This window comes from Lontra canadensis, unplaced genomic scaffold, assembly GCF_010015895.1.
Source record: "Lontra canadensis isolate GAN:19392208 unplaced genomic scaffold, GSC_riverotter_1.0 scaffold52, whole genome shotgun sequence".
Lineage (NCBI taxonomy): Eukaryota > Metazoa > Chordata > Mammalia > Carnivora > Mustelidae > Lontra > Lontra canadensis.
The window spans coordinates 6258412-6330500 of record NW_022631046.1 but is presented as its reverse complement, the minus strand read 5'-3'; the positions used below and the strand labels follow the sequence as shown (position 1 = coordinate 6330500).

Genomic DNA, 72089 nt, shown 5'->3' with positions numbered 1-72089 from the left:
TGTGGAACTCAATCTTAGGACTCTGAAATCATGACCTGAGCTGAAACCAAGAGTTTCTCACTTAAACAGTAGAGTCACCCAGCTGACCCCAAAACATTTTTTAGACATATAAACATATATAGAAAAGTATTCAACCCAATGACAAAAGATATGAACAAAATTTATTGACAGAAGTTTTCTCAAAATATCCTCATCTAGTTTTTTTCAATGACTATGGGATTGTAATTTTTTTCTTTTTCATTTTTTATATTACACCTTTTTCCCCCTAGATTAGATTCATGACAGATTTATCAACTTTATGAACTTATTCAAATACCAAATTTTGGCTTTCTCAGTCTTTTCTATTATTTTTGTTTTCTAGTTTATCAGGTTAAATTCACTTTTTCATTATCTTCTTCCTTCTTTCCTTTAAGTTTCTTATTATCTAAATTCTTTAAATGAATATTTAAATCATTGAAATTTTATCATTCCTTCAGGTTTCATATTGTCCATTTTAGGCTAAAAATTTCCTTCTATGACAAACTGTAGTTGCATCCCACAGGTTGTGAGGTGTGGGATTCTTGTTGTCATTGAGTTCAAAATATTTCCTAATTTTCACTATGATTTCTTTTTGTGATCTGTAGGATTAGTTAGAGATGTATTTCTTAATGTGCAATTGCTTTAGTGATTGTTTTGTTATTAATTTGTAGCTTCTTCCTTTGGTCAGAGATTTATCCCACTAACTTTAGTCCTTGGAAATATGTTGAGTCATGCCTCCTAGGTCAGCATAGCGTCAATTTTTGTAAACATCCTGTAAGAAACGAAAAGTAGACTGTGTCCTGTTGTTTGAGGGAGACAAGATACACCTTTGCTAAGTTGTGTTTGTCACATACTCTGTGATTAGCCTCAGTTCTTTGTCCTCCCTCTCATCCATGTTTTTGCCACTCCCAGGAGTTTGAAACAGAGCTGCCTCGTGCAGAGATCCAGGAACATAAATAACTGATATTTTAAGCGCCAAATTCTGGAATGATTTGATTTCGTGGGTTTCTTAACTGAAAACCATAAACCTTTTTCAAAGAAATGTAATCCAAATGGTGAATTTTACTAAAGAAATGAATTTGTTTTTAATAATAATAATAATAATAATAATAATAATAAACCCTCTCAAAGAGCAATGACTCTGCAGATAATTTATACCAAATGATTGATTTCATTACCAGTGTGCAAACAAGGGACATAAATTTAATTTTAATTAAGACTGAAAGATCAATGTAGATACTGATGGTGAGTGGGGGAATGTTTTATACCCCAAACTCCTGTATTCCATCTCTGTATGCCATTCTACTATTATTTGTAAAAATCTTAACTGCACAGTGTGTCGAATTTTTATAACTTCAGTGATGTGTTAGAGGATCGTGAGTCTGAGTTTGAAGTATTCATCGTAACTAAAAGCCAGAATAGTACTTGACCATGACGATTAAATACATAAAATGATGGGTGATTCTCCAACATGTCCAATATCTTATTTTTTAATTCTGAAGTGGCATCTGAGCCTTTAGACTCCCCTGCAATATGGACGGCACCAGAACCGGTCACTGCAAAGGACAGAAGTGTCTAAAGAGCTATAACTTTTGCAATGATTGATCTCTTTTAAATCATTTCTTGATTTTTATGATGCACAGAATGTTTATTTGCATGCACAACAATGCAGATTCCAGTATCAGGTATAAAGGAAAGCAAGCTTCAGGCAATTGGAGATCAAGACTTTGAAGTATCTGATTCTGGAATCTACCATAGTGGGAAGACTCACTGTGCTGTCTTCAGAAGTTAAGTCTCTTGACCTGATGCCTCCCAGGCTTTTCAGTAGGACTTCCTGCTGGACCAGCTCTTCTATTTCCTCTCTGGTGGGCAATTCGGTATTCCAGATAGTCTGTGTTCAGCATCTGTTTATGCAGGAGCTCTCAGGAAATCTAAGAGACCAGTTGCACTGTTCTCAAAAGCCAAGACCTTGGGCCCCACAGAACAGCACTTAACATTCTCCAGCTGCAGAACGGATTACAAGGCTCGAGCTCCACTTCCTTCCCTCTCTGCTCAGCCTCTCACTAACTAATAGTCAGTACACATGAGAATATCGCTTTGCATGTTCCCTTTTCACCTCAGCCTGTCCTTGAACAATATGGAGGTGCTTCTGGCTCTTCACCGAGATAACAGGTAACAAGGTTGCTGACATGACCTTGATAACAGGGTAACAAGGTTGCTGACCTGTGGATCATGAGATGTTCCTAGGCTGGTAGCAGCCTCACACTCTTCAGGGACAGAGCTCTGGACCTGGGATTCAGGTGCTCTGTTATTGTGGAAATAGCTAGCTCTTGCAATTACATCGTTCAGATCTTCTGTTTCCTTACTAATATTTTCCACCCTATTGACTTAATTCGCAGAGATACATTTGATCATTGTATTTACCAACATGTCCTAATGTTACCTTTCTATAGATTCCAGGTTGGCTCAACTGTGATTTCACATTTTTGCACTAAATTTTCAGATATGTTGGAAAGTTGAGAGAATATTACATTGAATACTAATGTACTTGCCACCATGATTCCACAATTAACACTTTAGTGTATAGTATTTATGGAATATTTATCATAACTAAATACTTTTTGCCATCCACCATCCACTTAGTATTTGACACTTCTCAAAATAAATTGGAGCCGTCATTATACTTCTTCCTAGATACTTCATTATTTAGAGTTCAGTATCTGTTTTGTTATTTTCTTTTTATATAAAATTTACATGCAATAATATATGTAAAAATCCTTGAAGAGAGTGCAGGTAGGGGTGCCTGTGTGGCTCAGTCCATTAAGCATCTGCCTTCAGCTCAGGTCATGATCTCAGGGTCCTGGATCGAGACCCGTGTCAGGCTTCCTGCTTAGTGGGGAGTCCACTTCTCCCTCTGCCTCTCTCGCTCTCAAATAAATAAATAAATAAATATTTTTAAAAAGAGAAAGAGAAACCACAGGTAAGAATCTCTCTGACATAGCTGTAGCAATATTTTTCTAAATATGTCTCCCGAGGAAAGGAAATAAAAGCAAAAATAAACTATTGGGACTACATCAAAATAAAGTTTCTGCACAGCAAAGGAAACAATCAACAAAACTAAAAATCAATCTACTGAATATAGATAGATAGATAGATACACACATACAGATCTACTGAATATATATATACACATATGTATTTTATATATATATATATATATATATATATATATATACACACACACACACATAATGGAATATTATTCAGCCATAAAAAGAGTGAAATCTTGCCCTTTACAATGACATGGATAGAATTAGAGTGTATAATGCTAGGCAAAATATGTCAGTCAGAGAAAGACAAATATCTTATGATCTCACTCCTATGTGGCATTTAAGAGACAAAAGAAATGAGCAAAGGAAGAAAAGAGAGAGAGAGAGAGAGAAACAAATCAAGAAGCAGACTCTTAACTATAGAGAACAAACTGATGGTTACCAGAGGATGGGGGGTAGATAGAGTCATAGGGGAAATGGGGATGGAATTTAAAGAGTACACTTATGATGAAAGAAAATAAAATAAAATGACAAAACAAATATGTAAATGTTTAGTATACATTTGCTGAGTTTTAACAAAGACAGCTATATCACATTCTTACCAGGATATAGAACATCAGTATCAGACCAGAAAGTCAACTCTTGACCTCCCCTCCTGCAAATATCAACAGTTCTAATTTTTTCCTTAATAGGTTCACCTACTTTCCTAGATCTTGATACAAAAGGAATCAGTATGTACCTTTGTATAAAGCTCCTTCCACTCAGAACATTTTTGAAATCCATCCCCATTGTGGGTCTATCAGTAGCCCATTACTTATAATTACTGTATATTATTCTTTTCCTTTTTATCTATTTTGGTAAATTTTGCCTTTTTTTGGTTTAGTTTACTAACATTTAATGAAATTATTAATATTCATAGTTTAAGGTCTATCATTTTACTATTTGTTTTCTGTTTAAACTCTCCCTCTCTCTTAAAAAAAAAAAAAATTTGGCATGCTTGGGTGGCTCAGTCAGTTAAGTGACTGCCTTCAGCTCAGGTCATGATTCCAGTATCCTGGCATCAAGCCCCATGTCAGGATTCCTGCTCAGTGGAGACCCTACTTCTCCCTCTCCCTCTGCCTGCCACTCTGCCTACTTGTGCTCTATCTCTCTGTCAAATAAAGTGTTTAAAAAATTAAAAAATGAAAATAAATTTAAAAAATCTTTAAAACCTCTATTTTGACCTGCATGAAACTGATTTTTCCTGAAAGCATGATGCACTTGCAAGTGGTTGTATAAGATACAGATTTCAGCAGTTTACTTACATAGTTTTAAAATTTATTTTTAATGTAATACACACAACAAAAAAAAATTCATGATTTTTATGAAATTTCTGTGACATTCTGAAATTTCACAGAAATCATGAGATAATATGAGCCTACATGTTTAAAGGAATTAAGTTGCATTTGTTTAATAACAATATTAAGTAATGGAGTGAGTTTATAAGAATATGACAAAGCTCATTAAAGTGGCCCGGTAATAAAGGAAGTTTGGAGAATACCGTATTGATTCATACATCTAAACAAGACAATAATTACCAGGCCATGCTGTTATACCCAAGTTTTTGCATCTGAGAGACCACCAAGGAGCCAACACCAATGCAATCACACGAAGGTTTATTTAAAAAGCTTAAGCTTGGGCCCAAGTATACCAGACACAGCGGAGTAGGGACTTGGACCCCAAGCTTAGTTAAGGCAGGGGTATTTATGGGTTCCTGTTACTAAAGCAGGGTGGGGATTCCTGTTACTAAAGCAGGGTGGGGGTTTCAGGAACCAAAGCAGGGTGGGGGTCTTTAGAACTAAAGTAAAGTAAGGGGAAGTTCAGCCCTTAGGCACAGGGGTCTGAGATGGCTGCCAGAGCTAAGATGGCTGTACTTACGCTAAGGCTAAATCTGAGGTGGGATGGCCTTAATTTTTCTCAGCCTCCACACATGCCATCCTGGGACTAGAAATCAGTTGAGTTTTTTCTTAATCATTCGAATGCAATGACTTCAATCTCCTACCCATTCAGACAGCTTTCTCCCATGGCTTCTCTCTCCAAAGATCCCTGATGAGTCCCTGTCTGGCTATTGTTTACCCACTGCCCTCAGCCAGGAGAATGGGAACACATGGGGCTCCTGAGGCAGCTCCACACTGTTGATATGCAGGAAGAAGCTGGCAGGTGTTATGCTTGCCTTAATTGGGTTTCGTTTCTTTTTCTAGGAGTGGTAGGTTTAAAAAAGGTGGGTCTAGCTGAGTTGGACTGTGAGTATGTGCTTCATTTCTGTGTGTGTGCTTTCCCTTCTGGCACGGATTCTTTGTCCCGATGAGACCTTCTCTTACAGACCTCTTCTCAGGACATGCATCTGACACTTCTCACATACTTTATTTCATACCTTCTTCTTTTCCCCACGGGGATATATTGTTTATCTAAATAGTCAGTCACATTTCAGGTAATGACTGGGATTACCTAAAAAGGCTTAGCAAAGAATTCTGCCTTAAGGTGATCAGGAAGAAGACTGGTTAGAAATAAAATTGTACTTAATTTTTAATTGTTTTACTTCTTGATTGTATGTTGTACAATTTTTTATTGTATGTTGAGCTCCCTTAGAAAATATATGAGGAAGAGGAATTGTGGTCAAGGCAGAATGTCAGCATTCCTTGGATAACTAGCTAAATAATCTGGAGAGCAGCATTAATTCTAATAAAACTCACAGTGAATTATGAAATAATTATAGTAGCTATCAATGTAAACAAAAATTACCATTTACTGAATGCTTCCTGTACATTGGAAATTGTGCTATATACTTTTATAGTCAATACATTATTTAACTATACAATCCTTATGTCAACCCTATAATGGTATTGTTTTTCTTGTTTTACAGAATAATAATCTGAGGCAAAGAAAGATTAAATGAGTTTTTCAAGGGTACATAGCCAGTAAATGTTGAATTTAGGGGCCATCCAAACCCAAAACCAAGATTCTTCTTGCTATGTTAGGAATGGAATGTTTCAAGACCTTTAAATATATGTCAGTTCTTATAAGGAGTGTGATAGGTAATTTTATATGTCAAGTTGATTAGCCTATGGTACCCAGTTGTTTGGTCAAACACTAATCTAGATGTTGCTGTAAAGGTATTTTGTAGATATGATTAACATTGACAATCAGTTGACTTTAAGTAAAAAAGATAACTCTTGATGATAGGAATGGAGCTCATCCAATCAGTTGAGGGCTCTTTAGAGGGAAAACTTTCCAAGGAAAGAAGTAATTTAGCCTTGAGACTGTAAAATAGAAATCTCCTATGAGTTTAATTTACCATCCTGCCTTATGCATTTCAGACTCAAGCTTATAGCATTAACTACTGCCTGCATTTTCAGCTTGATGTCTGGCACTAGGAAGTTTGGACTTACCAGCGCCCACAATTGTGTGAGCTAATTCCTTAAAATCAATCAATCAATCTATCTATCTATCTATCTGTCTATATATATTTGGTTCTGTTTCTCTGAAGAACACTAATATTGAGAGTACTGACACCCACCCCAACTTATATCATATGCATAGCTAACACTTCAGGTAAGGTGTTGATCAAAAATTTGCTCAAAATAGACTGCTAGAAGGGAACCTATACATGACATCTTCTTATGTTACATGCTGACTCACACTGAGCATGGTAAACCATGCATACTTTCAGAAATCTTAGCTCTGCTGTGAAACTCACACACCTTAAGATTTCAGGAAACTTCAAGGATATCACCTTAGGTTTCAAAGGATAAATAAACCTCCCCTGGCCCATTCCCACTGCCCCAAGGCTCCACACACATGTCCACAAATTCTTCTTGAGTGAGGTAGATTTGGTTGCCTTCAATGAAACCTCATCTGAATATGCCATGAAAGGTATTTAAGTATTGTATTGCAAGTATTTTATTTTCCTGCATGCCTGTAAGTTTCCTGCCATTCTAGAGATTCTGAGGTTCTATGAGGAATCTTTGCAAGGACTTGTTGGAGTGTGAAGAGAATCATTCTTCTTTTTTCCTGCTCAAATTCGAATCTAATTAGTGTTGACAATAAAATATAAGACATCCAGTTAATTCAAATTTTAGGCAAACAATGAGTAATTTTTTAGTATAAATGCATCCCAAATATTACATGAGACATACTTATACTTAAAAAAATTGTCATTCATATGAAATTGAAATTTCATTGTGTTATATTTTTTGAAGATTTTATTTATTTATTTGAGAGAGAGAGAGCACAAGTGGGAGTGGGGAGGGGCAGGGGGAGATGGAGAAGCAGACTCCCACTGAGCAGGGAGCCAGACTTGGGCTCCATTCCATCACGACTTGAGCTGAAGGCAGATGCCTAACCAACTGAGTCATCCAGGAACCCTGTGTTGTTATATTTTTATTTATTTCTTATATCTGAAAACACTTATTAGTGTTTTCACTATTTACTAACTCACTATTTACTAATTTGCTAATTACTTATTAGTAATTGAGAGACATAATTACAGAGTAAATCAAACAAAAGAGTAAATCAAATAAAAAACATCACATTTGCTATTGATATAGTAATCAATAATATTGATAAAATAATTCATAATTGTTAGAGTTTTTAGTGTAATTTTGATAAGAATACTATAACAAATTATAATTATAAAAGCTGATTTAAAGAACTTTGGGGTTTCCAGGTAGCACGTTCAGAAGATATTCTACCCAGAGATGGTGGGGGTTGATGAGAGATAACACTTTTTAAACTTTAGAAATAACAATTCTGAAAAATGAAGGTTGTATAAAATATAAGGAAAAAGGTACAAACTTCAAATTATAAAACAAATAATTCACAGGAATGCAATAATTCACAGGAATGCAATGTACAGCATAGGGAATATAGCTAGTAATTTTGACCTTCATAGGGTGACAGATGATAGCTAGATTTATAAGGGTAATCACTTTGTAATGTATGTAATTGTAGAATCACTATCCTGTATACCTGAAACTAATATAATATTGTATGTCAACTATACTTCAACAAAAAAATAAACAAAAACTTAGAAACCTTGCATATCTGAAAAAAAAGAAAGAAAATATTGCACGATCTGTAATTTGAACACTTGTAGTTAAACATTATTAATATCTGGGTGTATTTCCCTCCAGTCTTGTGTGTGTGTGTGTGTGTGTGTAGATATACACAAGCAGGGTTGAAGAATGGGTGTCATATTCTCTCTGCTGCCTTCTGTTTATCATGTCTATTGGTTTGTATTCCCTTATGCCTATGAGAGCCTGGCATCTCAGGACTGAATAAAGACTTCTTGAATGAAGAGCAGGTTCTTATGCAATGTTGAATAAGAGAAAAGTCAGGGAAACTCACCAGCAGTTACCCACTGAGCAGCTGGAAGAGTGTGTCAGACAGCTGCATGGGCAGTAGGGGGTACCTGCTTCAGAGCTGACACAGATATACTGAAAAAGCACCAGTACCAACTACTGCTTCCACCACTGGACACTTTGGTCACATGACAAAACAATCATCCACGTGCTCTTCCTGTGCTTTCCTTGGACTAATTTTAGACTAATTGGACCCAATGACACTGAATGGCCACACAATATAAATTTTGAAACTGTATTTTCTTTACTCATGCATTGATTGGAGCCCACCTTTGCTCCAGAGATGGAGCTTGCCAGCGGACATCCAAAGATAGGAAAATAAAACATGATTTTTGCCCTTCTGGAATTTAGCTTTGTGGAAATTAAATTTGATAACAAATAAACACAAAGTATTCAATTAGAAAAAATGTGGGAAAATAAAGCAAGAAGCTCTTGGGCCAGGGGGCGGGAGTGGCCAACAGTAAGAATTCTAATTTGGAGGAATCAAGAAGGACTTTCTGAGACATAGATGATTTGTGGTGGTGTTTTGAGAGGGGGAGGGATGTACACGTGAGACAAAAGGAAACAACAGAGGAAAAGGACTTGAAATGGAAAGAACTTGGTATAGTAGAGGCAGTGAGAGACTAATGTGGCTGAATCTTTGGTGAGCAAGGAGCATAGCAGGATAAAGTGAGGTTGGAAAGGCACTAAGCCACAACAGAAAATAGAGTTCAGCTACATTAATGATTTTTTATTTAATTCAAGCATAAGAAAGGATCATTGCTTTGTTGTAGCTATCAATGATGTTATCAGAAGATTTTTTTTCCCCCATTGGCCAAGTTTTATTTGTCCTTCTCTTTGAACAGGATAAGCAAAGATACAGACAGTATTCAATAAAATAAAATAGAAGAAACAAATTCTAAGAGAATGCAAAGCCACATGCTACATTTAACCTAAAATTTTATTCATGCTTGCCTTGGGGTGGGGAACAGATCATTCAGTAAAAACATACAGTAAAAACAAAATATGTCTTATCATGTACAACTTTTATTTTCATGCAATTATGTACAGTCTCACTGTGTTAATTTCAAGGCAAGATTTTTGTTTCCTATAAAACAGATCATTGTTCTATGAGAGAATGTTTTTTACTTGTCTTAGTGCATTTCTTTTGTCGCCTCCTGCAAAATATAAAATGATGCATTTAGATAATTTTAAGAAATTCAGACCCTTTCCTTAACAGAAGGATAAATTCTATAGCCCTTTATTTTTTTTTATTTTTTTAAATTTCTTTTCAGTGTTCCAGAATTCATTGTTTAGCACCATGCCCAGTGCTGATGCAATACATGCCCTCCATAATACCCACCACAAGGCTCACCCATCCTCCCACTCTCATGCTCCTCCAAAAATCTCAGATTGTTTTTCAGAGTCCAGCCTCTCATGGTTCATCTCCCCTTCCAGTTTCCCCCAACTCCTTTCTCCTCTCCATCTCCCCACGTCCTCCATGTTATTTCTTATGCTCCACAAATAAGTGAAACCATATGATAATTGACTCTTTCTGCTTGACTTACTTCACTCAGCATAATCTCTTTCAACCCCTCCCATGTTAATAGAAAAGTTGGGTATTCATCCTTTCTGATGGAGGCATAATACTCCATCATATATATGGACCATATCTTCCTTATTCAATCGTCCGTTGAAGGGCATCTTGGTTCTTTCCACAGTTTGCCGACTGTGGTCATTGCTGCTATGAATATTGGGGTACAGAAGGACCTTCTTTTCATTACTTCTGTATCTTTGGGATCTATAGCCCTTTAAATGGAAAAGTCCCATTGTTGTCATTAAGAGGTTGTTTATATTTTTCTTGCAAGAGAAGCATTTCTGATACCTTGAGACATTTACTTAGTATTTTAAATAATAATAAAAAGACTAGGAAATGAAAATCAAAACTACAATGTCGTATCACACCTGTTGAATGGCTAAAATCAACAACACAAGAAACAGCTGATGTTGGGAGGATGTGGAGAAAAAGAAACTATTGCATTGTTTGTGGGACTGCATCTGGTACAGTCACTGTGGAAAACAGTGTGAAGTTTCCTCCAAAAGTTAAAAGTAGAACTACCCTATGATCTAGCAATCGCACTACTGGGTATTTATCCCCAAAATACAAAACCACTAATTCAAAGGGATACGTGCACCCCCATGTTTATAGCAGCTTTATCTACAATAGCCAAATTATGGAAACTGCCCAAGTGTCCATCAACTGATGAATGGATAAAGAAGATCTGGAATACACACACACGCACGCACGCACACACGCACAGACAATGGAATATTATTCAGCCATAAAAAGAATGAAATCTTGCCATTTGCAATGACATGGATAGAGCTAGAGAGTATAATGCTAAGTGAAAAAGTCAGTCAGAGAAAGAAAAATACCATATGATCTCACTCCTATGTAGAATTTAAGAAACAAAATAAAAAAGAGACAGAGCAAATCAAGAAACAGGTTCTTAACTCTAGAGAACAAACTGATGTTTATTAGAAGGGAGAGAGGTGGGAGATGGGTGAAATAGCTGATGGGGATTAAGGAGGGCACTTGTCATGAGCACAGGGTGTTGTATGGAAGTGTTGAATCACTATATCGTGCTTCTGAAATGGATATTACACTGTATGTTAACTACCTGGAATTAAAATAAAGACTTTTTTTTTAAAGATTTTATTTATTTATTTATTTGCCAGATCACAAGTAGGCAGAGAGGCAGGCAGAGAGAGAGAGAGAGAGGAGGAAGCAGGCTCCCTGCTGAACAGAGAGCCTGATGTGGGGCTCGATCCCAGGACCCTGGGATCATGACCTGAGCTGAAGGCAGAGGCTTTAACCCACTGAGCCACCCAGGCTCCCCTAAAATAAAGACTTTAAAAAATAATAATAATAAAAGTTTAAGTAGAATTAAATTTTTAGGTTTGGGATCCATATTACCCAATATACCATATAGTTGTTTTTTTTTTTTTTATAAAAGATTCACCAATTATTTATAAACTTATTAAAATTCCATTTTAACTCTTTCTTAGGTATATAGTTTTCCTTTTATCATCTATCATTTATTTATGGCTTTGGCAATGATATATTAAAAAACTGAAGTCTAAAATGTGATTATAACTGGGGGAACTGATGAGGAGAGAAAAACAGTAGCAATTTATAAAAGCTGTATTGAATGTTATCTCAAACTGCAAAGATCAGAGTCAAATGAATGTTTGAGTCATGGAAAGAGTGAAAATTGGATGATGTTCTGGGATGAGGATCAAGTTTGGAGCAAAAAGGCAGTTCACCCACACCAGCTGTAAAGGCCAAGATGAAAAATGCATCCTCTTGTAAACAAGCACATGAGTTAACTTATTCAACTGGGGACGAGTGATTTAACCAAATTAGACAACATCAAGTAACCTCAGCCAAGAGAAGACTAGATGTGAACTGTAACAGAGCCAACAAACATCAGAGTTGGTAAACAAGGGAGCAAAGTGTTAAGACTGCTGGCATCTATATCCGTGTGTAGACATAGTTAGAAGTGAGGCAATATTCTGTAGTAAGAACACCATAACTGTACTGTGTGTTACACTTCTCAGCTCTGATAAAACCCTCTTCTGATTTCAAATGTTTTTCTTTAGAAGAAAATATTTGCTGAAGGAGACAAAATTTCTCAAATATATAGAATATATATATTATATATACATATATAAATATATAAACACACTTTTATACACACACACACATATAAATAATATAATGTACATAGTGTGTGGGTTATCCCTACAGATTGATGTAGGGACCCATCCATAACTAAAGGTAGTAGCAGTATGAGCAGTGGCAGTCAAAGTAAGATTTACCTCATTTTAAAATATGGTCCATCCTTAATCCAGTATGATACCATATTTTTCATTTAGGTTCTCACTACATCAGGAGAATTCCATTAAAGTGTATGCCCCCAAGTACAGTGCCTGGGATACACAGGCACACATCATTTTATTGCCTTTTGTTTTGTTGAGCTTCACAGATACTGCCTTTTTTATTTTCCCCCTCAAATTAAAGGTCTGTGGCCATCCTGGCCTGAATGACTCCATTGGCACCATTTTTTTTCCAGCCACATATTTTCTCACTTACTGTCTCTGCGTCACACTTTTGGTAATTCTCATAATATCTCAAACTTCTTCCTTATTGTATTTGTTGTGGTGATCTGTGATCAGCAATGACTAGTCACTGAAACCTTGGATAATGGCTAACAGTTTTTAGTAATAAAGTGTTTTTTTGATTAAGGCATGCCATTGTTTTTTAAAAATAATGCTATTGCACACTTGGTAGACTATAGTATAGTAGAAAACATAACTTTCACATGTACTGGGAAACAAATTTCTTTGCCTTGCTTTTGCAGAGGTCTGAAACCAACCTTGCAATATTATGAGGTATGTCTGCAGTAGGTACTCCAAAAATAAGTGAAATTAGTGAGCAAATTAATATATTAATTTTTTTGTGTATGTGAAATGAAGAGGCTGCATTTTTTTTAAAGACTGAATTTTTGAAGAATACTTTTAGACTAGATTTATAGGAAAATTGAGCAGATAGAGCAGAGATTGCCAGATTATCAAACTTGTACTCCTTTATTATACTACCTTGCATTAATATGGGACATTTATTATAATTAATGAACCAGTATCTATACACTTGTTATTAATTAAAGTCCATAGTTGACAGTAAAGTTTGCTATTGGTGCTGTACAGTTCTATGGAATTGACAAATGCATAATGTTACGTATCGATCATTACAGCATATAGAATAGTTTCCCTACCCCAAAAATCTGTTTCACCTACTAACCCCTGCACATACCCTCTAAGCATGCGACCCACCACTGATCATTTTACTGTTTTTGTAGTTTTGCCTTTCCCAGAATGTCATATGGTTGGAGTCATACCATATGTCAACTTTAAAGATTGGCTTTTTTCATTTAGCATGTTCAATTTTAATCCAAGTTTTTTTTATGACTTGATAACTCATTTAAAAAAAAATACGTATTTGAATAATATTCCCTGCATGGGTGTACCACAGTTTACCCTCTCACCTTCGAAGGATATTTTGAATGCTTCCAGTTTTTGGAGAGTATGAATATATAAATATATAAATATATAAATATGAATATGCAATAAACATAGTGCTCCCAACTCCTTCCTCCCATCCCTTCCAGCATGCTGTCATTCATTTTGCTTTTCCTTTTTTTTTTTTTTTTTAAGATTTTTATTTATTTATTTGACAGACAGAGATCACAAGTAGGCCGAGAGGCAGGCAGAGAGAGAGAGAGGGAAGCAGGCTCCCCACTGAGCAGAGAGCCTAATGTGGGGCTAGATCCCAGGACCCTGAGATCATGACCTGAGCTGAAGGTGGAGGCTTAACCCACTGAGCCACCCAGGCGCCCCTCATTTTACTTTTCTATACACTATATTACCCATTGTCCATGCACATTGTCTGCTTTTTCCAATAGAGTCCTTAACATATTAACTATATTTATTTTAGATTGTCCATCTAATCATTTCAAAATCTGTGTCATATCTGGTTCATGTTCTGATACTTGCTTTGTCTCTTCAGACTATATTTTTCTTGTTTTTTAGCATACCTTGTAATTTTTCATTGAAAGCTGGGCATGATGTATGGGGTAATAGGCACTGAGGTTTAGGCTTTTAATGTGAGGTTTTCTGTTAATCTGGCCAAGAGTTGGGTGTGCTCAATGTTGGCCATAGCAGTAGGTGCTGGAAGCTCCAATTTTCTCTAGTTTCCTTGTTAAATGTTTCCCCCAGCCCCTATAGCCTTTGGGTTTTCCCTAAGAACTCTTTCTTATGTAGAATCAGTCTTTTGAATCTTTCTCAGTTCTAACCCGTTTTTATGTTGAAGCCCTGTTGATGTGCTGATAAGGTATTGGGGAGGGTAAACATTATGTGTTTATTTTTGTAGTTAAATCTCAGATTTTTAGTAGACCTTAATCCCTGCGAAATATGCCTTTAGTGCTTTTTGTCTCTCTCTATGTGGGACAAAAAGGCTAGCAGGAGCTGGAGTTGGCTGATTGCCCTTCTGTCAGGTCAGAGAGGCCTCTGGAAAAGTAGCTTCCCGCGGAGAACAGGGCTTTGTTAATATTCCTTTGGGCATATTTCAAAATACTTACTAAAAACAATAGAAGAGTGGTCAGTTTAAGGACATACACAGGAAAGGGAAAAATAAGAGCATTGACTAGAATGAAAAGAGCTGGTGATAGAAAAAAACAAAATAAGGTTCAGTATGATATAATTGTTATTTTAGAAAAATGAGTACAATGAATTAAATAGAAATCAAAATGCAAGGGTAAGCTAGAATAGATTTGTGCTGAAATTAAGAATAGTAACTAATCTGCTAGTGAAAACGCATTCTTCTCTTGGAAGACTGACACAGAACCATAAATGCCAAGCCATAATTGGTGATGTTACCAAGGCTCAAGGTGAGGAAAACATCTTATAAGCCTCCAGAGGAGAAAAGAAAATGACCTGAACAGTGGAAAATAATTAGGCTGGCTTCAGAGTTTTCCACTGGAACCTTTAGAACCAGAAGACAATGAAGCAATGTCTCAATGTCCTAAGAAAAATGTGACCTAAGAATATCCTACCAAACAATTTGTCCTCAGAGTAAAAAGTTCACAGACATTTTCAAACATGCAAGGCCTCAGGGAATTTGGCACATATGAAATGTTTTGGGGGAAAAAAAATCTGGAAACAGATTAGCTAAAAGAAATGTTATCTGTAGATACACAGAGATAATAGCATTTTGGGTGGTGAGCATTTGGATAGTTATTTTCCCTTTTTCTCAAAACGTAATTAGTCCTTGAATTTTTATAATGATGAAAATGTATAGTTTATACCAAAATGATGTTTTTTTTAAAAAGATGCAACATGAAAAAGACAAATAAAATGTAATAATTCAGTTCAAATTATAATTAAAAAACATTAACAGTGTCTATGAATGTTTTTGTAATTATTAAACATGAGTAATGTGAAAATGATATGGAAAACATAGTATTCCGTAAACTACACATGAAGCAGAGATTTAATGGTACTATTTTAACATGTTGTTTGTCAATAACTTGTTGATACCTTATGTTGATTCTTTGGGAAGACAGATAAAAATAATATATTTAGGAAAACCCCTCATCTCATACAAAAAAGATTTCAGGAGGTCCCACAGTAACGTTCAAAGACTTTCACCACTCATGATTCATTTGCTCTTCTTTTACTAGTCCCTGCAGGAAACCACTCCTTTCTCAGTTCACTGCAGGCTCAGGGGTAAAGCATTTGGCCAGAGAGCTAAGTTGGTTCATTAATTTATTCAACAAATATTTATTGACCACTTTCTATGTGTTTACGGACTAGAAATGCAGCCACAAACAAAAGAGATATATCATGTTGTTGTGACCATCACATTCTGGCAAAGAAAATAAAGAAGGTAACACTCTCTATGGGAATGTCAAATAGTTATAAGGGTTATAAGGAAGCTGGTTCTCTTTTACACAGAGTGGCCAGCAGGGACTGAAGAGGTGACATTTGAGCAGGTAACAGGACTCAGCTGAATTCTCTTAATTCAGACACTAAATTCTCTCAATTCCATTTTTTAAAGTGATTGATTAATTGGGGCTCTTGTGTGGCTCAGATGGTTGGGTGTCTCCCTTTGGCTCAGGACATGATCTCCAGATCCTGGGATCTAGCCCTGTGTGGGGCTCCTAGCTTGGCGGGAAGTCTGCTTCTCCCTCTCCCTCTGTCTCTCCCTCTGCTTCTGCTCTGTCTCGCTCTCTCTCAAATGAATAAATAACATCTTCTTTAAAAGGTGATTAATTATTAATTATTATTATTAATTAAATTATTAAATATTATTAATTATTATTATTATTAATTTTGGGCATGCAATTTAGGCTACTAGAACAGAGACCTCCCCTCTTTTCCCCTGGATTTTAACCCAGAAGGATATAAGATATGGAACAGACATAGCGGCTTTGTTTGTACCCACTTGAGAATGATGTCAACAAACAGAAGAAGAGAGAAATTTGTACTTTTCAGGTACTTGGGTCGGTGAATTCCCTGTTTCCTAAATGAGTTTGATTTGGGGTTTTCTATACTTCTTTTTGGAGGGAGTCCTGACTGGTATGGAAACTCTCAGATTCTCATCAAAAGTCTGTACCTTATATTTTTGTATGTGACACAAGAAAGTCTTAGCAGAAAGCAAATGCAAAACTTGCTCCATGAAGCCCATGGGCAGTGGCTTAGAAAGTGTTAAGAGACAGCTTGACGGTTAGCCAAACAGAAAGATGCAATTCAAAAAAAAAAAAAAGAAAGAAAGAAAGAAAAAAGAAAAAAGAAAAAGAAAGAAAGAAGAGGAAAGCTAAAAACCAGTTATCATAAATGCAAGTAATCCTATATATTTTAGAATAGCCCAAGCAAATTATAGTAGTTTATTTTCTAAAAGATTTTATTTATTTATTTGAGAGAGAGATTGAGCACAAACACGAGTGGAATGAGGGGCAGAACAAGATGCAGACTCCCTGCTGAACAGGGAGCCTCATGCAGGACTCTATTCCAGGGCCCTGGGATCATGATCTGAGCAGAAGGCAGACCCTTAACAGACCCTTAACATGACCAGAGCCACTCAGGCACCCCCATAGTAGTTTATTAAGTAATTATTTGTTGCTTTGAATTGCTATGCATTTGATTCATGCAGGCAATCATTAATTGATTGATTCATTCAAATAATACTCAGCATGAATTGTGGGGCCAAGGACTATTTTAGACACTAAGGATATAATTGTGAATATGACTGGTAAATTTATGCATCACAGTGCTTATATTAACCTGGGGGAAGATGTATCTATGTATCTATGTATCTATCTATATATCTATCTATTAACCTGGGAGAAGATCTATCTATCTACCTACCTATCTATCTATATTTTATATATATAATATATATATTATATATAACAGAAAAATATAATAACAAGTTGTGGCAAGTGCTATGAAAAAAACCCACAATTGTAGCATAGACATTAGAGTTGTAGCATCTCATTAGAGTGTGATGGAAAGGAAGGTGGTCCACTCTGATGGGGAGGGGCTGAAGCAGGAAAGGTCCTTTCAGGTGTTATTTATGCAAAAACATGAACAGTTTAAAAAACTATCTAGCCATTCTAACATAAGGGGTGACATTAAGTGCAACCCTTTGAGGAAGTCATAATCAGGCCTGATTCAAGAACAGAAAGGCCATTCATATGCCTGTAGAAAGTGACAGAGGGAGTGGTGCTTGATCCAAGCTTGGAGAAGTAGGTAGGCTGTAGTTGATAGGGAGCTTTGGGGGACATGGCATAAGAGTTTTAATTTCATTCAAAGAGAAATAGAAAGCTACTGAATGTTTCAATGAAAAAAACATGGAGTTTCACATATTTATATTTTAGATGGCCTCTGGCAGGGGTTTGGAGAGTAAGTGATAGAAGCACAAAAAAGGAAGCAGGGAGACTTGGTAACAGGCTTTTTTGATCATCCAGATGAGAGAGGATGGTGGAATGAAATACACGGGAAGTAGAACCAACTTCTTCTGATAGCTTAGATAGGGGGAAAGTCGGGAAATGGAAGAAATCTACAATGACTTTAAGGCTCTGGACTGGAGCCAACTGAGAGGGACATGATATCATTTAATTAAACACAAAGAGGAAAAGAACGAAGTCCAGGGTGGGTCCAGAGCCGTTATCTCCGGCACACCACAATGGCCCGATGACCGATCCAAATGCAGATGTCAAGTTCAAAGTAGTCAACAGCATATAAGGATCAGCAGCTTAGAGAGAACAGTGAGGACCGGGGATGGGACGCTAGAGGATTTAAGCAGAAGGTGGTGGTTCCATGTTGTGGTGAAGAACTTGGACTTGGCTGCCGGATGGCTTCAGCTTTGATTTTGGTTCTGCCTCTCACTGGTTGAAGTCACTTAACCTCCTTGGACCTCAGCAAGTGAGCATGATCAACAATGCCAGGTGCAGAATGAACCTTGAACATGTCAGTTAGTATTGACATTATTCTTGTTCAGTTGTAATTATAGCATGAAAATAGTGGAGGGCCCTCAAGGGAAAAGGATAAATTGGGAAAAGATGAATCATTGAACTAAAACCAGAGGTGCTCCAAAATTTAAAGGCTGGGTAGAGGAAGAGGTGGCTGACGAAGAAAGAAGCCAGGCATAACCAGTGGGGTGAGAGGAAAACCACAGTAAAACCAAAGTTGGCAGCTAGGACAGCAGTTAAGACAAAGCCAGAAAATTACCCGTACAGAGCCCAAACTGCAGGGGAATGGAGAGTGAATAAGAACAGAGCAAGGGGAAACAGCCAATAAACACCATTTGTTTGGGAATTTTTTTCTGTAAAAGGGGTCATAAAAATAGGACAGTGGTAAGATGAAAATGTATTTTATAAAACTGAAGCATAATTTCAGATATAGAATGAATCAAGTCTGCAGATAAAGTTTAAGACTCTGCGGTGTTTTAAAATAATTTGACTCTGAATGTCTTTAGACTTACACATGTTTTTAAAGACATTGCTGTAGCCACCATTTTTTTTTGCATTTATATATTTTTTTTACTATGTTCAGTTAGCCAACATAGAGTACATCACCAGTTTTTGATGTAGTGCTCAACGATTTATTAGTTGCATATAACACCCAATGCTCATCACAACACGTGCCCTCCTTAATACCCATTTCTTGGTTACCTCATTCCCCCACCCCTCTCCGTTCTGTAACTGCCATTTTTTACCTTCATTCAGTTCACTAGTGTTAGAGGGAATTCCTGGCTGAGTTTTGGCCAGAGCATGTGTGTCTGTATGTAGAAATGACCTACTGAAAGGGAGATGTTGGGAGGGAGGAGATATTTAGAGGAACACAGATCTCTGTCACAGAAGGAGAAAACACAGAGGATGTATATAAGTGCAGTGAACTAGAGGGCAAAAGTTTAATAAAGTATTTTTCTGATGACTTCTACCATCACTCTAATGACTTCCAGTGAATAGAAAAGGAACATGGGAGGTTTGAGAAGAGAAAAAAATGTTATAAAATAGACCTGTTAGAATAGTAGATCTGTTGTCCAGGGTTGAAGATCAGTTTAAGGAATTTAAAGTGACACCAATCATTGTTGTGTGTGATTTTCACTGGTAAAATACAGCTGCTCAGAGGCAGGAGAGAAGAAAGTTGGGGGTAGTCAGTTAAAGTTGAGGTTTTCCAGGTAAGTCAGATGGAAGAGAAAGAAAAAAAAAGAAGAAAGCAGGGAGTGCTTGAAAAGGTATAAATATGATAATGGTGCTTCCTATCTAAAGATAAAGAGAGATGTAAAAATAAGAGATGTGATGAATTGTGGAAAAGTGGTGGCAGCTATGGCAAGATGGTCTCATTAGGCAAAAAGAAAATGATAATAGTGCCCCATTAGGTGATGATGGAGCTAGAAGGCATGAGAGTGATGGCGAGTGGCTGGGTAGGAATGCGGTAGCTTGACTGTACCTGTGAAGCTAAAGGAGCCACCACGATAGATGGGTCATGTACACGTAGGCTGGCATCCCTGGAAATAATGACAGGGTCTGAATAGAGGGTATGAGTGAGCCACGAGCTAAAGTTAGCAACAAGAGTTTTGGCTGGGAGATCAAAGAGTTGATGACCGGGAGAGATGACAGGTGGTTCAGCCGCATGCCATGAGTTTCGGAATGGGCAAAAATTTTGAAAGAGTAAAGAGGACAAATAATTTGGAAGAGAAAGTGTAAAACAAGAAAAATTGCTCCATCTTTGAATTATATGAGTGAAGAAGGAAAAAGAAAAAAATCAAACCCACCACAGAAGCAGAAAACTTTGTCGGGAGACAGTCATGTTCTTTTAAGATCGAAGGAGCAAAGGGACGTTTTCCAAAAAGAAACTGAGGGCAACGGAGAATTTGCAGATTGCAGATCAGCCTTGAAAGATTCTGGAGGAGGTGATAGGATCAGATTAGGGTAAACAGGCAGAAGAGTGTATATGGGTTTATGGTCCAAAACTCCAGGACCCCTACTGATGAGTACAAAGTCTATAAGGCAACATGGGGATTCTTTAGAGGAAGGCAGCTAATCATTTCAGGGGATGGTTTTATTCCTTATAATTGGTGGGGTGGGATATCTACACCCTCCTGTCGCTCTTACCAATGTGGCCTTTTAGGGCAAAGGACAAGGAAGGACTGCCATATGTGATCGTCAGAGGGCTCCTCTCTGTTCTCTACAGAACAAAGATCATCACTGAGAGAAGACCATCTCGTTTAAAATTAATTCCATTTAGGCAAGCAGGATGATGTTTAACCAATTTTGTTAAGAATTGTAGCCATAAAGATTTGTAAACCATTTGGGGGCTTAAAGAGATAAAACCAGAAAGCCTCAATTACTAGATAATGCAACTAGTCTTAGTAACTGATCCCCTGAGGGTTTCGGATAACCAAGCTCAGGCTCTATTAAGAAAATTATCAAGAAACTAAAAGATATTTACCAAGGATAAGAGAGGCTGGACCCGGTAATTAATCCTTCTCCCTACTATATAGCAATTAGGTCCTCATGAGATTGTTACAAATTTGAGCTCCCACAGTTCAACCTAGATTTTGAAAATATTGGAGAGAGTCCAGATAAGAAAGACCAAGAGAAATGACTTAAAAATTCTCCATATTTTATAAGGAACAGTGAAAGTTTCATCTATTTGGAAAAAGACTCAGGAGTGATCATTTCTGCTTTCAATTCTGTATTAGGACAAAGAATTTAGTTATTAAATTGTCATGAAACGACTGCATTAGTAGACAACGTTCTGAAGCCTAAAAACAGTGTCATGTAAACCAACAGGTCACTAAAGGAGAGTGTGAAAACGTTATTTCCGCAAATAGAATCTTACAGGTTCAGCCAGAGCCTTCGAGAATAGAAGGGACTACATAGATGCCACCTTTGTCACCTGACAATGTGTGCAGAGTAGTAGATTAAATCATGGAGGAAGAAGAAGAAATATTAGGTATTTTCATGGATATCCTATCCATCTCTATTTATCCTAAAGCACTTAAAAGACCCTAACACCTAGTGACAGGCAAACAGCCTCAGAATCTAAAAAACTGAGAGATGCCACTGCATTTCTACCGTCACCGGCATCCCTCAGATGACCTCACTAACATCTGGGAACTTGACCCAATTTGGTTTTCTCTTTGTTTGTGTCACATGTGACACTGGATAACTTAATGTTTGAGTGTCGCCCATCTGTGAATGGGGAACTTCTCTGATGGAGAATGTGTTGAGAGACATATATAAACTCCTCTAACACACAGTGGGGGGCATTGCTGTGACAGCGCCAGGGTGGAAACTCGGATTCAGTCCTCTTTCCAGAAGTGCTTCTGAAAGTAGCATCCATATCATGTGACACAGCAAAGAGGCAGGGAGGACGTCCCTACCCCCCAGGATGGCTTCTCTGCTGTCGGAGAGGGCTTGACAGATTCTGTATTTCACCCAGAATCACTGCTTCCATTACAAATAAAACTGGTCCCAAGAAAAATAATGCACGCTGAGCTCAAATCACATAGAAGTGCAGAAGCAGGTGTGGGTGATGAGACTAAGGGCTGAGGGAGCCCTGAATCCATAAGCAAAGGAGTTTGGGGTGGGGAGGAAAGACGGCAGGGAAGGCAGAAGGAGGCATTAGCGTCCTCAAGACAGAGTTTCTCCTCCATCAGTGTGCCCTAATGCACTTTCAAAATCTAATATGGCTATTCACTTCTGTTCAAGGAAAAAGGAATCCTGATGCACAGGTTAGAACCAGACTCCTGGATTTATGGAAAGCACACCAGAAGCCAGAATACATGACACAAGTTTCATCTTCCTCTAGAACTTTTGCAGTGTGAATGGAGGCAAAGAATATGAGTTTAATACAAACATATTTTCTCTCCAAACCTGTAATAAAGCTGAGTTTCACAAACCATATCAGATACCAGGAGCCTACAACAAATCTTGTATGCTGGGGGAAAGTGTTTTTATGTAATTTGATTTGTTTGGCTCTGATAGATAAAAGAGAGAAAAAAGGAGCCTTTTTTTTTTTTTTCCAAAATGCTCAGATCATATTTATGCATTGCTCCAGGATTTTTTTTTTTTAGTGGGCATGCAGAGGCTTTATTGTTTCATTGCTCTCAGAGCATTCCAAACAATCAAAATAATTTGGATTTTTTTTAACTTACCCAACATTAAACAGGTAAGACTTTTGCAACATTTACTGAATTTCAGTTAACATTAATGAAAAGGGAAGAAAGCCATTTAAGACATGCAAGGAAAATTATTTCTTATTAGAACAATTCTAAAATACTCACCTATAGTATTACTGTATACATTAACTTTTTCTTAACTGGTGAACTTGTTACAGATGAAATATAGTAAAAGCTACTTTTTCCATTTAAAATGTTTAGGGGGACACATTGGCAATGATAACTCCCTTAACATAATTTCAAGAGCTCTGTACGCTGTATCATTTGGATTCTACTGATTATTTTGAGGGACTCTAAAGTAATTTGGGGTTTCTAAAGACTGAGAAGCATTTCTCAAGGTTAGCTTTCCCAAACAGAAAATTGAGTGTTATAAATTCCACCTCCCACAGACCAGAATTCACAACCATTGGTCAAGGGCAAATACTACCAGCTCTGCGTCTCCAGTCACTCCGTGCCATTTCACCAAGTAGGAGCCAAAGGTAAGTTTTTACACTTGCTTTCTTCTTGGGTCAGAGACTTTTTTTTTCTACTATAATAACCTTTTAAAAAATAATTCAGTTTGCTTTAATATCTCATGGTGAACATTGATGCAATGGATTGGGTTTAAGTTTGCTATTTTCTATTCATGTTATTCTTGGAAAATCCAAAATTTTGAATTAGCTCAGGAATTAATAGCTGACAGTAAAATAGTTGATCTTAATAGGAGAGATGCCAATAAAATTACAGTAGTTTCCAATATGTTCCTTAAAGCAAGTGCCCTGACATAGATCATGTTTCTTGCCAGGATAACCAGGCACTATTGATCAGTATTGATTGACATATTAGTCAAAAGAAGAAAAGGGGGGAGATTTCAGGTGTTTAAATATATACTGATGAGCATATGGGAATTAGGCATTTGGAGTGTCTTTTTAAGGTCTATATTTTAAGGTTTTATATAAGCATAATTTGTAAAATCTCATAACATGGTGTGAAGTGCACAACAAATTCAGTCTCAACAAAGACACTACGTTAAATACTAGTATAGTTACTTGAAGGAAGAAACATCCTTTTAAAACTGAACATAGAGAGGTGTTCTTCGTAGTTCCAGGCTTTGCACAGACTTTCCTACTGCTGATAGCTCTAGGTGTTATGCACCATGCAAGTAAACTCGAAGAACGTAGACACTTCTAATCAGAGTATGAAGTGAGAAAAATAACCAGCCAGTGCCTAATTGCTCTGAACAATTACAGTGGCCAGAAATGGAGAAGGAAAATACTCTTTCGAGGTTAGTACTGGTCCCTCTGAATGCCTCCCACTTGAAAAGCGAAGAATGGTTCCTGAAAGATTTGTAAATCACACCATTTGATTAAACAGGACTTTGTTGGTGACTGCGTCCAGCAGTTCCAAATCCCCAATCCTGCAAAGAGCCTTGCAAATGCAGGTAAAATAGAGGCTTCGTTTATCCAGTGTGAATAAAAAAAATGATTCGAAGAAAGCATAGGAGGGAATAAAAAGGAGCTCCTTGTCCTGCTTCTCATTCTCAGAGGGATTTCATATCCCTCTGCCTAAACCTGCTTCATAAAGACTTTCTTTCAAGTAACTGAAGGTCGGTTTGTCTGTCAGTGCTTTCAAGTTTAAAAGTAATATTTATCATGAATTCCCTTTTACGTGTGTGCATAGGTGCAAACAGCAGAAGTTCTGTTCTTGAAGTAGACTTAAGAAGTGTATCCAAAATACAAAACCTTTAAAATTAGACATACTTGATAAAAAGTTCTACAAAGGCTTTGCTTCCTCAATAAATGACCACCAAGTAACATTTTTGATAGACCCAACTTAGATGTTTAAAATTAAATAGGAAAGATTTTTTTCTAAAGTAAAATGTATTCAAAAGAGTATATACAGAACAAAAATAATTAAAATTATAAATGTTAAACATCTATTATACATACATATATACATGTATAACATATACTACATATATTATAAATATAATTAAAATAATAAGATTTTGAATGAATCCTCCCCAAAAGCAGGATGTGATCATGGAAAATACAAATCATGCTTAACAAAGAATTACAAAACAAGAGACTTTTTAATCTTATGTGTATGGAAATCTTCCTCTAAGGAAATCTTGCCAAATGATATCTTTTAGACATGGATTCTTATTGATTCTGAGTTTAAAGCTTAGATGGCTATTAAGAATTGAAAGAAAACACTAAGGACTAAAGGAAAAATAGTTTCCTTTTCTGCTCCATTTAGTTAAGAATAACTTTTGAAAAGTATTGCATGAAATGTTAATGTGTACATATATTAAATTATGTATGTATACATTAATGATACCCAGAGGCAACAAGGCAGTAAAAGCTGGGGGGGACTCTTTCATTATTTTGTCTGGAAAAATCCATAAGCTTGAATGTGTAAGAAACAGTTACGAGTCCTAGTTAGGTCACTAGCCAACCCTGTTTTGGTTTCCTCTTCTGTAAAATGGAGTAACAGTTATAGTCCTCCTCCTCTTCTTTATCCTCCTCTTCCTCCTTCCTACTCCCAGAGTTGATGAAAGAAACTTAATGCTTAGTAAAAGGTAAAACTCTGATGCAAAAGCTTTTCTGAATAAGTGCACGGCAATATTTCCACATCCCATTTTCTCCGTGTTTCTCTATGAAGTAAACTCAATTTCACTGTAATTACACTATCTACTGTAAAAACGTGGATGGGTTTGTGATTAATTTGAACATCAGTATCAATAGTCTTCAGAATCCATACAATTTCCTGTGTTATGTTTACAAATGATCCGTGTCAGGAGAGCTACCGGCTTGAGTCCCACGGCATTGACTTTGATTTATCATGCCTATTTAGTGAAAAGTATTCATAAGTTATCATCAATTAAATATTTATACCTTTTGGCCTTTTTTGATTAGGAAAGCTTGAAAAATGAAAATGTTGGCAAGACTCATTCTGGGACTTGTCATCTTTGATGCTGCTGGGACCGCTCCAACTCTGGAACCCATCAACTATGACTCAGAAACATATGACACTATCTTGGAGGACCTGGATAATTTATACAACTATGAAAACATACCTATTGGTCAAGCTGAGGTAATGGATTCCTCTCATTCTTGAGACTTCTAGAAGCATGAGTATGGGGAATTACTGAGATGCGTTCCTTTCAAAGAGATTCTTGGTTATGTATCAACAGATATGTTCTCTCTTAATAATTTCATATGAACCTTTCCTTTGAAATGTGTTCAGTCTGCTGGAGACTAACATAGGGACACACTTGTGCTTTCTCACAGTTCACTTCATTTCCTTTATATCTTCTCACAAAATTAAAGCAACGACAATGAAAAAGAGTTTCTATCATGTTAGGACAAGAGAAAATAGAAGGAAAAAGGAGTCGGTAAGGAAGAGTGGAAATAATACACATGCAATGATGAGGAAGCTGGGAAAGTTTGGGGCAAAGGGAAAAGATGTGAGGTTAAAATAAGTTGGAAGAAAATTAAAATAATGCAAAGAACGGACAATGATTTGGAGCTACACTGCATTCCAAGAGTGACTGTGCTTTCCAAAATGACTGATTATCTCTCAGCAGTAATGTAGGCATTGGCAAGGTTACAGCCTTTTACATAAATCTGATATGACATGTTTCTAATTAAATGTTAGACTTTTTACATAACTAAAGGATACAGACTAATTTTTCTGAATCAGAAAACAAACAGACCTTGAAATGTTGGAGTGTAATTAATGTACAACATTGACAAAAACTAATTAAGAAGAAATCAACCAAAAGGGAAATTACATCACCTACAGGATCATAACATTTTGGCCAGTCACTCAAGTGTAAATCTTCTTAGAATAGTTACTTTTGATAACTAGGAAAATAAAATATTTAGACAAAAGCATGTATTTAATGGTACTGAGCTATATCTTTCTTAAGAGATAAATGCTCTCATTATTGTTTATGTTGCCTGATGAAATTCAAGAATCAAATTTGCACAATACAATAGTTTTCACATCTTCTCCACAACTCCCTTTTCCTTTCCATCTCCCTCTCTTTTGGCTTCCATCTCCCCCCACTCCCCATCCCCCCTCCTTCTCTTTCTCCTTCTATTCTCTTTCTCCCTCTTTCTCTTTCCCTCATTTCAGTAAAGTTTTAGGTTATCAGAAGACCATTTTTCTTCTGCAAAATTGTGACTTTATTTTCCAAGTCCGTATTCACTGTTTGATTCAGTTTGCTATATGTCTTCGGTTATGTTAAAAGCATTTTCTGTGGAGTTATGGTCATTAACACCAGTCTTGCTGTACGTGGTCTCTGCATCTCCAATCTAATCATCAGTGGAGAGTATAAGGAGAAGGTTTTTCAGTGCTTAACTCATCTGCCATAAATATTAATAAAAAAAAAGAAAGACTGCATATGTATGTGCCATTATCTACTGAACTAAATATTGTAGTTTAAATTTACTTGTCATGCCTCCAAAAGATATTTTATGGGATCAAGAGCTTTGGTGAGTACCAAAAGTAAATCCTCTGTTTTTAACAGGCCTGGGGAGAAGACTCTAGGGAGAGCTCAAGGCTGCCCTAGACAATATCTTGAAGGAGAGGAGCTTTATCTGCAGACTTCTTTAAAGCCATCCCTTGCTGTCAGAACCCCTTTTAACTGCATATTCTCAGAGATTCTGAAGTTCCTTCTGACATGAAGAAATTTAAGCTAAAAAATTTAATCGATATAAAGATGATTTAGTACACAACCCTTCCTCAGTGTTTGCTTATTCTGAAAGAGCAACCCTTTTTGTAAGGCACCAAATATGTGGCATTGTATCCCCTTACCTCATTCAAACATCCTTAATTTTCATACTAGCCTAGGCAAACTCAGCATCCTTAACAACTGAGGGCTCCAGAGAGCTACTAAATAATTTCTTGTTGCTGATGGAAATAGGTAAGTCATCCTTGATTTAATCATCTGTTGTGAGGAGTCATCATCAGAAAACCAGTTTATAGACACATGATATACATGTATACTTATACATATACCTGTTCTATAATGAAAACATAATACATGTGAAAGCAAACTATGCATATTTTTTAACTTTACCCAGTTGATCCAGTACCAAAAGTCAATCAGCCAACCCACTCATCCACTGCCTATGAAACAATAAAAAGAAATACAGAAACAAACAAAAACAAGATAATACATAAAATGAGATGAAGAACAAAATTGGAACATCAGCTCAGATCTTAACAAATCATTCATGTAAACTGCTTTACAAAAAAAGAATATGCAATTCGTTATAGAAAGATGTGAAATAAAGCCAATAGACCTAGTCAGGTGAGTGGATTCTAGAATACAGTTACTCATGATAGAAGTTTCTTCAATTTAGTCTTGGACGTTCAGATTCTGGCAACTCCCCATAACCTTATTTGTCTCATCTTTATAAATTAAGACCAGTTGTTTTATATGCTCTTGATCCTATGTGATATTCTTTGTATGAACGCTGGTAACACAACCATCTAGGGATCAGTTGATGAAAAAATTCATGGTAAACAAAGCACATGGAGAGTGGTGGGATCAGGTTCTTTAGTTTTTGTCCTTAATGCCAAGTGTGGGTCTGCCTATCTTAGCCTAGAACTTATTTATCATCTATAGAAAAGGTAACCTTGTATTTTAAAATTGCAAATTTATAGAATAACTAAATATTGCTTCTGAAACATATGCCAGTTTCTTTCTTCCAAATTGTAAGACCTGGCATCATAAGCCAATATAGTAGACCCTCTAGAATTTGAATGATTAATCCTTAAGCTCTACGTATGTGTGCGTGTGTGTGTGTGTGTGTGTGTGTATGACTATGAACTAAGTATAATTCTAAGATCTCCCCTAAATGACCCATCCACTGGTCTTTTCATGGCCTCTATAATTCTTAACATCATCGATATATTGGGATATCACTTCTATAATTAGGTTATATTATATGGCACACCTGAAATTTTAAAAGGGAAATTATCTTGGTTGTCTTGACCTATACTTCTGCTCCCTTTAAAACAGTGTCTTGAGGTCAGGGACAAATTATGAAGCATGAGAGAAATTTAAGGCAAGGGAAATGATCTGTTGTTGGCTTTGAGGGTTTTGGAGGGGAGGGGAGTGGGAGGTTGCGTGAGCCTGGTTGTGGGTATTATGGAGGGCACGTATTGCATGGAGCAATGGGTGTGGTGCATAAACAATGGATTCTGTGACACTGAAAAGAAATTTTAAAAATAAATTAAAATAAAAATAACTTAAAAATAAAAATAAAAATAAAAATGGATGGGTCCACATAACAAGGAATGCAGGAAGTCTCTAAATTTTGAGAGAAGCTGACAGCCAGTGAGTATATGGAAGCCACAGCACTGTAGATACCGGGAACTCAAAGCTCCATATGAGATTACAGCCCTGGCCATTAACCTTGATTTTGGCCTTGTGAGACTCTGAGCAGAGAACTCAGTCAGGCCATCCCTGGACCCACAGACACTGTCAATTAAAAATGAGTCTAGTTTTAAGCTGCTAAATGTACGACAATTTGTCATGCCGCTATAGAAAACTAGGGCGCCTGGGTGGCTCAGTGGGTTAAGCCTCTGCCTTCAGCTCAGGTCATGATCCCAGGGTCCTGGGATGGAGCCCTGCATCAGGCTCTCTGCTCAGCGGGGAGCCTGCTTCCTCCTCTCTCTCTGCCTGCCCCCTTGGCCCACTTGTGATCTCTGTCTGTCAAATAAATAAATAAAATCTTTAAAAAAAAAAAAAAGAAAACTAATACAATATGCAATAATGTATTTTTTTTTTCCCAAAAACCAAATTTGACTTATGCTGCTGCAAGGTTTGCATTTATGAATCCAGTGATTTCGCTAGCAGTGAGCCCAGGCACCCTCCCCCGGAGTCAGTATCTCAATAGAGCTTTGTTGATTTCTACTGGTGATAGAATATTCATATCCTCCCTGGTGATAGGAAAGCATTGTGGAAGAATTTCTGGTTTTGAAGATCTTGTGCAGTAACAGTACTCCAGACTGCTGACTTAGGTGATTTCTGATCATTTAGAATACCCAGGATCAGCTGGATTCTATGTTAGGAGCAGATTGTAGGCCCGGCAAATCCATCAGGGTGCTTTATGCTACCCAGCAGATAATGGATAGATTTGCTAGTACAACATAACATTTTTGCAGTTTTTTACTTAGCTTTTATTTTACTTTAATGGTATTAGCAAGAACTGGATATAAGCCTTAAGACCAAAATACAAACTTTTTGCTTTCTGATGAATATTAGTTATGCTTGGTTGAGCACTTATTACATGCTGAATACTATTCTAGGCCTATCATGTGCAGTATCTCATTTTTGTCAACAAAACTTGGAAGTGCTATTGTTGTTTTCACTGAACAGGTGAGAATATTGAGAAAAAGAGCAGGTAAGTAACTTGCCTAAGATTATAGTTATTAATGACATATGATTGCATTATCTTCTCATATCAAAAAATAATTCCTAGCAGGTTAGTAAAAAATTACATTATCCTCCCTCTGTTTTCTACCATTTTCCAAATTGTCCTTTAAACCTGATATTTGTTTTAGTTGAACTGAATGCTTGTGCTCCCACATTGCTAAAAGAGAGAGAAAGCATTGTTCTATGGGTGAATAATGTAAATAATGTAAACTAGAAGTAATTACTGTAAGAGAGAATGGCTTATGCCTAACTATTTCAAAGAATAACTGTAGATACGTATCCTCCAACATGTTATATCTATGTTATGGGCTGGCCATTTATCTATCTATCTACCCTATCTAATCTCTATATAGATGTGGATATAAAAATATTTGGTGGCTTGGAATTCAGGGAAACATTTAACTATTTGCCTTATAGATTTCATCTGAACACAGTTCAAAATTTGGTATTCTCTGACTGACTTAAATTGAGACTGTGTTTTTGACTAAGGCAGGCATTTGATGCTTCCATTTTCATCATAGAGTTTTGCAGTTACTGATTTTTTCATTTCTCTTAGGTCTAAGATAAACACTGGCCCTGCCCATGAGTTGTTTCTTTTGCCCAGAAAAGTACTCAGTAGCTATATTAATATTTATGGAGGTTAGGAACTACCATTCCTGCAGTAAGTTCTCTTCGACTCCATCTAATCAAACGATCCTTTTTTTTTTTTTTAAGATATTTATTTATTTATTTGACAGACAGAGATCACAAGCAGGCAGAGAGACAGTGGGGGAGAGAGAGAGAAGCAGGCTCCCTGCTGAGCAGAAAGCTCGATGTGGGGCTCAAACCAAGGACCCTGAGATCATGACCTGAGCTGAAAGCAGAGGCTTAATCCACTGAGCCACCCAGGTGCCCCCAGACTGATCCTGTCTTATGCTACCTTACTTTATCTTTATATAATTACTTTCACTTAATCTTCAATAGACTCCAGGAATGTTATAATACAGAGCCCTGTGGAGACTTCATTCTGTTTAATGTGGGACAGTACAAAGGGCATTTACAATGATGGCATACAAAGCTCTTCAGGAGGATGTGGAGTAGAAATTTCTCTCAGGTCTCAGTGTCCAAGTGGATTGTAAATTTTAAGGAAGTTGCTTATTCTGGGAGCTCTACATCTTATAACTAATTGTGCTTGCCATTTTGCTCAGAAATCTAGGCAAACTTTTTGCCTTACTCTTCCCTCATTTTATTTATTTATTTATTTATTTAGATTTATTTATTTGAGAGAGAGAGAAAGAATGAGTGGGGGAAGGGGTGGAGGGAGAGAATCTTCAAGGAGACTTCCTACTGAGCCAGGAGCCCCAGGCAGGCTTCTATCTCAGGACGCATGAGATCATGACCTGAGCTAAAACCAAGAGTTGGTTGTTTACCTGACTGAGCTACCCAGGCACCACTCTTTATTTTATATTACTTTCTAATCATCCTAATGCCCTCGTATAGATTGAAGCATTACCACAATGCTTTTAGAACTGCCTCATACTTTCATAAATAAATAACAATAACAAGTAATAAAGGGATATCAGTAAGAATTGACCAATAGGAAGTTTTTTGAATAAGAGATGGTTTCCTTGCTCTTACACTCCATTGATCTTAAAATTAGCCCATTTTTTTTTTGCTCTTTCATTAAAAGAACAAGTAGCTAAGTTGTTTTAAATCATCTTTATGAGGAAAACCTCTATTGAAACAAATTCATTAAGCCTCAAAAATAGCTTTCAGAGATGAAGAACGGGTAAGAGTCATCAAAGGAATGAAAATTAAATTTAGTGAGGTTGTAGAAATGGACAAAAACTCAATGAAGAGAGTTCATCCAGTAACAGTTGAACAATGGTTTCTTTTCAGTTTCCATCATGGTAATATGGTGCCATGTAAATAGTTTTAGAATAAATGTTGATGTCCCGTAACACTAGAAAGTGCTTAAGGAGAATCAAATTAATTGGGGGCCACTTACAGAATGAATGAGCACTGTACATAATGATATATAAAAAAAGTACTTTTAGGGGCACCTGGGTGGCTCAGTGGGTTAAGCCTCTGCCTTCGGCTCAGGTCATGATTTCAGGGTCCTGGGATCGAGCCCCGCATCGGGCTCTCTGCTCAGCAGTGAGCCTGCTTCCCCCTCTCTCTGCCTGCCTCTCTGCCTACTTGTGATCTCTCTCTCTCTCTCTCTCTCTGTCAAATAAATAAATAAAATCTTTTTTTAAAAAAGTATTTTTAATTAGGTTAGCTAAGTATGATCAATTGTCATAGCACTTTGGTCATGCTGACGTAGCTAATTTAAAAAACCATCTCTGTATTTTCTGAACAAAAAGTAATCAGATTATTAATATTTCTACTATTTATTTCTTCTGGTGATGAAGGCATGGGATACTTTTATCCTTATATTTGAAGTGATGTCTCGCTTTGACCAGTTTATACATTTTAAAGTTTCAAACTTACGGTTTACATATAAAACACTTTTTATTGTAAGAAGTAACTTAAACTCGACCCGAGTTAAATGTTCTTTTCAGAACTTGGCAACAAATAAAAGCTTATCTTCCTCTTTACTCTCCTTCTTCACCAAAGACACTCTGGAGGAAGGGAGGGAAGAATTTTACTATGAGCTTTTAATATGGTTGTCTGATTGACTTACCATATGCTTCTTTTAAAAACAGTGTTAAACTGTTTGAATGTTATATTAAAACTATTGGAAATTTCTGAAAAATGTAGCAACAAACATATGCACTCATATAGGCTCATCAGGAAACAAAAGAACATTGATGGTCTTTATCAGTGACTTGTTTATATTATACCTTATTTATGAGAACACAAACATAAGTTAATTCTTATAACTTCCCCTTGAAATGATAAATTATCCTATTATTATTATTATTATTATTATTAAGATCAACTATGGATCAGAATTTTGCCCAAGGTTATTCAGCTAGTAAATTTCAGAGTAAAATTTAAACCAGATTATTTTAATGCCAAACCAGAGAGACTTGAGCATTAAAATATTCCATTATTTTCTTTCTCTTTAATCTTCACTTCTTTTAGCTGTGCCCAATATGGAGCTTTCTTTCCTCTGAAATTAAGTAATTTGATTGTTAGGAATCAGAAATGCAAGAATTTTCAAGTGATGATAATTAACACAATATCTAAGCATCTGTCTTAGCTGTCAAAATATTTAAGGGAGCAAGAGGTAAGACAATCCTTCCGAACTGAAAGCTACTTTGTGAGAAGTGTGGGGATTGGACAATCTTTGCTGAACACATTTCTTCCTCACCCATTTTCAAGATAAAATAGAAAATAAGAAATAGCTTTCATTGCCAGTCTTCGTGGTCACATTCTTTGAGATAATTATATGGATCGCTTAAATCAATTTGAGCACTAGGCTCATGTTTAGAGTGAAATTCCATTGCACTTAAGATATCCACATCCCAGTCTATGAAACCCTTGAGAATACATCTTTAGTAACCAGGCTGAATATTTCTCAGAGCCTTTTAACACCTTCAGAAGCCAAATGTTGACATGATGGTAACAACGAGCAATAGCTTCAAGATTTATTATCAACTGTGTCGGACAATTTTGGAAAATTTAAAATTTAAAATTCCATTCTGTTTAACAAACACCTTAGTCTGTGTTACAGTGAAAATCCAAATAACATTCTGGAGTTCCATTTTTTTTTTTTTTTAAAGAAGACACAGACCTATAATTTAAATATTATCTGCTGAAGGCCTGGGGTTCCTGGTTAGGAAGTGACTTATACAGTGAGCATCCAATCCAAGTGAATATATCGGTGAGGACCTGTTTCCCACCCTGACTTTGCCGGGGCATTTAAACTATGAAACCACCCACTACAAAGCATAATGAAGGAAACCACTGACTTTGGGTGTTTCTCATGTATACACCTGTTTCACCCTTAAGAGGCAGTTTGAGTGACTGGGTTCTGGAGTCAGACTTTCTGCGTGTGAGTCCCAGGCCTGAACACCAACTGTACAGCCTTGGAAAATCATACAACCCTTCTGAGCTTCAGCCTCCTGTTTATACGCTACCTTTTGAGCATGAGGTAAGATACACTTGTTAACTGCTTACCTTAGAGCTTGATCCATGGTAAGTGTTTCATAAATGTGAGTAGCTCTATCATCAAGTGACTCCTTCAGTCAATATCGACAAAAGCTGATCCACCATGCAGTGGTCAGGGAAGCCTTCATGAAAGGGACAGTATTTCAGCTGTAACTAAGACTCACTGCACCAGGCATGAGTTCATTTCAGATCTGCCTCCCAGTCTTTTGCTGAGAGCCAAGAATTGGGCCAAGTAGATCACACCAGCTCTTCTCTCTCCTTCAGTACCTCCCAATCTACTCATCTTATAAATATGTGTCTTCAACACAATAGAGGAAGTGAAAACGGATATCATATATATATATATATATATATACACACACACACTCACACACACATACACACACACACATATACATACACACAGATCTGTAGTTATCTAGCGAGACATAAAGCTTCTATGAATTCTGTCACAAAATATATATGCTGAGAAATTATTTCTCCAAATCTGTTCTCAGTTCCAGCCCTGACAGCAAATCTGAGACATGTTACTTTACTTGTGTGTTTATCTACCACACCAGCAGTATTTAAGGCTGCTTACATGAACAAAAATTACAATGTGTAGAGCAATAGATATATACATATATATATATATATATATATATATACATACACACAGTAAATATAAATGTAAATATAGATAAAATGTAATCTGTATGCATCAGTATCACCTCATAAAATAATTTCTAAAACTATATAATACAGTGTATGTTGTGTTATGTTCTCCACAATATCACATCCTGTATTATATATTGTTAATTATGTATTATTTTACATTATGGCATAAAAATACAAATAAAGAAGGTGAAGCAAATACAGAAAACAAGAGTTGTGAACATAATATGAAACCAGGTGGCAGGTATGTATATCAAAATGCATATTATTTTTTCTTATAACACATATAGATACATATAATACTGAATTTTTTCTGGGCAGTAGGTGTTAGATTTCAAGGGACCCCATAAAAACTCCTCCTAATGCACTGCCTAACTTCAGACCCAGTTGAGTAACAGAAACGAGACTCAGACAAATAGAGTTCAAAATATCTCCTTTACTCCTGATAAAGGCTAAGTTGAAATTTACAATTTAGGTATGAAGCGATTATGAGCATCCTAATATAAATTTCCAGAAGTAAATATGCCATCAGTCTGAGGCAACGGAGGTTAACCACAGTTCTCAGATGAGTGTCTGATCCAGTAAATCTTAGTGCATGGAGGGATAAAATCAGATTTCTTGACAGGCAGGAAATTCCCCCCCAAAAAAGAGGTTGAACCACTCAAGCCTAGTATCTTCTCCCACCCACCAATTAGCCCAGTCTTTCTTCCTCAGGAAGAGTGAGTAAAGGGATCAACAGAGAATGCACCCCCTCTAAGATGGCGACTTTTAACCTGTTAAGCTCAACTATGAAGTTCAATATAGCTCTTCCCTTCAACAGAAAACATCCTGGTTTTAGGACAATCATGCTCCCACCTTTATAAGACGTACCTCCTTGCCAACCAGCACTCTTAGGCGTCCTCTGACAGAATGTAGATTTTGCTCTTAGAAGCTCTAAATGGATCTGAGGGTGTCAATAAATTTGTCTCAAAGGCCTTCCTGTACCTGAGATTGACATTTTACCTTCAGTTCTGTGTTCTACCTCAAATTATATCAAGCCACATTAATAATAGAGCTTAGGAAAGACTCTGAAAGGAAAATAAATGCTAAGTAAATATACTCCAAAAAAAAAAAATTCCAGAAACATAAAGATGACACAAATATGTATATATTTCCCCTACTTCTATGAGGTTTTTGAGGAAAAATAAAAGACTACAGATTAACCTCTCCTGCATGTTAAAATCTGAACTTGTTTAAATCCAAAGAGATTATAGTACAAAATCAGAATTGCTTGACTTTGATTTAAAAACCCAAAGAATAGACAGTCCTAAACCTCCTTTTCCTAATTCTTCTTGCTTTCTCTTCATCTTGCCTGAGTAAAACTGGACTCTCTCAGTTACGACGACATGAGTGGATTCTTTGAGATACACGTGTAGTTCCCTTCAGTGGTTTGAGCAGCACTGACCTAGGAAACATTCCCTAGTATAAGGACTCTTAGAGTAGCATATGGGATAGCCCTGTTTTCAGAATGTTTTTAAAGCATATGATGGCAGCCAGCCTGGTCACCAGGTCAATCAGAAGTTTCCTCCTCTTTTTGCATACTCAACACAAAGCCTTTGAATGCCTATTTTCCTGGAAACCCTGGGTTTCTGGCACCTGATGCTCCCTGTGTATTCTCTGAGGTGACAGATGATCTCGTAAGCAAGAATTTTCAGCCCATGGGGTTCTTCAGCCTGAAAGCTATTCCAGTGGCTTCTCCTTGGTTTCCTGCTCTGGAATCCAAGAAATCTACCTCCCAGGGAGCTTTCCCTTCTTCCCCATTTTTTTTTCCCCCAGCAAGAGCATCAACTTCAGCAGATTCTTAAACCGAAGCTGTCATGAATGTTTGTGAAGCCTTTGGCCCCTGGGAGCCTAGTGTAAAACAATCCTACCACATTGTCATCAAGACTTTACTAACCTTTCAAAGTTCCAGGGCTTAATTAGCATTTCTGTCTTCTACATCCTACTCAGGGGAGTACATTTCCTCTCTAGTGTGATGGTTCTCAGCTTTGCCCGCATATTTGAATTATCTCTAGAGTTTTTAGAAATCCTAATGCCTTGGCCACACCTCAGACTAAGGAGATCAGAATCTCTCGGGATGGGCCCAGATCAGGTGTTTGACTTCCCTCAGCTCTTCTTTTAGTGTCAGTTGCTATTTTTTTTTCTGAATTATTTTAATCTGCATTTAATTTGGCCAACATACTTAGTGCCCAAGACTGTGTGCTAGATGTATGCCTTCTCCTTTCTTTCTGGTGTAGACTTCTGTTTTTCTAACATAGTCCTGTAGATTTTGTCTTGTGGCATCTAACATAGGAATAGATAAAAAAAAAAGAAAATAGGGACATCTGGGTGGCTCAGTTGGTTAAGTGCTGACTCGTGATTTCTGCTCAGTCACAACCTCATGGGTGATGAGATCAAGCCTGAGCTGTCTCCTTGCTTAGCAGGGAGTCTGCTTGAGATTCTCCCTCTCTGTGGCTTTCCCCACTCACACTCACTCTCTCTCAGATAAATAAATCAATCTTTTAAAAAATTAGTAAACTAAGTGCACCTGGGTGGCTCAGTCTGTTAAGCATCCAACTCTTAATTTCAGCTCAGGTCGTGATCTCAGGGTCCTGGGACGGAACCTCTGCACTCAGCACAGAATCTGCTTGGGATTCTCACTCTCCCTCTCTCTCTGCCCCTCCTCCATCTCTAAAATAAATAAATAAACAAAATCTTTAAAAAAAAAATTAAAGGCTAGTAAATTATATATCTTCCAGAAGTAACATTGTTCAAAAAATTTTTGGAACTCTTTGTAGTTTTGAGTTGGGTAATCCTATCCTGGACATGTTCTCCCATCACACTAATAATATCTAACTCAAGATTGAAATTGACCTGTTATTTTCCTGCCCAACTCTCCTTTAATAAGCCTTTCACTGGATCTTCCCCAGTTCCACAAATTCACCATTTTAATTCTCCCAGGACAAGTTATGGTTAATCTTGTCTTGAGTCTGCCAGGAATAGACAGACTTACCCTGTGTTTGTTAACGTCCACACACACAGGCATGGAAATAGTGCAAGTGTTATTACTTGGTAATGTCACCCATCAGGTTGTACAATCACTGGCTTTTGATGTCAATGCAGCCAATATGAGATGCGGCTAGATGAGCGCTAAAGGATAATCACCGTGACATCATGCCAGTCTCTCTGCTCACATTCAATGTGGGCTTTAACGAAGTATAGGGTATGATTGAAAATATGTATTATGACTTCGTTTCTTAACATATATGAGAAGGACAAAGAAAATATATATAAAAAATATTGAGGCTGGATCAAATTTCTCATGAGTGTGTTCTCTTTGGAGTTACGATATCAAACCTCTGATTAAAGACATAAATATGAAAGAAATCAAATCCAGCACAATTAAGATAAAAATCCTTCCACTAAAACTATATTGACTCTCTAACATATATAAAGACATAAAGGAAGTTGAAGGGAATTGGTACATTTTGGTATTGAGAGAAAAAAAGTAAATCATAAAATCAAATGTTTCAAGGCCAATTAACTACCATTCAGCAGCCTTCTACTGGCAAGATGAGCCAGCCTTAGTGATAGCAAAAACTTATGGTCATCAACAAATTTAAAGATTCTGATCCCTTTAGAAACAGCTCTTCCTTTGCCTCATGCTATTAAAGAGCTGACTTACCTGAGTCCTTTGTTCTGGGTTTTTGGTTATCAATACTCTTTTGATCATAATTAGCTTCCCAAGTGAGACTACAGAGGCTACAGATAAAATATTGGTGACCGTAGAAGGATTCAGGTTAGATTTTGGGTTTAGTACAGTTTTTGGGTAATTCTGCCCCTAAAAGATCAAGTCAGGTTTCTAAATTTGTCAAGTTTTGTAAGGCTTTACCACTGAAATTGGACAGTAGAAACAAATTAACATGCTAATTATCTCTTTCACAGGAATTTGACTTTAGCTGGCCTTCCCTGGGACATCCTCTAAAAAATGCACGTTTCCCTATTTTAAATGTCGTTATTACCATCTGATAATATATACATCCTCCTCCTCCACATCATCACCATGAGTGATAGCAATTTTATGCATAAAAGTTTTAGAGACTAAAAGACATGGCTTATTATGCTTCGTGGATCAATAAAGTATGCATTAGGAAGAACAGTTTATTTTGTGTTGGAATAGGAAAGATTGAAACAAAAAAATTCTAAATTACTCCATCATTAAAAAAAAAATTAGAGGTTATAAGGTTCCAAATCTCTTGGTTTTCAGTCCAACTTCTTATTTCAATTACTGCGATTGACTCTCCCCCTACCCCTATCCTCATGAGATTACTGATTTCAGCCTATACTAAATTATCTTTCTGGCATCCTTACTTGAGGAACAAGGGCAGTAAGGGGAAAAGGAATGTGAACTGGCTTTGCTATTAGATAAGGTTTCTAAAGCCTTTGCCAAAGTTCTCTACCAATATTATTTGGAGACATTCAATTAGAACTAGATGATACATTTTGCGAGAACTAAGATATTGAAAATCTATTAAGTTTCTGGAGCCTAACAGGATGATGGTGAATGGAGACCTCAATAAACTGGGATAAAACTGACTGAAGTAGAATTTTTCCTGGCAACTAAAACTGGAATATTGCCGCTTTCTGACAAAAAGGAAAGGAAATGAGAAAATAAACATGTGAACAACAAAATACTGTGGTCCCAGAAGGGACGCAGACTAGAGAAGGTAGGATTAAATGAAATCTTCAAATCATCAGCTCTTTTCTTTTGCATTAAAATTTTTCATTTTATTTCATTATTTCATTTCATTGCATTAAATACAAAGAAGCATTACCAATTAATTTATAAATTTATGATGAATCACCATCTCTTAGGATAAATTTTTAAAAACATAAAAGAATTCACGTTTTCATAAATACATCCTAGCAAGTCAATATCAAATATTATGATTTTATGATTTTTGAAGTAAATAGAAATCCACTAACTAATTCTGATATTTGACATTTGCTTTTTATACATATTTATTAACTCTGATTTAATCTAGTTAATAAAATACTGAGCTTTAAAAGTAAGTAAATTGAAATAATGGTAAATTCGCTCAAATTTGGGGGTATACTCTTTCAGTAAGTACTCCACCAAATAAGCAAGATCAAAGAAGAGTTGTTTGTAAAAAAAAAAGAAATCAGAGAACAGAGTGACAAAAAAATAGGCATTTATTTTTTTTTTTCTAGTGTCAATGATACATGCTAAGTAAATCAACCTACTATTAAAGTATTAAAAATTGTTCCATCAGAGTGACTAAGAAATGGTAAGAAAACAAAAATTGAAAAGATGTCTATTAGGACAAGTTACATTAGCAGCTGTAACAAACAATTCCAAAATCCCCATGGCTTTACACAATAAAAATTCGTATCTTGCTGACATGACTGTCCAATAGAGGTCAACAGGTTACAGTCCTCCAGGCAGTTGTTCAGGGATTCAAACTTCTTTCATGCTAGAACTTCACCATCTTCACCTTGGGACTTCAAGGTCACACTGGTATCTTCTGTTGACAGACTGAGAAAGTATCTTTTCTCCTCACTAATTTGGACCAGATGTGCTGCGTTACTTCCTTTCCCATTCTGTTGGCTAAAACTGGCCACAGGACCTAAGCTGGCATCAAAGAAAGTGGAAAATGTACTTGAGCTGAATGCCCAGGAAGAAAATGAAACTGTGGTGAATACATGGGAGCTGTCTTAGCCATCATGTTTAACCAGACTAAAGTTTCGTTCTGACATAATATTTATTTCCCACAAAAGTGAGAATTACAATAAATGCTACTCGAATGTTATAATCCACCTACATCGATGCTATATGATATTTTTCATATGTGTCAATATCAGGGGAAGACTGAATGACTGTCAAGTGCTCCCACAGGGCAACATGGCCTTAGTATGGTCTTCAGCCTTCAGGATCAGCGACTAACATAATCAGTGATGATCAAATCAGATTGTAGGCTGATGAATGATGCCAAGCAAAAATTATATGAGGCTTAAAATCTGTACAAGAAAGTCCATTTACGAATTTAAAATGTGAAGGCATTTCCCCGTGATGATAAGGCTCACTTCCATGATCTGGAACCCCTCTTTTTCAGAGTGCAAGTGCCTAAGAAGCTAGATTATTCAGCAGAAATTGATTTGACTGGGTACAGAATCACAATTAAGTAAATTAAACAGTCTTGTGGCAGTACTAATTAGATTCAAATCCTGGACTTAGTATTTAGAAATCATGTAACCTCTGACAATTTACTTGATCCTCCCATCCCTGATCTCAGTTTACAAATCTATTAAATGTGTACAATTATTGCACCTTTTACAAAGAGTGATTCTGATAATTACATGTGTATCACTGGAAAGAACATAACAGATGCTCACACAGTGAATATTCAATCCGTGCTAGTTATTTTCATCTAGACCCTGAGGAGATCCAGTAAAACTTCTTTTGATACCAGAGATGATCTCTTTAGTGACTTTTGTGTATATTCAACAAATTTCATATTTCTATCCTCCAAACAATGCTGATCATAAAAATAAACCATTCTTTCCTGAACTTGGGTTTTTTTGTTTTGTTTTTTTTGTTTTTTGTTTTTTTAGGCTGCCACCCTCTTCATTTTACTTTTTTCTTTCTTTAGCTGTATTATCACAAGTAAGTCAAGAGTCAGGAAGCTACTCCCAAAAGCTTGGGAGGAATGGTTTTGTGTGTGTGTGTGTGTGTGTTTGTGCATTTTTAAGGTCAGTTTTATATCATGAGAACAAGCGAAAGTCACTTCAATTTCTTAGGATGGAGACCTCACTGTGACTCTATCCCAGACCCTATTAGTATTTATACTAAAATCTGCTTTATTTTTTTGTATGCTAATAGGAACAATTATATCTTCATCCTTAAGTGACTATCAAGGAGTCAACAAGGATCTCAGTGTATACATGTTTTACTTTCTTTTTCTTCATGGATTTACTGTATTGTCAATAAAGCTGTTAAAAAATAGAATAAGATTGGGGAAAAAAAGATGAGGAATGGGATGAGTTCTAAGCAGAACAACTCCTACATGGAAATGTCTTATAGAACACGGAGCATAACAAATTAAAGATGTCCAGTATAGCAGAAGAGCAACTGACATGAAATGGAGGAAAGGGGACACTAGTCAGGTCAAGCCATGCAAGACCTTGTAAGTCAAAGAGTTTTGAATTTATTTTAGTAATCATAGCAAACATAAAATAAAAAATAGCAAAAATAAAAAGAGCAAATAATAGTAAATTTCCATGGTACTTACTATATAAACATTTTCATCCTAACACAACTGTACTATCTACTATGCATACCAGAATTTTATAAATAGAGAAACTGAGGCTCATAAGATAAAGTAACTCACCCAAAGTCAGAGGTAAGCTAGAGTCAAGCTCACCTCCTCAGAATCCTTCCACTTAACCAGTATGTTTCTGTGCTCCTGCATGGCACTGTTCTTGTGACTATTAAGAGTAAACAACATTCAGGGGTGCCTGGGTAGCTCAGTGGGTTAAGCCTCTGCCTTCGGCTCAGGTCATGATCCCAGAGTCCTGGGATTGAGCCCCACATCAGGCTCTCTACTCAGCAGGGAGCCTGTTTCCTCCTCTCTCTCTCTGCCTGCCTCTCTGCCTACTTGTGATCTCTGTCAAATAAATAAATAAAATCTTAAAAAAAAAAAGAGTAAACATTCATTTAAGGATTTTAAGCAGAGTTTGGCATGATCAGTTTTGTCTTTTTAAGAGCTTATTCTCATTACAGAGTGAATATATAACGGAGGAGGCAACAACTTCCTGTAAGTCAACTATTGTATTCCCAGGATAGTGACTTACATTATGGTAATGGTGGTGGACACAGAGAGAAAAAAAAAAGAAAGAAGAAAGTATTGATAGATGTTTGAAAATAATACTGACAGGTAAAGTGAACATAATGATCCTAATTTAAGTGTAATGCTTGGCACATTCTTTCTGGTTGATTAGATAATTATAAAGACTGGCAAACCTTCCATTTACATCATTTACAATTTCATTTACAACATTTACAATTTCACTCTTTCATTCAGTGATATTTGCATTCATTCACGAAGGTAGCAATCAAATCTGAGTATCCTGAACTCTTTTGTAACATTCTTTCTTATCATGCATATGTGACATTTTCATAAAGTTCCTCATTGGAAATTCAGCTGCCACTTAAGTGCTGAGATCAAAAGGTATCAAAATATTAGGAAAAAAAACACACGGTATGTTTTATTAGTCGGAACACATTTTTAGCCACAGCAAATGGCTTGTGACCCTCCTCAGCAGGTATAAGGAACATGTTCAACAAGAACTCAGGACGGACAGGGTTCTCTGGCAAGGGAAGACAGTCAGGAAGAAGTATGACTGTTGTTTCCAAATGCACTATTTTGTTCATATTTTTACTCTGAAATTAAGACAAACATATTAAACAGACCCAGTGGGAGCAATATAGTACTACAGTTCATTGAGATGTGCTTTCTGCTAAGAGACAAATGGATTTGATTACAATTCTTTATAACCAAATGTTACCACTTAAAATGGTGCTGAGTACTTTTGTAGAAAGGCTTTTCTGTGGATAACTCCTCTGATGATTGGAGAACGAAAGTCTCAAATCTTTTGCAGTATTCTTAACGATATAAATATTGCTGGTAAATCTCAGAACACATCATCTGCTACAAGGAAGGTAACTGAATCATTTTTCTACTTAGAGTCCTGACGTCTCCAGGGAGCAGAGACTTCATCTAAGACACCTGAGGGTCATGTCAACTCCCTTTTCCCTGAGACTGTATTGGGGTGCTGGATTACTTACATGGAGTCAAGGCTGTGTGGGTGCAGAGGCTGATGCAGCCCTGGGGACCCTTCCCGGCACTGTTAGGCTCCAACCTGACATCTGCTGACACTTCCCTCTACCCAGGTCACTGTCATCTCTGGTACAGACATCCTCTTTCATGAGCATGGAAAGTATGCCTAAATACAGTCCACCATGACATAGTTTATAGCTCTAAAGCCCAGTGAAAAGGGGGATAGAAATTGACAATGTACTACAAACCATTCCACTCAGAGATGTGCCCTGCTGGTCCCACGCCGGGAAGAATATGCAAGCACAGGGATGGCTAAGTCCAAGGCCGTAGGCAGGAGTGATCCTTTGTATTTACAGTGTTTGTAAAATTCAGGTAAATTTAATTAAGAGGTTAAAACAGTTTAGTAGGGAGCAGTTCAGAGTCAAACGAGGAAAAATAATGGAGGAAATTACAGGAAGGATGAATATTTATGTGGGAGCCTCGATTATATTTGCATTTGAGAGTTGCCTGTGGTAGCTTGAGGAAAAGGGGCAGGGATGTTTTCTGGCCATTTGCGTTTATTCCCAAATTTAGGTTTCTGTAGCATAAGCATAAAAGTCAGCCACATGGACAGCCAGGTGCTCATGCTTCCCCAGCTTCCTTTCTCTGCATGCATTGCCTCACAACTTTGTATTGCAGTATGGAAATAGTTAAAAGAAGAAGAAGAAAATGACAGAAGCCTAAACCATGTCTATTCAATAGTGAGAATAAACGTGTCTGCAATGCAAATCTTCCCAGGAACAGCATTTTGAGTGTATAGTTCTGGGATTTTGCTGAGCTGCAAAAGTGCTCCTTTCCCTTGGTCTTCAAAATTGTTCAACATTCACATTTTATTAGCAAGGAAGCGTGAACAAAACAGGTTCCCATACACAAAAGCTGTTTTTGCCTCATTATACTGGATGACAAGTGAGAGCTTACAGCTTCACGTCAGATGAGTGGAAAAACAATTATCTGTAGAAAGTATGTGCAAACATTTTTCCTGCAAAGCTAAAGATTCAAGGCAACGTGTCTGGAATGTGTTTCTCCCTTTAGGCTCCCTCCCTTCCATGAAACATCTGTCTCAATTTCCGCTCTTCCTGGAGCCTCCTTTTGGTCTCTGCAGGTCTATTCCTTCTAAATCTGCTTCATTCTGATCCTGCAGATGGAAACCGTATGTCTCCTTGTTTAAGGAAGTGTGCCCAATCTTCTCAAGTGGAGATTCCTGGCCAAGTTTTACAAAATCTTCGTGTATGGCTTCCTAATGCACCAAAGATAGTATGAGTTGTTTTTGTTTGATTTCATGCTTTAAGTACATTTAAAGTGAACATGAACACATTCGTGACTCTTATCAGTAAAATCTCTAAAATTAAATGTAGAGCTGTGAAATAGATATATTCTGCACAAGCAATTTTAAAATTATATTTAAGAAGTACTTGTTGATCACCTATCATGCTACAGGTTTGAGTTACAAAGATAAAACATGTAACTTAGAGTGTACCAACTAGTGGGCTTGGATAGGCTGAAAACTGATGGGGTCATTTCAATACGGTGTAGGAAAGGCAGAGGTGGGGAGACCCTACAGAAACACAGAAAAAGACACAATTCAAAAGTGTGAACTGACAAAAGAGTTTAGTGTTCCTTCAAAGGTATGATTTTCATTTGTGAGGCAATGTATTCAAATTTATGAAAAAAATACTAAATAATAAATGTATCTTTAAAATATTGTGATTATCTAAAATATCTATCTAAAATACTCGGAAAATATCTGCCCTAGTTATGTACTGATTTTATGCATAAAAGTAATACTGTGCATGTCATTTTGACATTAAAGTTAGAAGGTAATTTGTGTGTGTGTGTGTGTGTGTGTGTGTGTGTGTGTGTTTGCTTGTTTAATAAATGCAAATAAAGAAGGGTAGAAAGAATCAAGCAGCCCTATCAGGGTTGAAAAAGGAGAATCTGGGATTTCTGGGGCTTCCATGAAGAAAGTATGTGCCCAACAGTGGGCCTGCCTGTTGCCAACAAACTATCTTGAATGGATTTCCTGCCTAAAGTGACAAAGTTGTCAGGAAGGTAGACATTTACTAAGTAATACAGAGGAACAGACATTGAGGCATGGGAAGGGATTTGAGAGAAAGGAATTATTCTAAATGCAAGCGGTGCTGCTAAGAGCAGTTACTCATCACCCAAAATATGTAAGAAGAGAAAACCAAGTATTATCTAAGAAAAATACTTGAGCATCTTTTTTTCCATTTTAGTAAGTTCCCGCTATTGTCAAAGCTCTTGAAAAGGTCAATTTAACAAACCCAAATATTGTCGGTAATACCTGTTACTCACATCATAATCAAATCTATAGTTTTCATAACTCCATATATATTTTTCTTTTGGTAGAAATGATACTTTACAGTAAAACAATTGGAGAAGTGTAAACTGTAAAACAAACAGACAAACAAACAAGCCCAGAATATTTGAATCTAGGAAAACAAGGCTTAAAAGGACTGGAGCATACACCTTAATTTCTTAATGGTTATTATCTTCAAAGGGAATGGAATCTGGGCTTCAGGGTGAAGGGGACTTTGGGATTTTATTCTGCACACTTCTGGATTAATTTGAAACTTCCCCAGCAATAATGCATTTTTATAATTCTATGTATTTAGAAAACAATAAATGAGGCTTTTAAAAAAATGAATAAACATGTGAGAACGTTTGAAAGAGCAGGATGACCAAAAAAAAAAAAAAAAAAAAACCACCAAAAACCAAAAACAAAAAAACCATGGGCATTGGAAATTATTACTAAGATTTGAAAAGCAAAATTAATTAAAACCAACAGTAACTAGAACCACATGTGCTCAGCTAGGAGAGACGGCCCTGCAGTGTCGAATTTCAGAACACCAGCGACCTCTTGTGGCAAAAGTGGATATGTGTAAAATTTGTGTCGTGCCACACAGCGTGGGTGATTAAGAAGGTTGCCTGATGAAATTCTGTTTCTTTTTGAAGATTGAAACAGCCACAGTGATGCCTTCTGGGAACAGAGAGCTCCTCACCCCACCCCCACCGCCGGAGGAGGCTGAAGAGGAAGAGGAGGAGTCCACCCCCAGACTGATCGATGGCTCCTCTCCACAGGAGCCTGAATTCACCGGGGTCCTGGGCCCACACACCAATGAAGGTCAGGTCCATCAAGGCTGATCTGAATTAAGTCCACTTGGTCATACCTCAAAGCTGCCAACTCCAATTCTACAGACAACCCACGTGACCCACAGAGAAAGTTTTGCCATAGGCTGGGTTTGAAGCAGGAGATACACATATATTTTATATTCAAATATTAAACAGTTTTAAGAATTCAGCTTTGGCATGATGGAAATTATCAAATAACCAAAGATTTGGGACAAAACTATTTATTTAGCATCATTACTCTAAACCGTTGTGGTAGAACGCATTTCTAGAGCAAAGAATCCACTACATGTTAGAGCAAGATGAGAATCCAGGTCTGACAGAGCAGGCCACAGCAGTTTAGGGGGATAAGGTGGTGACGGCTGATGGTAATGATGGCAATAGTAATAATATTTACACTGACTGGGCGCAGGCGATCTGTGGGTCACAATGCTTGCCTCACATTCTCTCATTTGACTACTACAACCTCTGTGTAAAGGTCGTAGGTCTTCCTTATTGAGGAAACGAGCTCAAAAAAATGGAACTTGTCAAGAGATCTCATAGCTGTTGATTGCACACCGTGGATTTCTTTTATTTTTTTTAAATTTTATTTATTTATTTGATAGACAGAGATCACAAATAGGCAGAGAGGCAGGCAGAGAGAGAGGAAGGGAAGCAGGCTCCCTGCTGAGCAGGGAGCCCAATGCGGGGCTTGATCCCAGGATCCTGGGAACATGACCTGAGCTGCAGGTAGAGGCTTTAACCCACTGAGCCACCAAGGCGCCCCCACACCCTGGATTTCAAGGAGCCTATTCTTTTTTTTTTTTTAAGATTTTTATTTATTTATTTATTTGACAGACAGAGATCACAAGTAGGCAGAGAGGCAGGCAGAGAGGCAGGCGGAGAGAGAGGGGGAAGCAGACTCCTTGCTGAGAAGCAAGCCCGATGTGGGGCTTGATCCCAGGACCCTAAAGGCTGAAGGCAGAGGCTTTAACCCACTGAGCCACCCAGATGCCCCTCAAGCGAGCCTGTTCTGATTCTTGTCTGTGTACTTACTGGAACATGGGCTTCTTCTCATTCAGTCCTTGGGAGAAACGGAGTGGAAAGCATTCTGTAACACTGGACTGTATCTTGTACAGCCTGAAGGTGATCTAAACCAGAGCCTTTTAGTTAATGAGGAAGAGTTCCTGTTGCTAAATACAATTCTATGATCTGTCTATATTTCTTGTTAGAATGTGTCCATGTCATCCTTGGGGGCACTCAGACGGACTCACACCAGAAGGCTTTCCCACATGGAGAATGGCAGAGCGAGGGGGTGTAGAAAAATGAGTAGAATTCTCATTTCAAAAGTTTAAGAATATAGAGTTGGAGTGTCTCTAAGTTCTGGAGCTATAATACTTATCTTAAAACGACTACTGTTATCATGGATATTTTTGTCTAGTACAGGGACACAGACATGCAAACAAATGTAGAAGCAATAATGTGTTCCAAGTCATACAACAAAACTCTGTACAGAGCATACTGAGAGAACAGGAGGGGGAAGGCATTCAAATGCCAGCTTTGGGACTTCCTGGATATGCAGTCTGGATCAAGCCATTCAATACTTTTTGTCTTAGTTTCCTCATTTAAAATATGGGATGATAAATAATAGATCTTACTTCATAGAATTGTTGTAAGAATTAAATGAATGAATCTCGTGCCTGACCCATCGTGAACATAATAAATGTTAGTTATTCTCATAACTCTGTTATTGATAGAAGAGTTTATTTTTCTACTCTCAACAAATGTTTCAGTGTACAATACAGTTTTGTTAACTCTAGGCATTATGTTGTACAGCAGATCTCCAGAACCTAATCATTTTGCATAACTGAAACTTTACAGCTGTTGACCAACAACACCTCATCAGTCCCCACTCAGCCCCTAGTAACCCCCCATCTACTCTCGGCATCTACCAGTCTTAAACTGTTCACCAATAAGTAATGTAAAAAGTTGGCTTTTGTAAAATGCTGTGGATATGCCAACCACTAAAGTGTTTTATGCATATGAACTCCTTGAAGAGTCAGAATGATACTACATATTAGGTATTGTTGTTTCCACTTTACAATAGAAAACTAAAACCCCAACATAGTGTAAAAGTTGTCGAAGATCACTGAGGTGGCACATAGTGGTGTTGAAATGTGAAGAGATATCACTAAACTCTAAACCAGTATCTCTGAAGAATACATCATATTCTTTCCACATAGTTACTATTCTAGGGAGTAGTAGAACACTCTCCAAATAAATCCAAGGAGATGCACATACGATAGAAGGATTACCCAGAAGAAAGTTTCCAATAGGGAAAGTAAATATATCTAGAACATGATTTACTTTTAAGTAATTTCAGATCCTTCAAAAGTTGACTATATGGCATCATTACCTATATACTCAGGTCTTTCAGCCAAGCCAAGCACAACAGAAAAACATAATGCCTAATCTTTTCAAAAGCTTTTGTCAAAATTATGGCTCAAGAATGTCAGCTTTGAAACTATATAAAACATCTATGACTTTGGGGACGGGGGGAGTTATCTCCGAAGTAGAGTGAGGGTGAGTAATGAAGGTAAAACTTTAGTTAACATTTTCATTTCCACAGGCAAAGCATCACCAGAAATTCTAAACTTTAAAATTAAATTTAAATCTTTTTTTTAAGATTTTATTTATTTATTTGACAGATAGAGATCATAAGTAGGCAGAGAGGTAGGCAGAGAGAGAGAGAGAGAGAGAGGAGGAAGCAGGCTCCCTGATGAGCAGAGAGCCCGATGCGGGGCTCGATCCAAGGACCCTGAGATCATGACCCGAGCCGAAGGCAGAGGCTTTAACCCACTGAGCCACCCAGGTGCCCCAAATTTAAATCTTTTTAATAAAGATATTCTTTATTCACTCGAGAGAGTGAGTGAGCACTAAGAGATATCGAGAGAGCATGAGTAGGGGGAGAGGGATAAGCAGACTCCCCACTGAGCAGGGAGCCAGATGTGGGGCTATCAATCCCAGGACCCTGAGATCAGGACCTGAGCCAAAGGCAGATGCTTAACCTACTGAGCCACCCAGGCGCCCTTAAATTTAAATCTTATTTACTCATCAAAGTTAAATAGCTTGGAAAGAAATATTAAATCATTAGTAATCAAAATATCATTTTTATGAATAATACAGATTCTAAAAACAATATTCTGAAGCCATATAAAGTAGACTTGGGTTATGAGTGGAAGAAGAGAGAATTAAATTATAACTGGTGTAAATATATACACATATATATGTATATAGCATATACATATATATAGTATGAATTATCCTAAGCAATTATTGCTAAAGCAAAGCCATGAATACATAGAAGACTCAAATGCCTTACTTTTTAAAATTTCATAAGTGGCAAATATTAATTTATAATAATTTGAAAAATCGCCAAGTGTTAAATACTTTATAGCCTCCCCTTAAATTGTCTTTCTCAGATTTCCAGTCTTAAAACAGTTTTCATTCCTGAAGCTATTATTGTAATTAACTTTCCTACTTAATGACAGCAAAAAGACCTTTGTAAGCACATCACTGGTTCTTGATCACAAACCACAAGTGGATCCTGCTTCACTCAATTTACACACTGCAAATATATCTGCTTATCCTATCACCATCCCCCTCTCTGCCTTCACAAACATCTCGATAGCATTGTCTATATTTGCTGTAACTATCTCTGCACCCTCCTCAACTGGCAGTTAATCTGGCTTCCAGCCCCCTCACTCCACAGCTCTTATGGAAGTTGCCTATAACCACCCCAATGACTAATCCAAGAGATATTTTCAGTCCTTAACTCACCTGACATCTCAGCAGGCGTAGAAGGTTTTCTATTCCCTTTTCCTTCTGCCTCTCCATCTGGCCTCTGATACATCTTCCTATTCTCTTTTCTTCCTTTCCTTCTGGTCATTGCTTTTCTATCTTCCTTAGAAGCTTACTGTCCTCTGCAGGACCTCTAAACAGAGAGTGAAGGAGAGGTATATGTGTGTGCATGTGAGCGCGGTAGAGACTGACCGAGATGTTGAGATATAACCCAGCCTTACAAATATCTTTTGATCTGTTGCCTTTTCGCTATGTCATCATGACCGCAGCCAAGCAACCGTCATCTTTGATCCAGGTAACAATTCATCTCCACTCTGCCCACTGGCCCTCCCTCAGTCCTCTACCACACCTTCAAGCAGAGTGATTTCCTAATATGCAAATCTGATCACAAAATACCCTGCCCATCCTTAGGATAAGACGCGACATCTGTAATAATAGCCGATAAGGCCTCTGGATGGTATGTCCCATACATTTCAATGTTCTCTGTGCTATAGGTGCATGGACCATCTTTTAGTCCTTCCAAAGGGAAGGGCCTTGGCCCATGCTGTTTCCTCTACCTGTGCACTCTTCACTCCCAATGGGAAGTACACGGTCAGCTGCTGTTCCTGCAGATCCCAACTCAGTTATCACCGCCTCAGAGAACCATGACTGTCAAACTGAGTCATATTCCCCTATTTTATGCTCATTATTTCATGACATTTTGCAGATTTATTATTTTATTGTGTGATTCACATTTATCTTTCATAGAAGGTCGTAAAATAGATTTGTGTCTCCCTAAGAAAGGATTCAATACTTACATATTGAGTGAATTCATATAAAGGATTATTACCCTTTTTCTTGAAGTAGATTGTTTCAGTGGGGTGTTTAAATATTGAACCAAAGACCTAATAAAAATATTATGTGCGATGTGTTAACTTTACAAAAACCAGTCTTAATATTTATATCTGAAGAGAGAATTTATAATGAGTATAAAAGCAACAACCACACTATAGCCACTGGGTCATTTAGAATAAAATTTAAAACAGTACAAAGAATGTACTAGTTATTATGGCTGCTTTAATTGGTACATTTGATTTTAATCTCCATTTATAGAAAACTATATAAGAAAATATGAAATATACCAGGATGGTCTGTATGAGACTGTAAACTTATTTAACAAACATCTAATCACATTATCTCTTAGCAGCTGTTTTTGTTACTTACATGTAATTGTTTGCCTCTACCTTTTAGACTTTCCAACCTGCCTTCTGTGTACGTGTATAAGTACCACTGTATACTGTGATGACCGTGAACTTGATGCTATCCCTCCGCTGCCCAGGAACACTGCTTATTTCTATTCCCGCTTCAACAGAATTAAAAAGATCAACAAAAATGATTTTGCAAGCCTAAGTATGGATGACAGCACTAATTTCCTTGTCTTCTTTACAGACTTTTCCTAAAATTATTGCACTACAAAATGAAACTTGAATATGAAAATATGGCTCGTAAATCAACTATTTTTTCCTTATTTAAATATTTGAAGGTTTGCTTTAATTATGTGGGGAAAAAGTGAGGAAGAGTGAAAGGTCATTAAGAAACTATATATTTTCAAATAAAATTTTCAAGAAATAGAATCATAAATATGTATATTTTATAGACTAGATCTCATTATCATGTCATGACATTGAGTAAAATGTTGTGGTCATATAATCACTAGGATTTAGGTTGTTTGAATAACTTCCATTAAGGCACAACTGCTTTATGATCGATGCCTACAAGCCTACATTCTGACTTTATAATTGTTGCCAACTTCGAAGAATTTTGGAACTTGTCTTTATAAACTGTTTCAATCATTTGAAAATCTCTTTTGAATGCCTTTGCATTTTAATGCTAATGTATCTATAACGAGGAAATATAGCAATCTGTTATCACTGAAGAAAACCTTTTAAATAGTAAAATCCAGACAAAGCTTATGAAGACTTCAGGGAAAAGACCAGATAAATATAATGTGTCAATACTGTTGTTAAAATTACGCTTTCTTACAAGTACATAAATATGTATAGTATTGGGAGGAAACAATTACATTTTTATATAAAGTAGTTAGAAACAATTATTTCATTAGTTGTCTATTGCTAGTTCACTTCATATTTCTATTTGCTTTTATGTGGGAAAATTTATCGTCGTACTTTTATGTGAACAAAACATATTTAAGAGTATTTAACCACCTCCCTCATTTTTCCTTCTAGATGATTTAAGGAGGATCGATTTGACATCGAATCTAATATCTGAAATTGATGAGGATGCCTTCAGAAAGCTACCTCGCCTCCGGGAGCTTGTCCTGCGTGACAATAAAATAAGGCAGCTCCCCGAACTGCCAAACACTTTGACATTTATCGATATCAGCAGCAATAGGCTGGGAAGGAAAGGAATAAAGCAAGAAGCATTTAAAGTGAGTTTTAAGTCTGGATATGGAAGTTTCTCATCCTTCTAGCCCATTTGCCATCAATGACTAGCATTTGTATTGCCATAAGCAGATTCAATTTGATGAGATTTTTATCTCCTAAAATAAACTACACAATACTATTCACCAAGCTTTTGGGAAATACTGCGTTTTGCTAAGTTCTGAGGCTGGTGGAACAAGAGGGACGGAGAGCAGAGCTTGCATGAGAAGTCTGGAGCGTCTGGAAACGGTGTCAGCCAGACCATTTGTACTTTCTAAGAACTCCACTCAAGGCCAATATTTTATGTGGCTTAAAGGACGACTACCTGTGCAGGGTGTGGGTGATGCCTTGAGGTAGAAGTCCATTACATGACCTTGCAAAAAGGATGGATTTGGTTAATCTTAGGAATTTTGTTTTCTAAGTGAAGGAAGCACGTTTGGGGCCAGAGGGTCTTGCTTAGAGTAGTAACAGCATAGAGCATGAGAACACTCATCAGCCAGCTCTCTTACCCACTCTTACTGTATTCAAGCTGCTCTTCTAAACTCCGGTAAACAAATTTAAAATCCTGTTTGAAGGGACACAGGGAGAGTGCAGGGGGCGGGGTGGACCCATTATTGCCAAGCAAGGACCGAAGTCCTGTTTCTCCACCAGCTCTCCTGTAACCCTGGTTGGGGAGGGAGCTAGGACACCTCACTGTAGCCGGCCAAGGGTCAAAGTTCAGTCTCCCCATTCAGCTTTTGTTGGCATGGGCATGGTTTGTTCTGTGGTGTTTGTCTAGAGTAGAACTATTATTGTCTAAATTTTGTTTGTTTGTTTGTTTGTTTTTTCTTGCTAGGCTGTCCTTTTCCTAGTACTTGTACTAGAGAGAACAGGATTTTGTTGGAGAGAAGCTCTCTTTTCTCTGTCCCTGTAACACAAAGGCCATTCTTCCTTTGCCTCACCCAGATCCTCAAAACCCCTCTGCAGAATGTCTCCCATGGGAAGACACTGCCTTGCTTAAACAGAGAAAGTGAGAGTGGGCAAAGCAAGGGTCTTTGTAGAGATTGAGAAGCTCTTTACATTTTCATCAAGAAATATTCGCTTACCATTAATTTTTCCAAAACTCATTTGACTTATGTCTAGTAACCTGGGGAACTGATCTGCTTCATCTTTGCAAAACAAGACCTTGACAGGCGTGTGTTATTTTACAAATAGTTGCATGAGCAAGGAATGGAAAACACAACTGCAGTGCCGCTAATTTCCACTAAGTCCCTACATTTGGAATGTTTACAGGATATGTCTGATCTCCATCACCTCTACCTCACTGATAACAACTTGGACCACATCCCTGGGCCACTCCCGGAAAACCTACGAGCCCTTCACCTCCAGGTAGGTTTCCACCAGTAATGTATGCCCAACAGCTCCATGGAAAACAAAAGTAAAGATGAGGAAGTCAGGACACAGAAAGTCTTTATAATGGTCTGTTGACACACTGTCACCATTTTTCTTCTTTTTCTCCTCTCTCTCAATTGGAGCGCAAGGTCTTTGTATATTCATGCCTCTGTCTATACTGATTTTTTGATAATGACTTTAGTCTTTAAAGATTTTTAGTCTTTGTCAGATCATAATGCATCTTTCTGGTACCCAAAATTACTTTCAGAAAAAAAAAATACAAACAAAACTGAAAGTTTCATTTCTTGAAGAAATGTGTAAGATTTGGAAGTGGAAGAGAAAATGGGAGAAAGAGAAATCTAATTTATTTTCTAGCTTTCAGGAGAGAAAAAAATGTCAACTTTAGCTTTTAATTTTAAGTTTGTATTGTATTGAATTAAACTCATGTATTCATGTATTGAATTAAACTCAATCCTAGGGCATTCCTATCTGCTGAGAGATGACAGATTTCCATCTCTCTGGGTTAAGAAAATGTGTTTCCAATGTGTTTTTGTAATTCTGAATTAAATTTTATTACTGTTGTCTGTGATAATATTGACCCTACAAAGTAACCGTGTCTCTGATGTTATATTCAAACACAATGGGCTTGTGTATATAATACAACATTTAACAAGAAGTAATTGGCTTCATATTCCCTATTTTAAGGCTTAAAAAGTCATTAAGTATACCTTTAAAGCATCTCTCTTCTCATGACCACTTAATCAATATCCAGTATTAGCTGTTTTTAACTTATGTTGTCTTCAATATTTATTTTTAATGTTTATATAAAAATCTCTAATTTTGATTCATTTCAAAAAGTTTGTCAAAATACAGTATAGTAATTAAGAATGAATGCTCTGGCAAAAGCAGATTCCTTAGACTGAAATTCTACTTCTAATCCTCTCTAAAGATTGGACAAAATATCTGAGCCTCCCTGCACCACAGTTTTAGTTTATAAAGTGAATGGTACAGTTATAGGAACATGCTAAGGACTTCTATGTAGGCAGAGTTATTATTAATGGTGCATACCTATTACCTATCAAAAGGAGTAGTACAGCACATAGGCACTAAACCTTTTATTCCTTATAGACACTTTGTAATGAGAAGACGGTTAAGCCATCAGAAAGATACAATGATTATAAACATATATTTACCTAACAATATATAATTATACACTCATTAACCATTATTGCATTATTATATTAATGATTATAAACAATATGCCTCAAAATGTGTGAAGCATAAACTGTCAGAATTGAAAGGAGAGATAAACAATTTAACAATAAGTTGGGGCTTCCAATACTCCACTTTCAATAATGGATAGAACAACCAGTCGTTAGATCAACTAGGAAATAGTTCAAGAACACCTTAAAAACACAAAAAAATCAACTAGACTTAACAGTCATCTATAGAACATTCCGCCCAATAATAACAAAACATATATGGTTCTCAAGTGTTCAGTGAACATTTCCCAGGAAAGGTCATATACTAGGCCACAAAACTAGCCACCACAAATTGAAAAGAACTGAAATCAGGCAAAGTACTTTTCTGATTACAATGAAACTAAAATAGAAATTAACCACAAAGAAAATTTGGAAAAGTCATAAATATGAAGATATTAAACAACACTTTCCCTAATAAGCAATGAGTCAAAAAAAGAAATCTAATAAATGATTTAGGCAATGTCATAGGTAATAAAATCAATATACAAATATTGTGTATATATACACTACAAATGAACAATCTGAAAATGAAATTAAGAAAACAATTCTATTCATATTAATCACAAAATAATAAATCACCCAGGAATAATTTTAACAGAAAAAGTACAAGACTTGTAGACTGAATGCTATGATATTGTTGAAAGCTTCCTGCACAGCAAAGGAAACAATCAACAGAGAGAAGAGATAACCTGTAAGTGGGAGATATACAAACCATACATTTGGTAAGGGGTTAATAGCAGAAATACATACAGAACTCAAATAACTCAACGAAAAAATCGATTAAAATATTGGCGAAGGACCTAGATAGACATTTCTTAAAAGCATAGAAGTAGCCAACCAGTATATGAAAAGATGTTCAATGTCACTAATCATAAGAGAAATGCAAATCAAAACCAAAATGAGATGTCATCTCACTACATAGCTATTATCAAAAAGACCAAAGATAACAAGGTTGACAAGGTTGTGGAACACTTGTGTACTATTGGTGGGAATGTAAGGGGTATAGTCATTAAAGGAAATGGTATGGAGGGTCTTCAAAAAGTTCAACAGAACCACCAGATGATCCAGCCATCCCACTTCTGAAAATATACCCAAGTGAAATGAATATCACTTATCAATATCAGTATCTCAAAGAGACATCTGCACTCTCATGTTCACTGCAGCATTATTCACAGTTGCCAAGATATGGAAGCAAACCATGGGTCTATCAATGGGTGACTGGATAAAGAAATTGTGGTATATGTATACAATGGGATATTTTTCATTTTTTAAAAAAGAAAAACAATCTTAAAAGAAGAAGAAGTTCTGCTATTTGCAACAAGGTGGGTGAGGACATTATGCTAAGTGAAATAAGCCAGACGCAGATGGACACATACTGTAAGATCTCACTTATATGTGGGATCTAAAAAAGTCAAACTCAGAGAAGCAGAGAGTAGAATGGCAGTTGCCAGGACATGGGGACTGGGGGATATGAGAACACATTAGTCAAAGAATATAAAGTTTTAGTTATTTAAGGTGAATAAGTTCTGGAGATGTAATACAGCACAGTGACTATAGTTAAGAATACCTATTGTGGTCTTGAAATTTGTTGAGAGTAGATCTTAAGCATTCCTTTTTTTTTTCTTTTTTTCAAATTTTTTTTTTTTTCAATTTTGATCTTAAGTGTTCTTACCAGAAACACATGCAAAAGGAAACCATGGGAGGTGATGGAAGTGTCAATTAGCTTGATTGTGGTAATCATTTCACAATATATACATATATCAAAACATTATTCTGTACTCCTTAAATGTATATAATTTTATCTGGGGAGAAAAGGATCTAAATAAAGGAAAGATAGTCCATATTAATGGTTTGGAAGATTTAATATTAAGATGGAAATAGGCCCCAAATTGATCTACAGATTTTTTTAGATGGAAAGACACAAGAAATCCATTAAATCATTTGAACTAATAAATGAGTTCAGCAATGTGGCAGGTTATAAAATTGATACCAAATGTCAGTTGTATTAAATACACTAGCCATGAACTAAACCACAATGAGATACCACTTACACCCACTTGGTCAGCTAAAATAAAAAAGACGGATAATTACAAGTGTTGGAAAATTGGAACACATACATTGTCGTAAGAATCTAAAATGGTGCAGCTACTTTGGAGAAGTTTGACACTTCCTTGAAGTGTTAAACATAGAGTTAGTATAAACATAGAGTTAGTATAAACCCACAGTTCAACTCCCAGGAGAACTGAAAACATGTCAACACAAAACTTGTTTGCAAATATTCATAGAAGCATTATTCATAAAAGCCAAAAGCAGAAAAAAATCCAAATTTCTATTGACAGATGAATGGATAAAAATGTGGCATATCCACACAATGGAATATTATCAGGCAATAAAATACAAAGTACTGATACATGATACAAAATATATAAACCTTGAAAATGCAGTTCTAAGTGAAAAAACCCAGTCACAGAAGATGAACTATGAATCCATTTATAGAAAATATCTAAAATAGGAAAATCCATAAAAACAGAAAGTAGATTTGAAGTCATCATGGGCTAAAGATAGGGGAAAATGGGAAGAGGGGATAACTGCTAATATGTAGAGGGTTTTACATGTTCTTAAATTAAATTATGGCTAAAATATTAATTAAAAATTTAAAAAATAATTATGATGATGGTTGTACAACTCTCTATCTTAAAAACCACTGAACTGTATACTTAAAATGAAGGAATTTTATGGTGTGTGAAATATACCCAACAAAGGTATTTTTAAATATGTCTTTCTGGGCCCTGCTTATCTTCCTGATAGTTGCTCACTTTCTCCCTCACTCCGCTTCAGCCATGTTGACTCCCTTCCCATTCTTGAACATTCCAAGGTAATTACTCAGTTTGAACCGTGGTCTTCTCTCTCCCTGCAATGCTCCTATCTTGGCTCTTTCCAGGCCTGTGTGTTAGTCCGTTCTCTGCTCCACTGCTATCTCTTTAAGATAACTTTCCACAGTTACCATTCTTCCTTCACAGGACCCATCAGTTTTAGAAATACCTTTTTCTTTACCTCTGCTTTCTCACCTTCTTATCTTAACATTCCTACTACTCAAGTGCAAGTGATTTAATCGTCAGTGATTTAATCCCCACAGCCTAGAAAGTGCTCAAGGCATAATGATCTCATAACATGCATTTTTGGATAAGAGAAGGAACAAAAGAATTAAAATGGGGTGAAGCCAAATGGACTGTGCTATTAATCAATAATAAGCATATGTTATATTTTGTGTTATCATTTATTGCCATCTCTTTTAGAATAACAACATCTTGGAGATGCATGAAGACACCTTCTGCAATGTTAAAAATTTAACTTATATTCGTAAGGCACTGGAGGATATTCGACTGGATGGAAACCCTATCAATCTCAGCAAAACTCCTCAAGCCTACCTGTGCCTACCTCGTTTGCCTATTGGAAGTCTTGTCTAATTTCAGATCATGGTTAGCATTATGACACTCACTATAATGGAACAATTCTTACCGCTCTCTTCAAAAACAGAAACTCAGCGCGATACTTTCAAATTGTGTTCTAAAACATGGTGTACAACTGAAAGTTTTAAGATATCATGACATTTAGCATGTTAAGCAAACTCCAGGTGAGTCAGGAATAAAACCAAATGATGTACAGTAAGAGCAAAACTAAATGACATTAGTTTTGATTTCATAGATACTCTTGTATATCCCATATAACTTGCAAGTTTTAAGGATTTATTTCCCATATAATTTCAAGTTAAGTCTATAATAAAGAAAAAAAAAACAAAATGAACACTTTAGGTGCATTGCCAAGATTTAGATGTTTTTTAAACTTTTCTATTCCTTTTTTTTTTTTCTCTTTAAAATTTTGATGTATTGAAGTTTTACCCTTCATGGTTGTAAAATCTGTACCTTTTTTTTTTTTTAACTAAAGCATGTTTCTGTTTCCAAATTTATTCATCAGAATGAAGGAGACAATAAAATAATTTGACATTTACAATGGCCTTGTGGGAAAATATCCATTATAATCACAACATGCAAATAATCATATTCGACAATATCACATATCTTCAGTTTTTGAAAAATATTAAATTACGAACTTCAAAAAAATCATTTTTTCACCTTAAAGATCTGAGAACTCATTTTAGACCTTGCTTAAATGGGAGTTTATTGCTATATCTCATAAGATGATGGTGCTGTAGAGGACCCTGGGCTTGTCTTATCAGTCTAACACAACTGGATAACAATCAAATCATCCTATTGGTATATTTCTGTACCTGTGAACAAAATAAAATTTAGAAAATGGAAAAGAGATGATGATATGATCACCACACTAGGGAAGAAGCTAAGGAAAGTTGATCTTTCTGAAATGTATGATCATAACACAGGGACATGGTTACAAACCAAAAAATGACAGAGGAATATACAGTGAAAGGTGATTTTCTTTCCTGCTGCAAACCTCAAGTTCCACTCCCAAGAAATAACTAGGCGATGGTTTCTTGTATGCATTTGTAAAAGTTTTCATGAGGAACAAAAACTTGTACATAAGCAACCCCCCCTTTTTTAAGATTTATTTATTTGAGAGAGAGAGAGAGGGAGAGAGGGAATGGGAAGTCTTCTGTTGAAGGGAAGTGCAAGGGGAGAGCACTGTGTAAGGGAGAAAAAAGGGGAAAGAATCTGGAGCAGACTCTGTACTGAGTATGCAGCCCAACCCACGCGCTCAGCAGGGCTCAACACGGGGCTCAATGCCCCCTGAGATCATGACCCTGAGATTATGATCTGAGTTAAAAATCCAAGTGTTTGACACTCACCTGACTGAGCCACCCAAGTGCCCTGAGCAATTTCCCTTTTTTATACAAAAATACATGTGCAGCTCTACACACACACACCACCATTATGTACGCATCTAACATGTAAACATGGATTTTTAAATACCAGAGGTAATCACTATTCTAAATTTTGCTTCTTTCACTTAAAAATATTTTCTTGACAATTTTTCCATATCAGCACGTATAGCACTACTGATTCTGAAAAGCACATATCAGTCCACTACCTTAAGGAGTTAATTTCATCTCACTTTTTGAAAGGCTGGAGACTTAATACCTTGTAGTTAGCTTCTATGACCAACAGATGGCGCTTACCTTTTTGGTTTGAAATGACTGCTTGGATCTCTTCAGGGTTGCAAAAGGCAAGTTTTTGAGAGTGTATAAAATGCGTTACATTTATTTTTTCTCATATCCCATAGAACTTAATAGGTGACAAAGATAGATCTAAAAAATATTTGTTGAGTTTTATTTATCTGACCAAATTTCTCAGGCATATCCAAATTCTCTCTAAAAAATTTTAATTTATAAGTTTAATTAGTGGAGGTTTGCTTTCCAAAAGCCAATTGAAAAATGCTAAAATCTAATAAATATACCCAATTACACTGTACCAGAATAAAGGGTAGTTAATATTGGCAACCTGGAATAATTTAAATATGCCATTTGTGATAAATATAAAAATGAAATACCTATCTTCTCATAGTTTGTTTTGTATATGGGGGGCTCTCACTGACTGGATTTTGAATGAGTTACTACTGCCATCAAGTGTTAGCATTCATCCTTTTCAATTCACAAAAATGCACAAAAAATAACACCAAGATAGCAGTGTGTTTTCAATGTAACAGTATAATGTCCTGCATAACATAAAGCATAGCATAACTTACGCTGTCATACAGCATTTAATGGAATTTCAGAATGCTGCATGCTATTCAAGTCTGTCAAATAAAGTCATACTAGTTGATATGAAGGACGTATTTTACTCAATTTACTTGATCTGTGTGGTGAACCCTCTAAGGTAATCCCCTAGTGAACCTTCCACTTCTTGCTATTCATGTCTTTGTGTAACCTTCTCCCCTTGAATGCTGGTAAGACCTTGGGTCTTGCTTCTAACCAACAGAATATGACAAAGATGGCAGATGTCATTAATGACAATGTCAAGCCCATACTATGATACATATGCATGTGTGTGTGTGTGTGTGTGTGTGTGTATTCGTTGTGCTAGGAAGCACTCGGGAGATCTGCTTTGCTGACTTGAATGAGCAGCCCCACTGAGAAAGCCCATGGCAAGGAAGTGAGAATAATCTCTAGGAATGGCTGTTAACCTCCAGGACCTGTGGGTAGCCTCCAACCTGAAGGCATCCTCCAGCCAACAGAAAGCTAAAAGGGAGGGCCCTCACTTACACAGCCACATGGAAATAAATTCTGCCGTAACATTTTCCCAAATGGAGCACCCCGCATGAGAACCCAAGCCAGCCAGGTGCCTTGACTGTAGTCTGGTGAGATCCTGAGCAGAGGACCCAACTAAGCTCCCAACTAAGCTTTTCCTGGGCCCCCCAACACCTGAAAATTCAAGATAACAAATGTATGTTATTTTAAGTAAGTTTGTGAGAATTTGTTTCACAGCAGTAGAAAACTAATACTACATATTAAAACACTTTATTTTGTAGTATTTAAGGAATATGAGCCAATTAAAAGAGGTCTTTAAAAATTCCTAAATTGCATTTCTTAAAGTCACGTTTAACATCCTCTCGTGGTAAATTTCTTGGGTGATTTGCCAGTACATGAACAATTTGAATTACAATGCCAATCTACTGAAAAAAACTACAAATCATAAACCATAATTTTCTGTTTCTCTTAAGAGTAAGGAAGGAGCAAGAATACCATGCTAACGTTCTTTAATAAGAAGAATTAATATGAAATGCATGTCACCATGGAAGAAACTGTACAAGAACAATGCTTTTATTTTCTGTGAGTTAATCTCTTTTAAACAAAGAAGAAATTGATGAGAAATCCACTACAGCAACATGGTCAATTTCTAAAGTTCCCGATTAAAACCCAATAGGTATACCACATAGGTCCCCATAAAAATAAATCTGGAGTATCAACATTCCAATATGAATTAAGCAGAGTAAGGGCAGAGTAACAGCCAGATGTGTGGTTCTATATCCAGAAAGGGACACTGGGGGCTCAAAGTGTCAGCATTCAGCACTTGAAGTCAAGCAGGCCATTCTCCAGCAAACCACAGAGCAAACCAAGTTGAATGAAGCCTGTGGAGTCTAGAGGTCCCACGGCAGTGGTTGGAGTCCTGATCCAAGATCCCCCACCCTGTTCTCCATTTTCAACCAGGAAGGCATAAATGACCTTTGCAGGCTTCAGGGGCTTTCCCACATTTACTTCTCCATCATTTACTGGAGGCTTGCATGGACTCAGATTCCCACTGGGCAATGTTCCATTTTCCATAATTCCACTCACCACAGGAAAGCAATAAAAAGATATACTCTGGGGTGGTTTTCTCTAAGATCGAGCATGGTAGCTAGTCCTTGATGTTTCTAATAAATGGGACAAGAAAAGGGCACAAGGGCAGGGATGCCGATTTTGGCATTCATGCACAGGGTTGGTTATCTTTACATACACCCTATCAACTTCTTTTAAAGTCCTAAAGTATTTAAGTATGACAATGATGATAGCCAACAGCGACTGCACGCTCCTGGGGTACTCGCATTGGCTGCGTTAAGGAAGTACCTTAACCTTTAACACAGCTCCGTGGAATAGGCATTATAACTCTACGCTCCATATGGGTTAGGAGCCTGAGGTTCACAGAGGTTCGTCATTGCTGAATCGAAGTTGAAGCACATTTTCTTTAATAGATTTCATTTTTTAAGCAGTTTTAAGTTCATGTTAAAATGCAGTAGGTTTCCCATATACTTTCCCATATAAAGAGATTTCCTATATACTCCCTCTCCCCACTCATGCAGAGCTTACCCCATGACCAACATCCCTCATCAGAATGGTAGGTGCCTTTCAGCTGAGGAACCTACACTGACACATGATCATCACCCAAAGTCTATAGATCACATTAAGGTTCAGTCTTGATATTGTACGTTCTCTGGATTTGGATGAATGCCTAACGACCATGATATATATATATATATATATATATATATATATATATATATATCTCCACCGTTACAGTATCCCTCAGAGTAGGTTCGTGTTAATTTAAATTAAAACCCATATTCTTAACTATAATGTTATAAAGACTCCCAATGTTTGTGTTGTCTGGTAGACAAAGAGACTTACCAAAAGACGTAACTGGCATATTTGTATTCTCAAGAGTAAACCACTGTATACATCCTATACATAAGGGTGGACAGCCTCATGCTGTATGACAATTAGCAAAGCATTTCCCCGAAGGATTTCGTGTACTCCTCGAAAGAGTCCTTCTTAAGGTGGATGGGCAGTAGAGTGCAGCCATGTAGTTAAGACTTTGGTTTGGGGGCCAACCTGACTTAGATTTAAATACTAGCCCCAAAGCTCCTTATGCCCACGAGCTTGAGTAAGTTAACCTCTCAATTTCCTGATCTGTGAGGCGCCGTAACAATACCCACCTCACAGAGCATACAGGTGTGAGGACTACATGCGGTGAGCTCATGCTTGCTGCAAGCACACGCAATAAATGGTGGTGGTCGTGTCTCACGTGTGATGCACTAGAACGCCCAAGAGTCAGAAGAGTGTGCACAGGCTCTAAGGTAAGGAGTGGGGTCCCGTTTTCTGACTCTAGGAACTTTCCCTCTATCTTCTCGACTTCCAAAGGTGTAAGAGATGAGTTTTCCGATATACAAGATTTCCCCCTTCCAAGGGGTTCAGCTCAAGGTCCATCTTTATCCCCGCACCTCCGGGAGGTACAAAAGTTCCAAATTAACTGCCCCAAACGTTGTCTGAGTTGGGAAGCACAACCCCAGCCTAGGGCCCTCTTTCCCGCTTTCAAAACCTGCGTCACAAGCCCCCTGCGAACATTCACCGGGCACCTCGTTCCACCCGGAACCCCCTCCTCGCACAGCGAGAACGACCTCGACCCCAATTGGCTATCGCCCTGGGCAACGGAGGACGCGGTGGGCACGCGGGGGCCTCCGGCCGGTATTTAAAGGCCGGAGCCACCCGCGCCGGCTCAGTCCCGCCAGGACAGCGACGGTGTAGCACCTGGGTTGGGAGGGAGCAGCAAGGTAACGCGCAACCCCTGCCTCCCCGGTTCCCAGCCCGCGCCTCAGCCGAGGCGGGTGTGTGTGGGACCCGGGAGCGGGTCTCACCGTGCGTCACCCACCAACACCTTCCTCCCCCACCATCCTTACCCAGCCCCCGTCCCGCCTAACCCACCTGGGCGAGACAACTTGGGTGCGAAAGACAAGAGATTACGAAGGAAGAGCGATCCAGCAAGCAGAGAAGAGGGAGAAGGGGGTCCTCTTGGAGAGAAAGGTGCCCTCCCGGTAGCAGGCACGTGGTGCTGCCCAGACGGACGAGGCTTTGCAGACCTTCAGATCAGGCCAACCGACGACGGCTTCTAGGACGCTTCTGTTTAGACCTCTGGGAGCTCCTTGGACGATGACCCAGACCCTCGACAACAGGGAGGACCCTCTCAACCTGGGCGGCGGCTGGGCGTCCTCCGCCCCCTTGCGTACCTGGTCTACCTGCCACCGAAGGCGCAGGGGCGCTCCCATAAACAAGCGGCGCCACCGCTATGGTCCCAAGTCGGAGTATGAGCCCCCCAGGAAACAGCCAAAGCAACAGCACTGTCCGGGCCCTTGGTTCCAACCACCCCGACGGCCCTACTGGGCCGTGTACTCCAACTGGGGGCGCTGGGGTGAGCCCTGGCGCCCACCACCGGCCGGATTCTGGAAGCCTCCCGGCCAAGTGCAAGTGATCCGGGTGTTTGGTGTGCACCCGCTCTGCCTCTGCTGCTGCTCCTGCTGGCGCGGGCCCTGGAACCCCGGCTGGGCGAGGCCCCCCGGCAGGAAGAAGCGCTGGGGCCGCAGGGGCCGCGGCCTGCGCCGCCACCCTCGCCGCTCCTTCCCGAGGAGCCCGCCCGTGGATCTGAGCACGCTGCTGAGGCCGGTCAACCTGTACGGGTGGCGGGCACCGGGCATGCGGGCGCCGCGCAACACCACCCAGTTCATCATGAACCAGATCTACGAGGACATGCGGCAGCAGGAGAAGCTGGAGCGCCAGCAGGAGGCGCTGCGGGCGCAGCAGGCGCAGGCGCGCGGCGCGGCCTCCCCCGGGGGCTCCTCCGGGAACGACGCGCCCCCCAGCGGCGGCGAGGAAGAGACGGAGCCCGGGGAGACCTTGTACCCCTTTGCGCAGAATCCCTCTCTGGGCTTCAGTCCCGACCCCGACGAGGAGCACGGGTTTCCCACCGCACAGTCTGGGGAGGAGGAGGACGACGACGACGAGAGAAGGGAGGAGGAGCAGTGTGACGAGGAGGAGTGTGACGAGGAGTGTGACGGGAGGGAGGAGGAGAGCGAGGAGAGCGAGGAGGAGGAGGCCGAGGCCGGAGATGAAGAGGAGGTCGAAGATGCTGACTGCGCGGAGGAGGGGGAGGAGGACGAAGAGGAGGAAGAGGAAGAAGAGGAAGAGGAGGATATAGAAGAGGAAGAGGAGGGGGTGGAGGAAGAGGAGCCGGGAGAGGAAGAGAATCCTTTACCTCTAGAAATGCCTTTATCATTCCTAGTGGGGGCTGAGGAAGAGAGAGAGAACTTTATAAACTGTACTTATTTAAGCCCCAAGCAGATGATTCCCAAAGTGCCCCAGGAAGCTCTCCTCATGGTAGACGACATTAACTGTTAGACCTCAGGAAAGGGATTGAGAATGGGATGGAACTGATTTAAGGCTAAAATGGATTAGCAACCTATTAAAAACTAATTAAAAAGTGAGTTCCACTAAAAAACATACCTATGTAAACCCCTTCTTTGGCCATTATAAAATGTTGAAAAATTGGTGTGTTTCTTTATGATGACGGGTGGGGGAGGGGGAGCTTGCAAATGCAATTTAATTGGACATGATTAAAGGCCAAATATTTTATTACTGCAGTTTGAATAGTTTCATTTGGTGTTTTCCCCCTCTAGACACCTGAGACTTTTTTTTTTTTTTAATTCTGGCAATGCTGATTTTTTTTTCTTTTTCTTTTTTCTTTTCTTTTCTTTCTTTTTTTTTTTTTTACAAATTTATTCAACTGTCTACTTAATGAGCTTGGAATCCACAGATAGGTTGGCTGTTTACATGCTTAAGAAGTACATGCCATGGCTACTGAATGTCAGTGTTCTTCACATAAGAGTGAAACCACTGAGAAGTATTTTTCCTTGTAGATTCTCCACCTTCAGAGTTCATTTTTGCGGGTTGTATTTTGATAACCCCATTTGCAGTCTCTTGTGGCATCGCTCACTTATATTCCTTGTTCCACAGTGCTATGGATCTTCCTCAGAAGAGCATGAAGTTGCTTCTGTGGAACTGGTTATCTGCCATGGCCTCAACAATCCATAAATCCATGAATGGAGAGGATTCCCCATGGTCAGAAGTCAACTTGTACATCTAGTTAAAATCCAAGGTAACTGCAAACAATGGAACATAACTTAGATTTCAAAGCCTTGTTCCTGGATCTATTCCTTGTCATAAGTTCACAGGAACCATAAAAATAGTTTTTGCACAGTGGATTTTTTTTTTTTTTAAGGATTCCTGGCCTTTTGGGGGTGGAATATCTTCTTTCCCAGTTTGCCTTCCTTCATAAAGGAGAGTAAAACAAAGATGTGTAAGTGCAAGCCTGTGTGAGCTTGTTTCTAATGTCTAAACAATTATCTATGAACACATTATTCGAAGTAATAGCTTTTATTCAGACATTTTTAGGAAGTAATACTACATTTCCTCCTGGGCCTTTAATTCTCATAACTTAATAAAAAGTTCCATCCATAGCATATTTCCAGAATATCTCTAGATGAAGAATTTGAAACTGCTTTCTCAGAAATTACCTTTTTTGACCAACTGTACTTCTAAGTATAGTTTGAACCACATTTTAGTAGTATTTATTTGGTGGAGACCGTATGGTGGTATCTTACCAGGATGTTGCCTTTTAGTCTTATATCCCAGGGTACTGCAGCTTTGGGGGGAATCAGCTTAAGCTCTTGGAAAATAAAAAGAAATAAAAAAAGTGTTAAATGAAAGTACTCTGTTTTTCACTTCTTATTATTTAAACACCAGAAATCTCTTCAGCAATACTTCCGTGGTCAACAGGATGGACAGAAACAAGAACTAACACATTGTAGGAATTTTAAAATGGTGCTGTACACTCCAAACTACAGCAGTGGGTAACCAAATATTTAATAATACTCTAAAAGATCATGACTTTCTACGAGAGGCAATTTAAGTGACCTGTACAGTTGGTTTCCATAGTACTCTCACTATTCTAGTGTATATATGTAGGGGGGAGCCAAGAGGCCCGCTCTTGGGACTGGTCCACAAATCCCAGCAAATCATAGCTCATAAATACTTTATCCAAGACATTCAAATATTCACTAAGTTGTAAGTGTGTTCTCATTAAGGATTTAGGCTTTCATTTAGGATTTAATTTCTTCCTAATCACATCAGACAATTCTTAGTTTATTACGAAAGATTCTACTTTTGCCTTCAAAAGATTTAACACATTAATTGCTTCCACAGGCACAAGGCATTCTTCGTTAGCCCTTGTAAAGGATATAAACCTGAGCAGTGCCTCAGCAATTTCCTCTACTTCCCGAACCCCATTCTTCCACAAATAGTTACTGCACTACTAGGGGTCAAACAATGTGAATTGTGATAAGGATACAGTGGTGAAAAAACAAAATTCCTACTCTCACGTTACTTATAGTTTAGTAGAAAAGACACGTTAAATGAGGTAGACAAATTAGTCAGTGCAAGCAATGCCAAGGAAATGCATCACTATGAAAGCATAAATCACAAAGAAACCCAAGAGTAAAGCTGGGGATATTAACTGTGGGCGGAGGGAACCGTGCACGAATCTGAAGGCCGAGAGCTGGGAGGAGCTTGGTGTCTTTAAGGAACTGAGGAGGGAACTACCAGTGTCCCAGAGGAGCAGCCGATGAAAGTGACGCAGGTAGACCAAAGCTCTATTATCTGTTCATTTCTGTGCTACCTCTATCTTCTGAAAGACACCGGCAAAACTTAATGAAGGAAGAAAATGATTAATCCCTGATAATTCTGTCTGAACTCTTTGTTTTATTAGCCAGATATTGTGATGGTCCCTTCAATATGAAATAAATAATGTTGGGGTGGGGGAGGATAGTCGTCCCAGTACACCCATCAGCACTTTCAGACACCTCCCCACCCACGACCGTCTAATGACAGGGTCCTAGGGATTGTTGCTTAGTACACTTGGAGCATCCCATGGAGAATCTCTGCACAGAACGCTCAGTCCAAGTGGATCATTCAGGAGTATTGGTATGAACTCAGAATAAACCCAGTCTTTAGTTTGAGCCATAAGTGTACACTTGAAGAAAACACGATTTTTCAAAGTAAGCTCATTATTTTTTTAATTTTTAAAAAAGATTTTAGTTATTTAAGAGAGACAGAGATAGTGAAAGAGAGCATGGATGGGGAGGAGAAAGAGAAGTAAACTCCCACCAAGCAGAAAGCCCTATGCAGGGCTCGATCCCAGGACCCTGAGATCATGACCTGAGCTGAAGGCCGAGGCTTAACCCACTGAGCCACCCAGGCACCCCATAAGCCTATTATTCTTAAAGTCAGTTCAAGCTTGATGAGTGAACACAGTGTGATAAAGAGGGGCCATGTAGCCATTTCTGTCAAGAAAGGAGGTATTCTTTCCTTTGTCAATGAGGAGAAAAATAACATTATAAATCACAAATATGTTTGGAAAGCCCAGGCTTGGTAAGTTTCACTGTCTATCCTCGAGTGTTTTTAAATATAGAGACTTTGGTAATTTTCCTTTCCTGGTGACTGACAACATTTCTTGATTTATCTTCATTGTCTCCACAGTAACTCAAAAGGATTTTTTTTCTGTGAAAATATTCGTCTTCTAAGGATAGTTTACCATTTGACATTTAGAGATCAACTCTGAATTCTGAGTATGGTTTCATAAAACTTTTAATATCTGCATATGATAAAAAGGAATTCCCACATATTTAGTTCCATTAAAATAGACACAAGAGGTGAAATAACCAGTTTCCTGCCACACCAAACCTGGAAGGTCTGGGAAGAAAATGGTACAGTTACCTCACAGGTGGTCTCAGGGACTGGGAGTAAATAAGACTAAGTTTTGATTTTAGCAGCATAATAAAATTATATATACAGCTTTGCTGTTTGTATTAGATAGGTTTTTATTAATGTAATAACCATAGAAAATTACCCTTAATGCTTTCAAATTCCTTCGGCCTTGGTTATCTGTGTATTTAAAGCAAAATCAGGATGTGGCTGCATCTTACCTGTTTCAGTACTATCATTTTGCGTGTATTTGCTTTTTATTTGTTTTTGCATCTATTTACTTTTAATCAGTTAATAGAACATAGCCAAACATCAAGATCGGCTGACAGAAGAGAAGAATTTGGGCATCTTTGTGTGGTCATAGCTGCAAAAGAGACTCATGGCAGTCATCACTTGCCTTGGGTTTCTTTCCTCAAAAATACTTGTCATACTCCATTACCACTCAGACCTACCTTGAAGACTAAATAACCCAATATTTAAGAAGTGCAGTATAGAGACTGGGGGCTCAGTGGGTTAAGTATCTGCCTTTGACTCAGGTCATGATCCCAGCGTCCTGGGATGGAGTCCCACATCAGTCTCCTTTTTCAGCGGGGAGTCTACTTCTCCTCCTGCTTGCTGCTCCCTCTGCTTGTGCTCTGTCTCTCTCTCTGACAAATAAAATCTTAAAAAATAAATAAATAAGTGCAGTATAGACTGTCTATCACTGTTAATCATTATATGCTAAAGCACACCTTATAATCAAAATCATGTCAATTTCTGAACGTTAGATCAGCTCAGGTTCATTAACGAGGCTCAGGAAATGTCATCTCATGGCAATTCTGTTGGACTGAGATATCTAGATATTTTAGTTGTGAGCACTAAACTAAGGCTGAACCAACTTGCCCTAGACATTCGGCTTGGGTTCCTGCTAAAGCAGTGTGTAGATGTAGTGGTCTGGTGCCTGGATATTGAAAGTGTAGTCCACCAACCACAGGGTATTGGAATCACCCGAGATCTTGTTAGAGCTAACCTCCACCAACCAGCCTCCACCCACACCTACTGAGTTGGAATCTACTCCATAGCAAGACCTTTAAGTCCTATGCATGCTCATGAGGGACCTAGAAGTTCTGCAGTGGAGGGGTTTGTGCCATCGCAGAGCCCTCGTGGGAAGCCAATGATCAAGATCGCAGTCGGGGGCTCCAAAACTTCTATCATTTCCTACTTGTGTGACCTTAGGCATGTTCCTGAAATTCTGGCTTCTTGTTTTCTTCCCCTGTAGTATCCTTTCCCTACCTCATGAGATTAAATGAGATTTTGAAGAGGACGTGGATCAATACTCAAACACTCAGGACAGCGATACTCAATAACTACTGGTATCAGAATAAACGTTCAGGTTCAGATGAGACCACTGACATATTATGGGTTGTCTAGAAGTCACTTGTTAAGTAATTGGAGCAACTATAAATGTAAAGTCTCACAAGATAAATACTGAAGTCACACATTAACTGTCTCATTTCCCCCCGTGGATAACTAATCAGATACATTTCTTTGAGCTGCACTTACCATTGGGCGGGGCTATGAAAATCAGTTAAATCTCCACAGCTGGAACTTCTGTTCTTTATCATCTCCCCCCTAATGCCAGCTCAGTGATGTCTCTTTCTTTCTTATGGCTGACATTAATACTTTAATAGCTAGTACCAAGAATTATCCACTCAAGTCAAGCTCATTATTTTTCATACAGCCAATGCGTCTTTTCAACATGTGTTTTGATGTAATGCTTAAAAAAGAAGATTCTATCTTACGCTAAGCCTAAAGATAGTGGAGAGTCCAATAAATATTAAATACCTGCATGGAACACGTCAGCTATTCAGAACAGAAATCTTAATACTTCAAAAACCATGTAAGCATATGCAAGATTCTTAACATGCATTATCGCATTTAAGCATATAGCCACACTGGGAACTAATGCTTAATTTCCCTAATACAGACAAAGGACCTGAAATTCAAAGAAGTAGTTGTTTCAGGACCCAAGTCCTCTGTTCTGAATTTAAAGTTATGGACCCATTTTATTATTGGAACATCTCTCCCCGTTATCTTATTTAAGACGGCCTGT

General features: G+C 37.8%; 2 protein-coding genes across 2 annotated transcripts; both read left to right on the top strand.

The window, feature by feature from the left end:
* Positions 1–25670: 25670 nt before the first annotated feature.
* Positions 25671–59381, top strand: EPYC (epiphycan). Its single transcript, XM_032874150.1, has 6 exons — positions 25671–25835; positions 46836–47004; positions 52080–52238; positions 53075–53277; positions 54542–54637; positions 59199–59381. The coding sequence occupies exons 1-6, from the start codon at positions 25671–25673 to the stop codon at positions 59367–59369; spliced, it is 963 nt and encodes a 320-aa protein (XP_032730041.1). The 3' UTR covers positions 59370–59381.
* Positions 59382–65325: 5944 nt separating this feature from the next.
* CCER1 (coiled-coil glutamate rich protein 1) lies at positions 65326–67427 on the top strand. The gene is made up of 2 exons (XM_032874149.1): positions 65326–66659; positions 67193–67427. The coding sequence occupies exon 1, from the start codon at positions 65336–65338 to the stop codon at positions 66575–66577; it is 1242 nt and encodes a 413-aa protein (XP_032730040.1). The 5' UTR covers positions 65326–65335; the 3' UTR covers positions 66578–66659; positions 67193–67427.
* The last annotated feature ends 4662 nt before the right edge of the window (positions 67428–72089 follow it).

Coding starts and splice junctions, on each gene's coding strand:
- EPYC (XM_032874150.1), top strand. CDS start 25,671: ATGAAAATGTTGGCAAGACTCATTCTGGGACTTGTCATCTTTGATGCT. Junction 25,836..46,835: donor TACCTATTGGTCAAGCTGAG/GTAATGGATTCC, acceptor TTCTTTTTGAAG/ATTGAAACAGCCACAGTGAT. Junction 52,239..53,074: donor AAATGATTTTGCAAGCCTAA/GTATGGATGACA, acceptor TTTTCCTTCTAG/ATGATTTAAGGAGGATCGAT.
- CCER1 (XM_032874149.1), top strand. CDS start 65,336: ATGACCCAGACCCTCGACAACAGGGAGGACCCTCTCAACCTGGGCGGC.